We start from the raw sequence: 72,089 nt of genomic DNA, 5'->3' as shown, positions 1-72,089 counted from the left end.
TGGATAAATGGACTGACTCATACAAAACGTAGAGGGCCTCTTACAGTTATGACTGAGGATGAGGAGGCCGAGGTGGTTGAGTGGTGTAAAGAGATGGCCCAACTGGGACATGGGCTAGAGTTGATACAACTCAAATCAACAGTTGCTCAAATCTGTCAAGGGAGGCCAAACCCATTCAAAGATGGGTTTCCTGGTAAATCATGGTGGTTTGGGTTTTAAAAAAGGCATCCAGAACTTGCATTGCGTACTGCTGAGGGCCTTGACAGAGACAGAGCATTAAATTTGCACCTTGCAGTTGTGCAAAAATTCTATGAAACACTTTCTAGTGCTTATGATAAACATTCTTATGGAGCAGACCATATATGGAACTGTGATGAAACAGGTTTACAGGCAGGGAGGAATTGTGGCATGCGGGTAATTGCCAAGAGAGGGAGCCGAAATGTGCCAAAGATTTTGCCCAAGAGCAGGGAGTGGATAACTATTTTATGTTGTGTTAATGCAATTGGTACTTCAATCCCAGGATTTTATCTATTCAAAGGTAAAAATCAACTGAAAAACTATATACAGAACTGTGAACCAGGTGCATGCATGGCTGCACATCCCCATGCATGGATGACTAAAGAACTGTTTCTAAGTTGGCTTTTTCACTTTGCTGCATCAGTACCAGGTGGCGTCTCCCCTAATAACAGACACCTTTTGATATTAGATGGCCATGGGAGCCACATGGCTATACAAACAATTGAGGAAGCAAACAATTTAGGCATCGACCTGTTGACATTGCCCGCTCATACCACTCATAGGCTGCAACCCCTTGATGTTAGTGTGTTTGGCCCTTTCAAGAACTATTCAGGTCGGAGCATGCTGCATGGATGGCAAAGAATCCAGGGGTTGAGGTGAAAAGGTTTGAGCTAGCAGAGCTTGCAAGTAAAGCTTTTAAAAGGGCTTTGACACCATCAAATATCAAGGCTGGCTTTAGGAGGACAGGAATCTGGCCACTGAACTATGATGCTCTTATGCATGATACTGGTTGTAGCCAAGCGTTTCGTGTGGATGGTCAGGAAGAAGGGAATGTCCAAACATGTGTTGAAGTGCAAGAAGTAGATGACCAAGATGATGTTGTTGCAGCTGGTAATATGATTTCCCTGTCTCAAGGACAGTTATATGCTGAAGATGATGAAACTGTATGTGAAACACAATATAATAATGAACAAATTCCTAGTAACATGGAGATTGTTCCACCAACTCAAGAACATCAAATTCCTGTTGCTGATATTGCTAATGATATTGTTGAACATGCAGTTGACAATGACCAATTGACATTGCCAAGCCAAGTAACCCCACCTTCATGGCTAGCAAAAGCAATGATCAATATGAATGCACATAGTGTCTCAGCAACCAATGAAGAAAGCATGAACATGCCCTCACAACCAGTAGAATTGAACAGTGAAATTGTTCATTTTTTTGTGGACAATAGATCAAGGGAAGAAGATGAAGGACATAATGAGGCATCAAATGAAGATAATGATATGGTTCAATCAGTTCCAACAGATACCGAAAGGGAAGTACCAAGCAATGACATGCAGGTGGGAGGGGTGGAGAAGACACTTGGACGGTTCCTAAAGCTACCAGTAAAGAGAGTATCAATGAGAAAAAAGCAAGGTGCACCAGGTAGTCTTCGTCTGGGCCGAAGCTCACAGCTACTCACCTCAGAGGACTATATAAACCTGTTAGTTGAGTCAGAAAAAAAGAAACTTGAAATGCAAGAATTAAAACAGAAAAAGAAGGATATGGTCAAGGAGAAGAAGGCAGCAAGGATTGTTGCAGCACAACAACGACTAGCAGAAAGGATTGAAAGAGATAAAGCAAGGCAAGTTAAGGACCAACAAAAGCAAATGGCAAGACAGGAAAAGGAAAAACGAAAGGCACAACAAATGCTTGAAAAGGAACAAGGGCTGATCAACGATACAAGAATAGCTGATGAAACTAGGATTATTTCAAACTCATTGGACTCCATTGCAGATAATACACCATTATTCCAAGATCTCATAAACTCAAGTGCCCCACTATCAAACCGAGGGTTTACCCACTTGCCTTGTTCCTACCAGAGCTGGTGTCAATTCTCTGTATGCTCATTACACACCTCCACTTAATGCAGGGGTCAGTAGTGCAAATGTGAGGTATGGGTACTCAATACCTCCATGGTTGGAAGCTGCAAATTGGAATCAATCATATGGCAACAATCAACCATTTCCTAATCAGCCCTTGATTGGTAGGCCAACCTACCTGGCTCAAGAAGGTAACTCGGGGAGTTTTGGCACTCAAGATTCTCAGGGCCATAAAGAATAGGGGTGTCATATGTTTTCGGTTCTAACCACATTATGATGTGGATTTTGGATGGATTGTATCTTTTTCTTGGCACAGCAACATTTTGGCTTACAACCTAGTAGTGATTTCTTGTGGCAACCTAACTGTGTGTTGATAAGAAATTTTCAATGGAATATGTCTTTCTGTAAAATATTAATTATGATAAAACTGTACAAAGCTCTAAACTCACTTATGGCTCCAATAAGTGGACCGTTATATTGTGATGACAATGCTGGGCAAGTTTACAATCACTTAACACTGAATAGAAGTCTACACTCACAATTAGAAACACCTCTTGCTCGCTTCTAATGTACGAGGCACTAGAAGTAAGGAACTCTATACTTAGCATGTTATTGATTGAATTAGAATGAATAAGAACTTTACATTGCTGGAAACTAGAAATACAATAAAGAACATAGTTATGATTTTTATCAATCACCTAGCTAGCCTATTTTTTTACTACTGCCCAACTTATAGAGAGCATGTGTTTTTATATGTGTCAGTAAAAATGATGGAAGTATCTAAATTAATCAAATCAGTTGATGAACAACTATGAGAATCATATTGTTCCATCTTGTTACATCAACTTTCCAAAAGATAGAGAAATTTGGGTGCACAGTAACCTAATCAGCTATATGACGAATTGTGGCTTAGTCATTAATTCTTTTCTAAACACCTATTCACCTTTTTCATTTTCCTTCATGAGTAGATCAATTGTTTGACAATATGAGTGATTCACATATGACAATTGTTTGGTTAACTAATGAATTGTTATAATTGACGCAAAGTTACAACAGCCTTCTTAGAGGGGGAAAAAAGAATTGGAGAAAAAATGGAAAATTAAAAATAGCTAAATTATTATAAAAACTAAATAAAAATAAAATTACAATAATTTATAAATCTACAAAATATAAACCAGCGTAGACCCATCTTAAGATGGGATCTTTTAAGCATCAAGAGAATCATGTCTCTGTTTCTTTAGATCCCTTTTTACACTTATGAGATCTGGAGTTAATATTGATCTATAACAGTGTATTACGGTACAGAAAAATTATGAATTGCCTCTAATACATGTAAGAAGGAAATTACAAAGCAGTAGGTATACAAAAATCCCACAAAATTGCTTCAGAGCTCAAAATCTACAACATGTTAAGCTTTCCTGTAATTTAAACTTCCCTGCACAAAACCAGGCATTGCAAAAATAAGAGAGATTCAAAGGAAATCAGTGTACCGAAAGGAAATCCAGGGTAACTGCAATTGTGAGTCTTGTCATCAACGTTGGAGATAAATAAAGTTTAAAATTTGAATGAACCTTAGGAAAGATCAACAATCAGGCAGAAGAACATGCCATTCTTAAAGGGATTGAATTGGCTCTTGAAAAGAGTGTTCACAATATCTAATGCATGGCAACTAAGCAACAATAATTATGTTTTTTGGAATAGAGATTATACCGACTCCATAAATTTAAAATTTCAGTAGGTCATGTGCTATATACGGGTCAAGGAGGGTTTTGATTCAATATTCTTTTCACATATTACAAGAAATTTACATTCAGAGGTACACAATCTAGACAATTCAACAGCTACAATGGACACCAACACCCTACAAATATATCACTATTATCAATACATTCTCCTCTCCCGATAGCTCTGCACTCCTTATATCCCTGTTCCCCAAGAAACTAGGAAGAAAAGTTTCAAAAGTGCATAGAAATCTGTTTGCAGAATCAAATATTCCAACTTAGCACAATTCCTACACATCCCTTGGAAGTACAAAGGTTGTCTCCAACACAAATGGCAGACCACCAAAGAAATGGACTCTCCTATAATTGTGATGAAAAATATGCTCCAGGTCATAGGTGTAAAAAACAGAAATTGTTCCCAATTGATATGCCCACTCAAGACCTGACCGAAGACATAACTACTGAGAGACACTGGAGTTACAGGTTGAAAACACCAACACTCCGACTCAAGCAGATATCAAACCTATTTCTTCATGAAGAACGGTCAATCTCTCTGCATGCATTATCGGGCATTTCAACTCCGCAAAATTTGAAACTCACAGGCTACATCAAGCACTGAAAAGTTGTAATCCTAGTTGACAGTGGCAGTGCTCACAATTTCATTCACAAGAGAGTCGCAGAAAAAATCATTGCTTGTACCTTCTGAGCAACACTTCAAAATCATGATCACCAATGGAGGTATGATTAAATTTGGGGATAGAAGTGAAAATTTCACTCTAAATGGGAGACTATGAGCTCAAAATTCATCTATTTTCCATTGATACGAGTGATTGAAATCCCTAATTCAATGAAAAAGATACAATAGCAGGGACAATAAAAATGCAACGTTTTTATCTATAAAGCAAACACAGTAACAAGTCAATTGGGAGCAGCTACAGAGAGTTTCGAGGGTTGGTCTGGGCTCATTTCTGCAATGTTCCATTTTCCCTTTGTCTTTCTGCTCGGGGCCGGCTGTGGGGCGAAGCCCTCCGCCAAGAATGGCACGGGACGGCCGAGGGCACGGGGCAGCAAAAATTACAGGCTAAAACAGCAAAAATAGCATAGAATGCCATAGAATGCCGAGAATGGCATGGGACGGCCGAGGGCACGGGATGGCCGAGGGCACGTGACAACAAAAATTACAGGCTAAAACAGCTAAAATAACATAGAATGCCATAGAATGCCTAAAACCCTAAACCCTGAAAAAAATGCTCAAAAAAATTACAGGCTAAAACAACAAAAATAACATAGAATGCCATAGAATGCCTAAAACCCTAAACCCTAAAAAAAAATGCTCAAAAAAATGCCATAAAATGCCATAGAAAGTTCACAAAATATCCTGTTAGAGATGCTTGTGTTGAAAAACACAGAGTAATAGCTGGTAGGATTAAAAACCCTACCGGTTACAGGCCATGGATGGTCGCCGACCTCCCCCACCTTCCCCAGAGCTCGCCAGACCTTCTCCACACCTGCAACGTCCTTTTCCACACCTGCAACAGGAAGAAAAAAGCCATTAGAGATCAGAAAAACAACAAAAACAGCAGCGCAAAATAGAAAAATCCTATGTTACCTCAAGCTCAGTAGAATGGCGACCGACTCCTCCCCAAACAACAAAATCGTCGAATAAGACCACCACCAGAGAAACGCTAAACAACCGGCATTCCATGTTAAACAACTTGCATTCCAGAACGACCAAGAAATCCAGGTGGAAAAGCACAAGAAAAGCAGAACTGCTGTCCCAGCCAGAAACCCTGAAACTCCATCAAACCTTCGCACCAGCACACGAATAAACGACTTTGCGCGCAGGTACACAAACCCTGTCAACCGAACAAAGCATTCCCCTAGCACACGAATAAACCACCATGCGCGCAGGTTATAGGGTCGTCCCACGCCATCTTCGGCGGGGGGCTTCGCCCAACAACCGGCCCTGAGCAGAAAGACAAAGGGAAAATGGAACATCGCAGAAATGAACCCAGACCAACCTTTGAAATGGCGCGAAGGAGGAATTTTATGCAACGAGGTGATAGCCCACACATGGAGCTCCACGGTGGACAGGTGTCGTACCGGAGCCATGTGGGTTGACGCGTGGTAAAGTGACGTGGCGGGGAGGGCGCACATGTATTGGCGACCCTCCCCTATTTGTTTGCAGGTTGAAATACATGAATTAAATGAAATTATGAGTGGGAGTACAAACTTCCCATTCCGAGACTCATCAGGTAATGAACAACAAAGAAGCATTTAATACAGACTTGTTAAATCGTATGGTCACTTTTATTCCGCAACTGGTATTTGTACTCCGCAAGCTCAGAAAACTATTATTATTGTACAATCACCCATCTTATGTTTTAATGCTTTCACTTGTCATGAATTAATATATTAAAATTGTATGTTTGACTACATAGATAAGCACTAAAGATTTTTTTTCCAAGTTGTGGAAACAAACTTGAGTGGTAAGGAGCGAAAATCACAAAGCCATTTTTTGGTGGGCACGCAAAAGCCTTTTTTTCAAGTTGTGGAAGCAAGGTTGAGAGGAAGCGATTTTTTGGTGGGCACGTAAAAGCTTTTTCTTTTGAGTTGTGGAGGCAAGGTTGAGAGGTAAGGAGCGAAAATCACGAAGAAATTTTTTGGTGCGTAGGTAAAAACAATCAAGTGCTAGGTTTTAAGTCTATTAGTGCCCAACAACTAGTGAAGCGTAAATTTCTGTAAGAATATTTAGTAAAATCATGAGAATTATGTATTTCATGAGAATATATTTTCTTGTATTTGAAATCATAATCAAAAGTATTGTATATTTTGTTGAGTTGTTTCTAGTTTTTAACCCACAACCACTTTGTTTTGCCCTGCTTAAATTTTCTTAGAGTAAGTGTAAGTTTTTACCAGGAATTGAAATTTTTTTTGAAGGCGGATTTTCTTAACGATCAAATATGGCAGCATCAAGCACAAGCTTGACGAACCCTCAAATACCTTAGTTTAATGGAAAAATTTGTGATTATTGGGCTATTACAATGAAGGTCTTATTTTCTTCTCAAGTTATTAGGGATTTACAACATAAAATGCTTTGTCACGAGCAAAAAAGGATTTGTTAAGAGACAAGTCTCAATTGGTTAAGGTAGAGGCAGAAGAAGGTCAATTGCTAGAGGAAGAAGAAGAAGCCCACGCAGAGGTGGAAGAGGCAACACTTCAAACTCAAGTGGAAGGAACAACATTCAAAATCCAAGTCAAGGTGGAAGCCAAAATCAAGCACAAGGTCAGAGGTATGATAAATCTCAAGTTCAATGTCATTATTGTAAAATCTATGGCCATTATGCAAATGAATGCAAAAAGAAGCAACATGATCTAAGTAACAAACAAAATGCAAATTCCACAAAGGAAAATTAGAACCAAGATAGCATGTGTTTTAGCTTGTAATATAGCACAAGAAAAACAAAGAGATGTATGGTTTCTAGATTCAGGATGTAGCAACCACATGACAGGGAACATAGAAATGTTTTCCAATCTAGCTAAAAGTATGAAATCTGAACTGGAATTAGGGACTGATAACAAAGTCTTTGTCATTGGCAAAGGAAGAGTCAACATTCTCACAAAGGAGGAGGGGAAGGAGTACATTTCAAATGTCTATTTTATCCCGAGTTTGAAGCATAACCTCATAAGTACTTGACAACTCATGCAAAACAGCTACAATTATTTTTTTAAAAACGGAGAGTGCACAATTTTGGATAAGTCTCCAAGAAAAAAATTGATTGCAACAATTCAGATGACAAGTAATAGAATGTTTCCTCTAAAATAAAATTGGTTTTGAAGGAAGAAAGTGTGCAAACACAACTGTCAATGAATTCACAAGGAGATGAAAGAAAATTCGATGTTGTCGCAAACAAATTTTCAAGCAGAGGTCAAAAATGAAAACTGGTTATGGCATTTGAGATTTGGTCATCTTAATTTTGGAGGTTTGAATTTGCTTCATAGGAAAGACATGGTGAAGGGATTGCCACTCATAGAAAATACAAACAGATTATGTGAAGGATGCATCTTGGGCAAACAACATAGAGAGACATTTCTAGCAGGAAAGTCAATAAGGGAAAAATGACCCTTGGAAATTGTCCATTCATATTTATGTGGACCAATACAGACACCATCAATTGGTGGCAACTATTATTTTTTTACTTTTATAGATGACTATACAAGGAAGACATGGGTCTACTTCTTAAGGTAGAAAAGTGAAGCGTTTGGGTGCTTTCGCCAATGCAAACCTCTTGTTGAGAATCAAAGTGGACATTGCATAAAAGTTTAGAGGACTGACAAAGGTGGAAAATACATCTCAAACGACTTCAACTTTGCAGGGAGCATGAAATTCACAAACACTTTACAAAGTATACATCTAAGCAAAATGGTGTTGTGGAAAGAAAAAATAAGACCATTATGGAAATGGCAAGGAGTATGTTGAAAGAAAAGCATTTCCCAAACGACAAGTGGGTTGAAGTTGTCATTTGTGCAACATATATTATAAACATGTGTCCAACTAAAGGTGTAAAGAATATAGTTCCTGAAGAGGCATGGACTGGAAAGAAGTATAGTATCACTCCTATGAGAGTGTCTGGATGTGTGGTTTATGCACATGTCCTAGATGAATTAAGGAAGAAGTTGGATAACAAGGGGGGGAAATGCATATTTTTTGGATATAGTGATTAATCCAAGGCATACAAGCTCTATAATCCATTAACCAAGAAGGTCATAAATAACAAAGATGTGTAGTTTATAGAAGATGAAGCATGGGATGGAAGTTTGGAAAAGATAATCAATGTGAAAACATGCATACCACAGGAAGACAAAGGAATTGACCACAACAATTAATTCCTCAATGGTGAATCCTCCTACACCTATTCAATCTCAACAAAGAAATCAACAAGTGACATTGTCAACAAATAATAGGATAGAAATTCCGCAAGCATAAGAAGACAAAATTTCAGAAATTTATTAGCAGAATGAAGTTGACAGTAGTGCAGGTTTGAATTGTTTATTTGCATTATTTTTCCATGTAGATAACCCAATCCATTTTGAGGATGTAGTAAAAGAAGAAAAATGGATTGCAACAATGGTTGAAGAAATAGAAATAATAGAAAAGAAGGATACATGGGAGTTAATGGACCTTCTGCAAGGAAAATAAGTGATTGGATTGAAGTGGGTCTATAAGACCAAAAGCAACGTTGAAGGAAAGATTGAAAGGCATAAATCAATGTTGGTTGTCAAAGGATACAAGCAGCAACGCGGAAGAGATTACACAGAGATTTTTGCACCAACCACAAGAATGGAGACAATGCACTCAATATTTTCAATTGCCATGCATTATAATTGAAAGGTATATCAAATGGACGTGAAATCAACATTCTTGAATGGAGTGTTGAAAGAGGAAGTATATGTTGTGCAACCACCTAGTTATGAGATAGAAGGTCAAGAAGACAAGGTGTATAGGTTGAAGAAAGCTTTTTATGGGCTGAAGCAAGCACTGTGTGCATGGTATAGCAGAATAGATGCTTATTTGATGGACAATGGCTTTAAAAAATTTGATGGCGAGCCTACTCTCTGCATCAAAGAGAGTGGCGGTAAGCTCCTTATTGTTGTTTTATATGTAGATGATTTGATTTTTACAGGGAGTGATGATCTCATCTTTGTTGATTTCAAAGAAGTCATGAAAAGTGAATTTGAAATGATAGATTTGGAGTTGTTCAGATACATTTTAGGCATAGAAGTGAAGCAAATAGAAAATGACATTTTTATTTCTCAATCAAAGTATATTGCAAACATTTTGAAGAGGTTTAACATGTAGAATAGAAAGTTTGCGCCAACTCCAATTGTCATGGGGGTGAAATTGAGCAAAGAAGATTGCGGCAACGTTGTCAATCCAACATTATACAAATGTATGGTGGGAACCTTGATGTATTTGACAACAACTAGGTTAGATATTATGTATGCAGTCAGCTTGGTTGTCAAGGTTCATGGAGACACCAAAGAAGAAACATTGGTAAGCAGCCAAAAGAATATTAAGGTATGTTAATGGGAAAAAGGAGTATGGTATTTTGTACACCACAACAAATGATTTTAGGTTGGTTGGTTACACTGATAGTGACTGGGTAGAAAGTGTTGATGATAGAAAGAGCACATCAGGATATGTTTTTCATTTGGGTTCGAGAGCCATTTCATTGGCCTCTAAGAAGCAGCGGATGGTGTCACTGTCGACATCAGAAGTTTAATATGTCACAACAACAACAACAATGTGTCAAATAGTTTGGATGAGAAGAATTTTAAGGGATTTATGGAAGGAACAAGAAGGAACGACAACTATCTACTGTGACAAAAAATTTGTAATTGTGCTATCAAAGAATTTTGTTTTTCACAAAAGGAGCAAACATATTGATACTAAATATCATTTTATTAGAGAACTAATTAATAATGGGAAAACTATTTTGCAACATTGCAGGTTGCAAGGACAATTAGTAGACATCTTTACAAAGCCATTGGCTCGTGAAATTTGTCCATTTGAGAGATTGTTTGAGAATTGTTAATGGTAGTAGTTGTGATTAAGGGGGAGTGTTGGAAAAAATTAATCCCGACTACAATAATCGATTGGCACATGAAATTTGTCCATTTGAGAGATTGCTTGGGAATTGTTAATGGCAGTAGTTGTGATTAAGAGGGAGTGTTGGAAACAATTAATCCCAACTACAACAATCATTAAATTGACAACAACCATAACTGGAGTACATGAGTAAATCAAACAATAGATTTTTGTTTGGAGATTGAAAGACATGGATTAAATGAAATTTTGAGCAAGGGTACTAACTTTGCATTCCCTGACACATGGATAATTAAGAACAAAAAAGCATTTAATTAAGAACAAAAAAGCATTTAATGTAGAGTAGGTAAACTGGTATTTGTACTCCTCAACATCTGCAAGCTCAGAAAACTATTTTTTGTATAATCACCTATCTTATGTTTTAATGCTTTGACTTGTCATGAATTAATATGTCGAAAATGTATGATTCAATACATAGGTAAGTAGTAGAAGATTTTTTTTCCAAACTGCGGAACCAAGCTGAGATAAAGAGAAAACCGTGGAGCGACTTTTGGTGGCCTAGGTTTTTACAATGTGTTACTGCACAACAACCCATGGAGTGTAAATCTCCATAACAACTCTTAGTTTTACTTTCTTAGAGCAACCTCTATATTTCATGCAAATGTATTTTCTTGTATTTGAAATCATAATCAAAAGTATATTTTGTTGTATTATCTATCCTAGAAATTTGACATCTATTTTTTACCGTTCAACCACTCTGTTTTTGCCCTGGTTTCACTATGCTTAAATTTTCTTGAATTTTATTTTTAACTTTGTTTTATTTTGTTGTGCAAGTCAAATTGTGTGAAAAACCTTACGAAGGCGAGCACCACTTTGGGGTGCAAGAAGATTGGGACAGGCAGTAAAAAAAAACTGTTTATTCTTTATTTTGTAGATAGGCAGAGAGAATGGCAGATTCTGATTTGGTTCTCTAATGTTAGTTAGATTAGTTTATGTGTTTTCTGCATTTCCATTGTTGTGAGTCACAGAAGCATCAAAAAACTGGTCCCCAGGGCCTCTGCCTGTTGTTGTGTACATTGAGTTTGATCGTTATTTTTCGAAAGTTAGAAGTTACTTTGTATATGGGCATTGAATAAGGCAGCTACATTGTTCTAATTAAATGTGATCAAATGTGCTTAAGGTTTATGAATACCCAGGTATCATGCGCTTAGATATGTTAGAGGTAATATCTAACTCCAATTATGGTCGTTGTTTCTATTTCGTGGGTTTTAATTTTATTTGCAAATTTTGGGAATCAATAGCTTACATTTCTCTGTACTCAGGAAGTTGATTGTTCTCCCTGGTTTTGGGCACCTGGTCGTTGTTTCTATTTCGTGGGTTTTAATTTTATTTGCAAATTTTGGGAATCAATAGCTTCCAAGAAAATTATTCAGTCACTTGATGCACTCCACCGGCTTGGATGAAAGAGTGGACCATTGTACAAGTTGGGTTGCAATAACTGTCTTATGTTTCTCTGTCAAGAAGTTAATGGCCTTACATGTTTCTTTGTCCTCAGGAAGTTCATGGCCGTGGTTGGCTGATGGCCAAGTTAATGGCCTTATATGTTTCTTTGTCCTCAGGAAGTTCATGGCCCTGGTTGGTTGATGGCCCTAAGGATTATTGAATTTCAAAATTAATTAACAATTTATACAATTTAAATATAATCAAAATAATAAGAAATTATAAATATAATTAAAACAATCATATATAATGTAACATTTTTGTATTGAAACAAAGTCCCTCGCATATATAGATTTAAAAGAAAAAATATTGAAACTAAGAAAAGGAAACAGAAATCGAAGGAATAGCCTCTTTTATAGAAAATTATTTTTCTTTGCACTTGACTTTGTAAGATAAACTTTCTCAATTCCAATAGATATTCACACTTAGTTAAGGTTTTGTAGTAAGATCTGATCATTTGCAATGGCATAATAAAGTGGCCAAATTCCAACCAGATTTATTGGATTCATGGGATTGGCAATAGTACGTGTATGATATCTGATATTCTTGATTTCAACCAAATAGTAAATTTCGACCTCTTAAATGACAATGAGCATGACTCTAATACATATCTTTAAATTTAACTCTAAACATTTCCATGGAAAAAACTTATATGCTAAAGAATTGTGATTATCAAATGCACCTACTTTTTGATAGAAGTAAAAATGATATTTTTCTTAAAAGATTTAAATGAAGATTTACACCTTTTAATGACAATAAATGTATACTATAATTTTACCTACTTTTGATAGAAGTAAAAATGATTTTTTCTTAAAGGATTTAAATAGATATTTACACCTTTTAACTTATAATGATAAAAATGCATATTAAAATTTTATTACAACTCTTTGTGCTTCCATTAACAAGTCCTCTACCTAGGTGTCAATAAAAAGAGTAATAGTTTAACCAACCCTTGGTATAATAATGATTGTAAAATTGCTAGAAAAGAAATTAGGAATGCCCCTCACAAATATTTAAAACTTGATCACTTAAATATGTACAAAGTTATTAAAATGAAGAAAATGAAAGCAATAATAGCTATTGCACCTATATAAATCAAATCTTAGGAAGTTTTGGAGAAATTTCTAATTTGTGAAACTAAAAGGAATAATTTGATTCCATGGAGGAACTAGAATTCCTACTTTAAAAAATTGTATGATTCCCTTAATGGCATGGACACCATTTTGAATGCCCCTATAGAGGATGAATTATTTCCTATGTAAAACATCGACTTTGGGGTTAAGTGGCTCACAACAAGGAAAGCTAAGGACATTTAAGGCTACCAAGTTGAAATTTTCAAAATAGTAGAGCTTGTCATAATCCCCTCACATGCATAAGCCCTTTAATTTAGCAATGCTTCCCTATGCATTGGATCCAGGGTCTCATTGTATCTATCTTTAAAAGCAAGGATAAAAGCATTCCCTCTAATTATAGAATAGTTACCCACCAAAAATAAATAACCCCTAGGAGAAAAATTTTATCCTCATTTGAAGTCATTTAGCCAGTGGCACCATGATGGTCAACACATAGCATTATGCCAGAGTTCTCCACCCATTGCTTTAGGAAAATATTTCTCTTAATTGATATTCTTCTTGAAGGAAGGTGGGTCATTTTTTGGCTTATACTCTAACCATTTTTACAATCATGTGATTTCATCTAATGTTATGGGCATATTGATATGGATCACTGAGCAAATTGGATGATTGATGGATCTTTGATTATATCCTTCTTATTACACTTCAATTGGGAGGTTTGTCCCCTTTTTTTTTGAACCATGGTGAATCGATAACCCATTGGAGCCACTATAACAAGAAGAGTATACCTAATGGCACATAACCTAGATATACTTGAAATTTATGACTTAGCAAGAGTTGGGACTCTATGAGGATGGGGGGGCCTACTCATTGAGCCTTATCACAACAGGCGAAAGGTGTTCGATTTGAAATATAGTGGAGGGGATAACATCCCATTGTGCCAACCACTTGCTCATCCCACAAGGAGATAGGAGGTTAGTATTTCTCTCTAATATAGTGGGACTTCCTCTAAGGCCTTAGGGTTTAGGAAGGGCATTATTAGGGAGGCACCAATTCACATGGCATGTACAAGGTAATCCATACGTATTGCTTTACATCTCTCCTATTTATCCATCTCCATTCTTTTGATTGGTAGTCCTTAGTCATTGGGATCGACACCCTATATCCACATTCTTGAGTCAACGCACAAAAACTTAGCCTTGAAGGTTGATGCAAGTGAAAGAAAATTAAAAGCATATAAAGCCACAATGAAAGAAAATGTAAAGCATGTTTGGGATATTATTTAGCATGTGGGAAAAACCCTAACATGAGCTCTATCTCTCTCATTAGCCATCACCCAGTGGTATTTCTCTCTAATATAGTGGGACCTTCTCTAAGGGCTTAGGGTTTAGGAAGGGCGTTATTGGGGAGGCATCGATTGACATGGCATGTCCAAGGTAATCCATACTTATTACTTTATATCTCTTTGGTTTATCCATCTCCATTATTCGGGTTAGTAGTCCTTATTCATTGGGTTTGGCACCCTATATACACATCCTTGAGTTAGGGCCTGGAAAATTGGCCTCAGAGGTTGACACAGGTGAAAGAAAATTAAAAGCATATAAAGCCACAATGGAAGAAAATGAAAAATGAAAAACATGTATGGAACATTAATTAGCATGTGGGAAAAATCCTAGTATGAGCTTTATCTACCTTATTAGCCATCACCCAGTTCCTCAAGCATTTAATGCTTCATTTAAAAGAAATGAATTCTTGAATGTCCCAATCCTAATGAACGAGAAATTGATACATCATAAAGGGGTATTGGAAAATCATAAAGCAAGTTTGGGCTACTAAGCCATGCAACAAATAAAAACAAATCATTAAAGTAAAAGGTGCACCAAATGGGTAGAAAAAGCAAATTGAGGAAAGGGGTAAGTCTTGCAACCATGATTGCTTCGTCCTTATATAACTACACTATTGTGGCACCTTCCTTGGAGTCTCACTCACTCCATGACCATCATATTGTTAATTTGTGAAAACCAACGCCTAGGTAAATAGATCATATATTGATTTACACTAGAATTTTTTTAAACAAATAGAGCTATGGAAAAAATCAAAAGAAGAAAAACATGAAAAAAAAGAAGAAAATCTTATACCTGCACAAATTTTCTACTCTTTAACATGAGTTCATCGTTCAAATAAATTTTGAACTTATAATAGCACTTGTATTGCAAAAATGTCTCTGAGAACACAAATGCAAATGAAACCCAACAAACTCGAATTTCCAACTCTCTGAAATGCCCCAGATCACCTCTATAATGGACCATAGATTCTGTAAAACCTCCAAATTAATGGTTTCCATCTCCTTCATTGCTACTACAATTCTTCTCTTTGCCCAGAAAATCAAAAGTTTTTCATTTGATTTTTTCTCTCTTTCTTAAAATCCTTGAGAAAATAATTGATGAGTCCTATCTTTCACTTGGCTTTCTTTTTTGATTTTGAGTTGGACCAAATCCCTAATTCCAACGATCAATATTAAATTTAATCTTGAGTTGAGATCAATGTTCCAAACATCAACGTAAATCCCTAGTACCCAAACTTAAGCATTTTACTAAGTTAAAATCACCTTATAAAAATGCATTCACTTTCTTAATTAATTAATAAAGTGAAAAGTCTAAGAGTCATTTAATGATGATTCCTACAACTTGGACACTTTTTTTTTGTGGAAATACCTGTCAAAGCTACAATCATCAACACTCACTCTTAGCAACGAAGGTATTCTCCACCATTCCAAGCTTATCTAAAAAGAAGACAAAGTTTTCTTTCACCAAAGGTTTAGTGTGTACGTATGAAACTTGCTTATTTGTCGAAAAATAGTGGACCTTGACTTCTCCCTTCAGGACCTTATCTCTGATGAAATGGCATTTGATCTCGATGTGCTTTGAATTATCATGAAATATTAGATTCCCTGGGAGTTTCATGCAGATCTAGTTGCCATAATGAATCACAATAGGCTCCAGCTCCTGATCAAATAATCATGTAAGCAGCTTTCAAAGCTAAACTAAACTGCTTCACAACTAGCCAAACTGAATTCCATATACTCAACCTTTTTCGAACTCAGTGCTACTAAAGTTTACTTTCTGTTGAACTAGTCGAATGTCTTTCATCTCAAATTTATCACCTATTTTGATTTTCACTTAGCAATCAAAGCATCCACATAAATCAACATGGTGAGGGGCTTAGATCCCACTAGTATGAAGTATATGTTGGAATATGCCTCACTCTTGATCAAGCCCATGCTCTACAACTAGTTGTCTATCCTGGAGTACCATGGCCTTGGTGCATATTTGAGTCCATACAAGCCTACATACATGAAACTCTTTATCATGTACCTCAAACCCATATGGCTACTCTACATATACCTATTATTAATAAATTTGTTGAGGATTGTTGTCTTCACATCCATTTGGTGAATCTTCCACTCTAATTGTAAAGTAACAAATATCACTGTGTGAATAGAAGAATATCTAGAAAAAAGAGAAAAAGTCTCCTTCTAGTCTACTCCCTCTTTCTAAGAGAAACCTCGAGCCATAAAAATTTCCTTGTACTTCTCCACACTTCCATTTGTTGCATGCTTGATTTTGAAAAACCACCTAGAAGTCACCACTGACTTCCTTATTATTCTTAGCATAATCTCCTAGACATAATTCTTCGTGATGGAGGTTTTCTCCACCATGGCATCTCTCCATACCTATTAGTTGGCTACTTCAATAAATCTGGAAGGATTTAAGTCTATGATGCTCATTATCAAAGCCATATATGTTGGAAACTTCCTTGGAGGCTTGCTCTCCCTGAATGTGGTTCTAGGAGCCTCCACATGATCTCACACATCTCTTAAGGTATGCTCAAACCATCTAAGCCTCTTGATTGATTTGGAGGGGGTTAATTGCCCTCCTTACCTGATGATTGACCCTTTGCACTAGAATTCTAACTCTTCCCACCCTTTGGATCCATATGTTAGGTATCCTTTGTAACTGTAGGTAGATCATGAGCTTTCTTGGAGGTCAAGTTCTCATCAAACTTAACATCCTCACTCACAATTTTTTCCATTTTGTTGGTATAAATATCTTGTATGCAAATTCCATTCTGACCAGAGGGATCCAACTTTTTCCCCTTCTCCAAAGGCACATGGATATAGATTGGACAACCAAAAATCTTGAGATGTCCTATCTAAGTTATCACCCTTGTGAATGCTTTTTTTGAGGTCTCGTCCTCTAGAATTTTGTGATTACCTCTTGATCTGCAGGAACATGCCTGTGTTGCATGCTTCTTCCCATATAAACATTGACAAACTCTGATCACGGATCATGGCCTTAGTAAAATTGATGATGGATTTGTTCTTCCTCTCTATAAACCCATCTACTACAAGTTGTAGGAAACTATCTTATCCTTCTTAATTCTTGCATCTTTGCAGAAATCTCTGAACTCATTGGAGGTACTCATCCCCATTCTTAGATCTAAATGTTATGATCTTCACTGTCATGTTCTCTGTCATAGTTTTGAACTCCTTACACTGGCTGAAGACCTCATCTTTGATCTTCATGAAGTAGATACAAGTCTTCCTAGGGAAATCATCAACGAAGGTGACCTAATAAGATGCACTCTTCACTGATGTTACTAAAATAGGTCCAAAAACATAAAAATGTATCAAATCCAAAATCACTTTAGATCGAGTCTCGTTGTTGGGAAATGAATCCTTAACGGACTTGCCAAGAAAACAACCTTTGCACACCCCCTAATGATCCAAAGTGAACTTTGGAAGTCCAGTGACCATCTATCTTAGTATAGCTAGTGCCCTGTAATGTAGATGCCCCATCCTCCTGTGCCAAAGCTCACATAAGCTCTCCATGTCATGCATCAGTGCCTGAATAGGATTTCCCTATAACCTGTATAAGTTTCTTTCCCTTACACCAATCTTCACAGTTGTGTCTGGAATGGCTCACCTACCATTTATGGAAGGTAACTACATAACCTTTGTTCTCCATGATTGAGATGGAAAGCAAGTTATTCTTTAAACAGAGCACATGCAACACCTCTTGAGCATCAAATGATCCTCCTAACTCAATCTAGAATTGCATCTATTAGAGAAATTTTGAGGTAAAAAATGGGCCTCAAAACAAAAATGTACAACCAAAATCAACTTTATAAGAACCAATATGATTCAATATGATGATGTCAACCATGGGGGACAATTCACCATTTTTGGAGTAAAAAGGTAAAAATCTTTAACAAAAAAAAAAAAAAAAAAAAAAAAAAAAAAAACTATTTTTTCAACTCGTATTTTCAACTTATCTCCCTATGATTTTACTCAAATTTCGAGCATGAGCACAAGCACTCGTTGGATGTAGAATTTAATTTTGCATCCAAGGAGTACCCATGTTGCATACTTTCGATGGAAATGTGAAATACATAAACAACATGATTGCGATCATAGTTTTTTCATGTATTTCACATTTTTCGTGTAGCAGGGTCCATCAAAAGTATGAAACATGGGTACTCATTGGATGCAAAATTAAATTCCACATCTAACAAGTGATCTCACTCGAAATTTGAGCAAAATCATAGGGAGATAAGTTGAAAATACGAGTTTGCAATTTTTTATTTTTATTTTTATTTATTTATTTATTTATTTCCCCTTCAAAACTTGATGAGGTAATCTAATCTTATTTCATTATTTCCACTATTATTTTATAATATTCCTTAGGAGGCTTATTTTAGACCTCAATTTTTTCTAATGATCCCTTGTCCCATGATTGCATACTTGGCATCATTGAAAAACTCCGCATTAATCCCTAAATCATCCTCTAAAAGTTGGTTGAACAACTCTCATGCTCAAATCATGTGATGATAGGGACCACTATCCAAGAACCAAGCACTCATGGCAATAAAAAGGGAAAATTCATTCTTGAAATTTGTTGCAAATTCACTCAACTAGGTCTATGTTGTTGATGCTATGTGTAGCATCTTCCCTTTTCCTTTCTTCTTCTTTGGACATTGAGAAGCATAGTGACCTTGATTATGGAAAGAAAAGCACCTATCTTGCTCATTTTATTTCTTCTTTCCAGGTAATGTCTTTCACTGTCACTATTACCTTTCTTGGTGAAAAAATTCCCTTTTCCCTTCTTCGTCTTGCTAATGAGGACTAGTTTTTTATCACCACCTCCTTGCTTGTTGGTTTTGGACTCCTCTTGAGGCTCCTCTTGAATGAAGTCATCCCATAATATTTGTCAGTCTAAAATTATCCTAGGCATAAATCCCCTTCACGAACGGTTCCCAATGCTTAGTGAACCCATTTAGAGCTACATTCACTAGCTCTACATCCACGATCTTTTATCCAATTGTTATAAGTTGATCATGGATCTATGTGATCCTCATAAGGTAATTGGTAATATTGTCGGATTTGGTCATCCGACCAAAACTTCTTCTTCATAAGCATCTTTTGGTTCATATTGTCACTCTAGAAGAGACCAACAATGGCATCAAACATGTTTTTGGCTTTGGTCTTCTCTACCACATGTAGAATCAAGTGATCTTTCACAACATATAATATCACCCTCTCTACTTTGACATCCTTCTTGTCTTGTGCTACTTGATCTGTAAGATCTTCTTGCACTAGAAAGACCTTCACATTTTTCCACAAGACTTTCTCTTTCAAGAGTAGTGTGACTCTTGCCTTCCAAGACAAGAAATTTGAAACCCCATCTAGTCTTTCCTCAAACTTGAGATTGCTTCCTACCATGGTTTTCGTATGCTTAATCCTTCAAGAACTATGTAGATCTAATGTTGAAACTTCCAAATCTAATAAATATGCACTCAACAATATTGGATCTACTTTTCTCTCTGATACCATGTTTTGGAAAACTAGTGCCTAGGGAATAGATTAGATCTAGATTTCCACTATTGGATTTTTTAACCAAAAAAAGCAACATAAAAACTTAGAAAAACAATAAAAATAAGAAAAAAATGCAGATATTGTGCATGCACAATTTCTCTGCTCTTTGACATCAATTCATCATTCAAATAACTTCCAAACTTACAAGAGCTCCCATAGTGGGAAAATGGATTTGAGAAAAGAAAAAATGTGAACGAAACACAACAGCCATGAATTTCCAACTCTAAAAAATCTGCCTTGGATCACCTCTATGCTGGACCATATGGTCTATACAACGAACAAATTAGTGGTTTCCCTCTCCTTCACTGTGGTTTCAATTCTTCTCCTTGCCTAGAAAATAATAAAGTACTTTTTATTTTCTCTCTCTTTCTCAAAATCATTCTTGTGAAAATAATTGATGTGTCCTCTCTTTCATTTGGATTCCTTTTATAATTTTGACTTGGGCCAAATCCCTCATTTCAATATTTAGTCTTGAGTTGAGATCAATGGTCCAAAATTCAATTCAATCACTAGACTTACCCAAACTTAGGAACTTTCTTAATTTAAACTCACTTTATAAACGAGGCGTTCACTTTATTAATTGATTAATAAAGTGAACTTCTAAGTCTAAGAGCCATTCAATGATGATTCCCACATCTTGGATACTTCGCTTTGTGGAAATACCTGTTAGAGCTAGAATCATCAACATATATCACACACAAAAGTATGGATTGATGGGTTAACTTGGGACATGTCACTCCCCTTTGGGACTGGAAACACTTAATAAGGTTGTTGACCTAATCATCCCTACCATAAGTGAGGTATTGTTTACAAACCTTGAACTTGTTAGACATTTGAAGATGAGCTTTTTTTGAAGTATTTATGTGCCCCTAACATTAGATACGGTTCGCTATGATGCTTTAATGGTTTCATGCATATAATGAAGGTGATCTCACTTGATATTGAGAGATTTTGTTCAGGTGTTATTGCATATGTATCAGAGTTCCCTTAAGGGATAGATTGACTCTTCTTCAACACCTTCTAGGGGGTACTTTGCCCTATTTTGAGTGCATACCTAAATTTGTAGCCCCAACATTGCCCCTACAGTTATGAGCATTGGGCCTTGAGCAACTTCCACTTGCTACTACACCACTTGATGAGCCTCTAGATGTTTAAATGGTAAGCTTGGAATCTTAGACGTTGGATTATTTTATGATGTGTCAAGATGGACCCAGGATTCCCACAGGCTGGCCTTGACCTTGTTTGATGGACGATGCCTTTTTTCGAAGCCAAGACGAGGATGGTTATCATTGAGATGACCTGGGAGGGGTAGCACATCCATATTTGATGCCAACACTCTCCCTTAGAGGTTCCATGTCACTCCCACATGCATGAAAAGGGTGATGTCATAATGGATGAGGCACCTTTTGGAGATGTACACATGCACTTTGGGACTTTCTTGGAGTGAGGAGCACCCTTGGACCCTTGCCTCAGCTCCTGGATGCATTATTTCCTATTTTGGAGGATGGTGTCATGGTGGAGACTATTTTTCTCTTGCATGTGTGGGTTATTTTTTTACAATATGTTATGTTTTAAAGATATTTCAAGGTTGGCTTGTGACCATTGACCTAGTTGGATGCTCAAGTAAATTTTTTTAGGGATTTTGCTATTAAAAGTAGTGAAATAAGACTTGGTTACCCTCATATAAATAGAGGGGAGTCTTATTAACTCATTCATCATCACAATTCTCTCTCTTAGAGGTTTCATTAGCTCTTGTTGTAGCAACCCCTGGTTGATTTTCCATGTAAATAAAATAAGACCAAGGTATTAAGTATGTCGGTATGTTATCGTCGGTACAGAATGTACACTGTATGGCTTTTTGGTTTATTTGGATGTAAACTGTTGTTTGTGTAATTTTAAAGTTAAAACGATAAACTTTAACATTTAAATCCATCCTGGGAAGGTATATTCCTTATCTCACAAAACAAGAAATCTTGTAGATATCTAATTTGACCATAACCTTATTATAATCTATCAAATAGGTTGTGTCTTTTAGATTCTGGTTAATTCTTTTTATGCTGATTATTGAAGAAAGCATCACATGGTTATTGAAAAGAGCATCATGGGCTTCTGCCAACAGGAGGCTGAATAATTAAAATGACAGCTTGGGGTATTTTGACAAGCATTAGATTTCAGGAATTTGGGTAGATTGGAGATGAATCAGAGTTTAAATTTTAGAACTTCGGGATCATGAAGCTGCACAATTTTCAGGTAACTGACACTGGTTGAGCAGTTAGACAGTTTGAGCGATTTTGAGCGATGAAAAACCAACACATAAAAGGAGAGTGAAAGGCATATAAGATGAGGCTTCATGGTATTAGTTCAATACAGAACATGTTACGGAGAGGTTATAGTTCACAGTTTTAAATTCGGTTAAGTTACTGGTTGTTCTTGTAATTCGTGGTTGAGTTGCCATTCTCCTTTTTTATATATTCAAGGAAAAACATATCCCATGAAATCAATCTTCGAAAAAGAAAAACTCAAAATCAAAACCCACAGCAAATTTTGCGGATGGCAAAGCTCCCTAAAAAGGAAATTTCACATGAAACCTATGTTCCAAAAAGAAAGACCCAATATCTAAACCATAGCAGATGGCAAAGCTCCCTGTCCAAATAAGAGGCTAGATCCTACCATGGTTTTATTTAAAAATGAAGAAAGGCTTTTGGAAAAGAAGAAAGCCCCACAATTAACCAGAGCAGATTTTGCAGAGGGCAAAGGTAATGTCTGCCGCTGGCAACAGAGTTAGGATGTGACAAGGAAATTAAAGTATAATATTTGTTTTCCTTGTTTATTGTGGCAACAAATATACAGTCTGTCAATGAGTATTAAATGAACTGGGATTGTATAAGTTTATTTTTGGATAATTGGCATGCCAAAATTCAATCATGGACATATACAGCTACCAACACTAGACATATACCCGCTGGGCTCATTTAATGCCCATTAACAAGCTATTTATTTTCAATTGTTTATCTTAAAAATACAGAGATTGACGGAGTATGAAAATGACAAAATCCATCCGATTCATTTATTGTTTAGACAGTTTGAAGACAGAGAGGCCTTGAGTTCCATTTGGTTGCAAGAAGAATGGGACAAGCAATTAAAACAAACTTTAGCTTTGGATTTGTTTCATATATTCATGGTAGGTTTGAATTTGTTTCATATATCCAATATATTCACCTTAGCTTTGGATTTTCTCTCCTTATATTTATCAAGTACCACCATATTTTGAGAACATAACCCTCATTTCATATATCCTATATGTTCATCCTCCTTAGGTTTATCAAATACCACCATATTTTGAGAACATAACCCTCATTTCATATATCCTATATATTCATCCTATCTAAGTTTCTCTCTCCTTAATAAACCTTGAATGAAGGTAATTCTATATATATTTCAGTAAACATTCATACCATTACAATTGTCATATATACAATTTGGTAGATCCAATATTAGCAACCATTCAAAGCTTATTACAGAGATGGTGATAATTGCAGCCATAGTGCGTGATGATTTCCTGATTTCTTGTAACGCATATCTACTTACCTTTTTTTCCCGGGTTTTAAAATGTTAAAATGTATATTAGACTTACTGTTATTTATTTGCATCATACTCCTCATTTTGTTCATTTTTACTAGTCCGTTGTCTTAAATTTGTATTTTTAATTTTCGTACAGGACATTTGGATATCTTCTGGCTTGCCTCGGAAGCTGTTCCGTTGTCTCCTTTCACAGTCGTTGTCCGAAACTTTATGGGACGTTCTAAAAGGTGGTGACATTTGGTACCTTTCATCTGTCCTCGAAAGTTGTTCCTTTGTCTCCATCCACCTGTCTTTGGCCAAAATTTTATTGGACATTCTAACTGCAACTTCTGTTACTATAGATTTCTTGTTCGATTTCTCTGATGTTTTGCCTGAGATTTCTGTGATGCAGAGCAGTCACGGAGTTGATAATCGTGAAGGCCTCCCTTTGATTTATAGTCATGGTGAAGTTTGATTAGCCAAAGATCTCAATGTCATTTGATAGAATGTTGCAAAAGTATCTCAATGTCATTTGATAGAATGTTGCAAAAGTAGATTTCGAATATCTCTCTTTGCTGCTCTGTTGTGTTTGTCTTTGCAGTTGTCTATAACGCGACTTTTTGAAAGCTTTTCCGGCCGGTTTTTCTGGTCGAAATCCGGCAGGAATTTATTGGAATCGCAAGTTTGATAGCTAGTTTTTGCACAATGAAAGCGTCCCAGGGGTTTTCGAGGGTGCTGAATCCAAATATGCAATTAAAAAACCATTTTAACTGCAACAAATCAAGATTTAACCTCAATTTCTTCTGCCGGATTCCGGCACCGGAATCTCCAAAAAGTCGCATTATAGACAACTCCTTTGTCTTTTGGCCTTCTTTATTGCGTCGCAGGAGGGCTGGATGTATAGTTGCATTTGTTCCCAAGGGCTATTCTGCTAAGTTACCGGAAACTTTTGAAGAATTTACCTATCCGCGTTTCCGATACAAAAAACCCTTTTCCGCGTTTTCGATACAGAAACCCTTTTCCGATACAGAAATTGATACGATTCTTGTCCGAAGCGCTGTAAAATCGTTTTTGTGCCGTTTCAGAAAATCGGAAAATTTAGATTTGGAATCTGATAGGTTTCCAAGGGATTTAAATTTTTTTAGGGATCCATGAAAATTGTGATCAGAATCCACTTTTAAAATGTTAAAAAGCTTGAAAATTTGTATAGCCATAAATAAATAATAAAAATAAGAAATCAAATTTGCAAATAAACTCACTATACACAGAGTCTCATCAAGTCTCTTCTAAATCCACTCCATATATTTATAAGGATTTTTACTAAAAAAAAGATAGATGTTCAAAAATGCAAATAAAAGGGTTTGATGAATGTCTTCGTAAAGAGATTAATTTTCATTTTGTTTAAGGTTTTGTTAATTGGTATTGATTTTGCTCTTGATTTCATAAATCTCTCCAATATAATAAATCTTCTCTAGCCATATTTATCAAGGATTTTACTAAGAAAAAGATAGATGTTCAAAAATGCAAATAAAAGGGTTTGATGAATGTCTTCGTAAAAAGATTTATTTGAGCGTTTAATTTTTTTTTTGGTTAAGGTTTTGTTAATTGCCATTGATTTTGCTCTTGATTTCATAAATCCCTCCAATATAACAAATCTTCTAGCTAATCGTGTGCTTGCGTATAGTCATGAGACCAAACTGACATTGAGAAGATTGAAATGTTCAAATAGGTCTTGATGGAATATCCCAATGATCCCATAGGCCTTTTAATTGTCATGCAAGGAAGATAGATATCATCTGCCATGCATGACACCTTCTTTGAAGGAGTTGGACCCGAAAGCACAAAGGCTATTAATGATGATGATAATATGTTGAATGTTATAATAATCACTAATGATGATCACAATGTTTACGCTCAATTGATGATGATGATTTGTTTATGTTGAATTCATGACAATGATTATGCATTTTTAGATATAGATTCTAGATTCTAAAAGATGAATGGTAATATATATATATATATATATATATATATATATATATATATATATATATATATATCTATCCTTGTCGTATCTGTTTCAAAACCTATTCCCGTATCCGTTTTAGTACAACTTAGCTATTATGTCGTTGTAATGGATCGTTTCTCTTGTAGATGAGCAGACGAATATCATGTATTTCAACGCATTCAAAGGTTTAGGTATGTAGTTCAACCATCCAGTAAAACTTTGGATGATTAACAATTACATATCTTTATGTAAATGATATTTTACATTATTAAAATATTAATGTATTTCAATATGGGGTGCAATAGATGTTGCAACCTCACAGTGTAATTGTCATTTTCATTAATTTTCTTAGATATTATTGTTTGTTATATAAATATATCCACATTCAATATGAAAATAATATGAAAACAATCTAAAAATTGAGAACATGTACTATCTATTTGACAAAGATAAGATTAATCATATTGCTAGCCTTCTAGTCAAGACTCATAGCCAAAGATTCGACATCAAAAAGAATATGAAGATGAGTTAAGGTTGTTATTCTCTGGGTCCCTTAGGCTGCCCAGCTTTGTGGATGTCATTAAAATTATTCATTTCATTTTATTTCAATCGTTGTTTTATGACATAATGAGCAAGAATTTACTTTGGAATGCATGCTATGAATAATTAGGGCAAGACTTAAAATTATTCATTTCATTTCATTTCAATCATTGTTTTATGACATGATGAGCAAGAATTTACTTCGTGGAATGCTATGAATAATCAGGGCAAGACTTAAATTATTCATTTCATTTCATTTCAATCATTGTTTTATGACATAATGAGCAAGAATTTACTTCGTGGAATGCTATGAATAATGAGGGCAAGACTTCAGATGTGTTGGGTTTCTTTAAATAGAAGCATTAGTTAAAGATCTTTTTCAATAATTCGCTAGCAGTTTATGATTCATGAAATCGAATTTTATAACGCATCTAAAGGGCACAAATAGTCTTGGATCTTGGAAATATGATTCCTCTCTTGGTAAGATTCTTTTGATATTTATAGAAAATGATTAAAATGAACAAATGGAGTAAACACATTGAAAAACCCCTTAGCCACTCAAACATTGCACATTAAATAATTTAAACTTGTAATTTTTAAAAATCTCTACTAGATTTTGGGCAAAATTGATCAGAAAAAAGTGCCTAGAAAAGGCCATTTCATCTATTAGTTAGCTATTAGTTAGATTATGTGGTTTATAAATGGGAAAATTGTTATTCCTAAGTTTTTGGGTTAATAACTTATTGGATCATAGCGGGGTAGAGAGTCTTTATGATTTTGAACAACTAATTGGTTTTTTAAGATGGTTAAACCTTTCATAATTGCCTATATGAATGACAATGGGGTAGAGAGCCTTTATGACCTTGTTTCCTAGGGACTAGTAAGTGTTCCAATAATCTCACACAAGGATATTTGCTTTGGCAAGGACTTTCCATAGCCAAGAAAGAGAGCATCAAATATTTGACAATTTTAGGGGATTCGATGGTACTAATTAAAGCTATGATGGACAAAGCCAACTAAAGAAGAAATAAACTTAAACTCTCTCCTATTAGGATTAAGCAAATCATCATTCATTTTGAACGAGTCTCATTCTACCATACAAAATGAGAATTGAATGATGATGTAGATCATTGGACCAAGGTGGCCACAACCCTTAACTATGGGGTTCTAATTAAAAATGAAATCATTTGTTATAGCTCAATCTCTCGATTCAATGTAAATTGGATCTATACTTTTTTCATGCTTGAAACAACATACATCTTAACTTAACAACTTGACTCAACAAGGAATTGATGATGAGATGTGCTCTTCCCACCTCCCTTTCTTATTTCAAATAAGCTTGCATGTGACTCATCAATGTGGTGCATTGGGATCTCGTAGGAAATTCAAAATAATAACCCTTCTTCAACATGATTGGTTTTGTTCATGAGCAGAATTAGTTTGGACATTTTGGATATTGACATTGGGGGCTGCATCTACCTAAGGTGTAGGAAGGAATTTGCATGTTGGGAGATTGAATTTTGAGCCTCTTCATGGGATCAAATAGAGGGTTTGAATCTAGCTAGGCCTTCTGTGTGGGTTTTTGTTATCACGTTGACTAGGCAATCCTTGACTTCCTGGCACTTGCTTATGGTTCTTGTTATTTTTTATGGTTTTTTGACATTAGTTTGTACTGGCCTTCAATGGTTTTCTAGTTACAAAGTGCGAGGAATTATCATTGTATGAACATGAGTTCTTTGTGGTCGGGGTATTTTAGTTGTTTCTCCCTTCTATTTTCTATGGGTTAACAATTTTTGATAGGATAGACATAGATAATCCAAAAATGAAGAAGGCCACAAAGTGCTTCCATTGTCAAGTAAAAATTAATGCCTTACCATAATTTTTGCTAAGCTTGGGTAGGCTAGTGCCACCCACAATGTGAATATCATGAACCTTGTTGGGCACTGGTAAATATAGAGCCAAACAAGTGCAATCACCTTAGATCCCTGCTTCTCACTCACAAATGGCATGCTCCCTCTCTTGCTTCCAACAACATTGGTATTGTTAATTTTTATAGGCGCGTAGGATGACTCTATTTGTCAAAACAAAGACCTAATAGAGAATGAGAAACAAAGTTAGCCTCACTCAAAAGGCCATGGCCATGAAGCTTAGGAAAATAACTAACCATGATTTTTATGTATTTTTATATAGTTTGCATTTTGAGCAAATTTATGAAACAATCTATTTGAACAAAAAAACATGAAAATCTTTATTTGGATAAAATAATAAAAGAAAAGTAAATTATTTATAATTATATATGGTATTGATATTAGGCCTAAATTTTTTTAAACTAATATTAATTTTGTTTGGGTAAAAAAAACACTTAAATTATATTTTTTAATTTTAAAATATTAATATTAGTTTATGTGATTTTCTTCCCAGGCCATTATTTTTCAAATATATTTTTCAAAATCTTAAATCACCCCATTTTCTTCATTTAATTTTTTCAATTTTAATAATTGAAAACTAAACCATTCAAAACACTAACTCTACTTGTGTGATTTAACAATCACACATATCTACCACAACAAAACATCCACATATAAGCGCGTATATATATATAAATTGTAGATGTATGTAAAAACCTTTGTGGAAATCATTCGAAATGACCTACTTGCATTTACTTTGGAAATCAAAGGATATTTAACCAGCTTCGAACAATATGCAAAGATCTTAAGCAATATAGAATTGCCATTACTTTTCACAATGTTAAGTATGTAGTGTAACATATCAATGTTTAACAAGTTGGAAAATAAGTTTTTAATTTATTAATTTTAGTAGAAAATTTATCAAATTTCAAAATGAGTTAAAAAAATAATATCTATTTATATATAGCTAATTGTTTATATTAATATTTTTTATATTATTTTAATTAATATTTTTATATTAAAAATTGACAAAACTTTTCACAATGTTATGTATGGTAAAATATCAATTTTTAATAAGTTGGAAAATAAGTTTTTAATCTATTTATTTTTTCAGTAGAAAATTTATCAAATTTCAAAATGAGCTAATTGTTTATATTAATATTTTTTACATTATTTTTAATTAATACTTTTACATTAAAAATTGACAAAACTTTTCACAATGTTAAGTATGTATGGTAAAATATCAATGTTTAAGAAGTTGGAAAATAAGTTTTAATTTATTTATTTTTTCAATAGAAAATTTATCAAATTTCAAAATGAGTTAAAGAGAAGAATTTTATTTTTTTTTTTATTTTTTTTTTTATTTTTTTTTTCAAAAACTAATTATTTATATTAAATTTTTTACATTATTTTAATTAATACCTTTTACATTAAAAATTGAAAAAATAAATTATATATAACTCAAATATCAATCACAATAATAAAACAAATTCTCTATTTTTAAATGTGAAAAAAACAACAAAAAAATCTTCAAAATAGTGTATCATAATGTCAATACATAACCATAATAAAATTTTATACATTCTAAATGCGAAATATTAATTAAAACAATTAAAAAATCTTGAAGATTGTGTACCATAATGTCAATATGATGAACCTAGATTTGGGTTCGAAACGCCTCTTGTTCTCAATTTGATTTTTGGGGAAGATTTGAACAATACATAATATATGTATTTTATTGAGCTAAGAGGCTTATTCTAGAGTCCAGTATGAGGGGATGTGTAAGTTTGATGTGTAATTCTAGAGCTCAATATGAAGGAATGTGTAATTCTAGAGCCCACAATGAGGGGATGTGTAAGTTTGTCAGTCTCTCTGAAAAAGATGAATATGCTATAATGTAATTAGAAGTTAAAAAAATATGTGAATCGGATGTTTAAATCTTATACTTATTAAAACTATTTCAACAAGAGATGTCGATATCAATTTCTTCATATATATTTGTATATAGAAAAAATAAATTAAGCTTTTATAATTAAAATTTTTATTTGGTCTTATATATAGCCTATTTAACATTCAAAAACACAATTTAAATAATGAAAAATAATATATTGTATTTTATACTTAAAATTCTTAATCTTATATATCATCTATTTAACATTCAAAAATACAATTTAAACAACAAAAAAACCAAATCATATTTTATACTCAAGAAAAATTTACACATTAATTTTTTATTAAATTTATATTATATCCTTAACATCATTTATTTTAAAAAATCTTTAACATTTTTTATTATTAGGAATACCAAATTTGATTGAAAGAAAATAATAATTTCCACTTTGACCAATCTACTCTATTGGAATAGCGATCAGAAAATCATAACATTTTTTCATTTGAAAATTCCAAAATCAAATTTAATTCAAAGAAAATAATAAATGTCCACTTTGACCAGCCTACTCTATTGAATAGCGATCAGAAAATGATAACATTTTTTCATTTGAAAATCCCAAAATCAATTCAAAGAAATCGTTTTCACTTTGAGTAAATTTCTTTTTTATTGGAATGGGATTTAGAAATAGCTTAGACTTTTCTTTTTTCATGCTATTATGAAAAGAAAGAACCAGAAATAAAAGATTCGATATTATTGTGATTGAAGGTAGTTTTTTCTTTTTTACAATGTCATGGAAAGAAACATTTAGATACTATTCTGAATGAATTTTATTAAGAAAGGAAAAAATGTATTATGTTGAATGAGTTCTATAAAAATAAATTATTTTCTATGGATTTCAATAATAATATATAATTTTTTAAAAATGGTAAGTAATATTGGAAAAATGTTTAAACCAGGTGATGGGCAATATTGGGAAAATAGTAAAATCATTTTTTTTAAATAATATTTTTTTATTGATTGGAATAATAACATACACCTTTTTCATAAATGAATAGGGAATATTGGAAAAATGGTAAGACCAAACCCCTTAAAAGACCAATCTTTGTGTTGAAATAAAGGTTTTAAATATGTGAAAATTAATTATAACAATTAAATGTCAAAACCGTATCCTCTCTGTTAAAATAGCAATTAAAATCCTTACAAATAAAAGTTTTAAGTAGTAATATCAACCGCTGGAAATTATATGTGAAGGAAAAAAGGTTCAATAAATATTAATAATTTTTAAATTAATTGAAGGAATGAAAGTTTATAAATATTGATTATTAAACCTTTTCATCCTTCTACTTTCCTAAAACAAATCTCAACTTTCCTAAAACAAATCTCAAAATAACCGTTGCACGTGACTCGGTGAGCAGAGCTTTAGCCTTTACCCCTCTATCCTTTTAAAACAAATATGACCATGACCATGAGCAAACCTTTACCCCTTTAGGCGGTGATTGAGAACGAATATATATATATATATATATATATATATGTGGAAATAAAGCCTTAAATTTTTTAAGAAAAATTTAAATGAAAAAATATTTGAAATAATTTAAAAAAAATAAAAATAAAAATAAAAATATTTAAATTTTAATCTAAATTACAATCTAAAGACCTTGTTTTTTACAAAAGTAAAATTGATCTATTCTTAAAGGATTTAAATAGGGATATATGCCTCTTAATTTGTAAATATAAAATTGAAAACCTCTCATCATAATTTAGTTGTAGATAAAAAACCTTAAAGACATGATTGAGAATTTATTTGGTATTGAGTTAGTCAAGATTTGTAAGTTTCAAGGCCTAATCATTTTGCAATGACATAATCAAGCGGCCAAATTCCAATTAGATGATTTGTATTCATGGGCTCAGTAGTGGTGTTGTGGATTATGTTATATTCAATATCCTTGTTTCCAACACAATAATAAATTTTGACCTCTTAAATCACTAAGCCTAACTCGATCATAGGCCTTTAACCTTAACTTTAAACTTTAAACTTTTCCATGCACAAAAGCCCCATGTAAGAGAATTGAAGGAATAAAAAAGACCTTGTTTTTGACAAAAGTAAAATTGATCTATTCTTAAAGAATTTAAATAGGGATATACCCCTCTTAACTTGTAAGAATAAAATTGAAAACCTCTCATCACAATTTTACTACACCTCTCTTTACTTCTATTAAAAAGTTCTCTACCAAAGTGTGATATAAAAAGAATAATAGAACTACCAACCATTGATATGGTAATGATTGTAAAATTTCTATTAAAGCAAATAGGAATACCTCTAATGACTCTTTGAAGCTTGATAAAATAGATACACACAAAGTTTTTTTTTTCTTGCAAAAACAAACTCGTAATTTCGTTCAATAATAGATAGAAAATACATTTTGTAAATACACACTTTGCATGTGCATTCTCCTTGGATATGCCCATATCCATGAGTGGTGTACATAAGTCAAAAGCATATCTAAGAAAGACCAAAAAGCCTGGAAGGGAAACATATAAAGAAGTGAAAATACAACAACAAAAAAGTAAACATTGGGGAAGATCAAGGAGTGACATTGATCTTCCCCTTCTTTCCTTTCTTTTTTTGGACCTGCATCCAAATTCCCATATTGGTGCCAAGCGGAGCCAAAGCCTAAGAACACTCTAATATCTTTGGAGGATGATCCTTGTACTAGTTTGTACTTTTAAATACATGGACACATTTTGTGCCCACCAAACTATCCTCCATGTGTGTCTCATTAGTCTGATGTTCTGAAACCATGAGAGTTCATGTATCTACCATGTTTTGTTTAGAAGCACCCCCACAAGACACCACACCCCCAACTGTGTGTAGGCCATGATGTATCTGAGCATCCTCTTTTGATTGGACTGACTGGTTTTCCAGAATATCCTTCTCCTTAACAATGGATAGGTGAGGATATGTATATTGCGAACATTTTTGTTTATTTGTTGGCCTCATTAGGGGAGTTCTGAGGTCTAAAATGGGCCTTCTAAGAAAAATGTACAAACAAAATAAGCTTTATAAGAACCAATAGGATTCAAGGTGATGATGTCAACGATGGGGGATGATTCACCATTTTTGGAGTAAAAAAATAAAAATAATAAAATAATAAAACTATTTTTTCAACTCGTATTTTCAACTTATCTCCCTAAGGTTTTACTCAAATTTCCAGCGGGAATACTCATTAGATAAAAAATTTAATTCCTCATCCAAGGAGTACCCATGTTCCATACTTTCGATGGACCCTGCTACACAAAAAATGAGAAATACAAGAAAAATATGTGATTGCAATCATGTTTTTCATGTATTTCTCATTTTTCGTGTAGCGGGGTCCATAGAAAGTATGAAACATGGGTACTCATTGGATGAGGAAACAAATTATGCTTCCAACGAGTGTGTCTACTTGAAATTTGAGTAAAACCATAGGGATATATGTTGAAAATACAAGTTGAAAAAATAGTTTTTGCCTTTTTCCCTCTAAAAGTTGATGATGTAATCTAATCTTATTTTATTATTTCAACTGTTATTTTATAATTTCCTTAGGAGGCCCATTTTAGACCTCAAAATTCCCCTACTTCTTCTTTTATGGATTCTTTTTGGCCTGTGGACATATGTTCTATAACTTTCCAGTTTGAAAACATTCTCGACCCATAATCTAAAAGTCTTGATGTTTCATTTGTATATGGCTAGAAAGACATTTATTGAGGTCAATCTCTAGACATATTCTTGCAAATGTATAAATACCTTTTTTTGTCTTTTCATTGTCCATTTCTTGAATTTCCCAAGTGTATTTCCAATGTCCTCTCTGACCCTGGGGTGCTAGAATGGAAGGGGAAGATTTAGAACTCTCACCCAAATCGACATCGTAGAAACCACCATAGTTGTGGCATTAAATTATGGGAACCATGGCATAATGAATAGGCCCACATTACCCCATAACCATGGTCCATCATTCAACACAATATCCATTTCTTTTTGTGTGTCAAATTGTATAATGAAAAAACCTTTGGAGCATAACTAAATGTCGCAGTTTGACGTACACAGGGTTAATATCCATTGATGAAGAACCTTAGCTTTGGGCCAAAAACCATTAAATCTACAAATTCCAACCTTTGATTTGAGAGCAGAAAAGAGAGTGTTTACCTCTAAAATATTTACATCCATATAAGGAGCATTCTCCATTTTTTCAACAATGTAGGGGCCAAGATTATTTTGGCTTTGAGGTCCAATGTTTTTTTGGAGTATATCGGTAAGAAGGGAGGAATTTCCTTTAGTTGCATCCTTGTATGCAAATGATCCATTTTGAGTCCTGGATCAGTGAGCTCCACTACGCAACCGCATATTCAAAATAATGGATGAATTCTTAGAGATACCATTATCTTTGATATTTGTACAATCCTAGAGTAAAATCCCTGCACATATGAGGTTTTGATACTCAATAGGAATATACCACTTGTTCTTAATACTCTATTTCAAGTCATTAACGATATATGTGTAGTTTATCAAAAACATAGATGAATTCCCATGAACACTTTTAATGAAAACCTGGAAAGAAAAATATTCCCCCCAAGACAGAAGAACAAAAGGCTCCATCCAGAGAGAGTGTTTTTCCATTTTAGATGGGTTTATAGCCTAGCTGGAGCCAAATTTGTTGTCTTTCATTGGCTTTGGCACACCCATATCAGCGCCCACAAAAAACAAGGAGGCGTCTTTTGCATCCACTGATTGTTCAACGACCAAAACAGAGTAATGTATACATATATGGGGACAAAACAATAGTGATATCACCTTACTCCATCTCGCACTATCGAATGGACCATCTTGAGTATTCTATGGAAAACCAAGATAAAAATAAAAAGTATTTAGACTTTCGAAAGCCTCCCCTGTTGCAACTGCGCCATATCTATTGAGTAGGTGATTGTGCGATTTTTGTTGTTTTTGGGACAAATAACATCTATGCAAAGAGTCGTGACAGATGCAGATTATTGAGAGCAAATTCGTGTCTTTCACCCACTGATTTTGTTGCACTTCAGTGTAGGGAAAACCCCAATGCCCCATCTGTAACTTGGTTGGGTGTGTTGTATTCTTTCTACGACTAGCCCAACATGTTGTTATGTTGCGTCAAGTGCAACGGAAGCAGAAACCCCCCTTGCCCGGGGGTTTGTAGGGTGGCAACTGCCCCCCTACATTGGGTTCACGGCAACACTCCAAGATTTTTTTTATGTAGGCCTACCCAAGGATGGGGTGCATATCCAAAGATGGTAGGCATACCTACCCATGGTTTTCACGCATGGTTTTGGGCATATGATGGTTTTTTCCCATGGTATTTTATAGATCTAGTCAAGGGAACTACGGTTATGTTCTAATCCAGGGTTAATGGATTGGGGCTTATGAATGCTTATATATATATATATCTATATATATATCTATATATATATATATATATATATATATAGATATATATATATATATATATATATATATATATATATATATATATTGTAACATTGAAAATAATATAATGAAAAATCAATCTAGTTTTCTCGGTTTGGGTTCCAGGAGAAAATATATGTGAATATTTTATGTTCTCACCATTGTTTATTTTTTTGTTTTAAGAATTTTTTCAGGGAATTTTTGTACAAGGTTAAAACCTACATTTGGTATCATAATTGTTTCATCTTCAAAGGGATGTTTTTGTTGCTGAGGGGTTTGCTCGGGCCCGTGGTAGACCCTGTTACAGTGGGAGATTCGCGGGATCAATTCTTGCAGTGGAAGGAGATGACGAATAATGGAAATATAAGATCAATAAATTCAATGTACAAAGTTTTGCGCTATGAAAGATTATGATAGAGGATATGTTGGTGGATAGAGATTAATGGATTTTTGTAGATAAAGATATGACACCAATAGGAATATTGACATAAGATTTGGCGAAGTTAGATCGAAAGGCGAAGATCAAAATACGATTGTGTCTCTTAGATTCAATATTGCTGAATGTATCAGGGGAAGTTATGACGAAGGTTTTGTGGAACAAGTTAGGGACTTTGTATCAATCTAAGTCTCTAGTGAACAAATTGTTCATGCAGAAAAATCTATATAACTTGAGGATGAAGGATGGAGACTTGGTAACAGAGCATTTGAATGCCTTTAATACTGTGGTAAGTCAATTTTTATTGTTGTTATTAAGATTTCAGATGAAGACAAGTGCATCAGCTTTTTGTGTTCTCTACTAAACTCGTGGGATAATTTGGTTGTTCCTATAGGTAGTAATACAACTACCTTGAAGTTTGATGAAATAGTCTCATCCTTGTTGTCAGAGGAGATGAGATGGGAAACTATGGAGAGACAGAATGGACATGCCTTATCTGTAAGAGGATGGTCCTAGAACGAAAACAAAAATAAGCCCTCAAGTGGGAGATCTAAATTTAGAGGGAGATTTAAATCTCCAGGAAAAGTTGTAAACGTATGTTGGAAATGCATACAAGAAGGGCACTACAAAAAGGATTGTACATCTAAAAATCCTGAGAAAGGAAAGGGATATGATGATGCTCCTTTTGGAGAGACGAAAACCACCTCAGTTGAAGCTGGGGATGTGTACTTGGCTTCTCGTTCAAGTAAACACATAGATCATAAGGCATGGTTGATTGACTTAGGTGCATTCTTTCACTTCACTCCTCATAGGGAGTGGTTCCCACGAGTATGAGAAATATGATGGTGGTGATATCTTTATAGGGGATGACAGGAAGGCCAAAATCATAGGACGTGGAAAAGTCAAGCTGAAGTTGCAAGGTGGAAGGATTATAACACTTCCTAGTGTTCTGCATATTCATGCATTAGCCAAAAAAATGATTTTTGTAAGCAAAATGGATGATGCGGGTGTAAAAACAGCGTTTGAGAAAGGTACCTGCAAGATGGTTTAGGGATAATTGGTATTGATATGGGGGGTTTGGATTGAAAATCTATACAAGCTTCTAGGTAGCACTGTTATTGATGGGTGCAACAGTTCTATGGTTCCTGAAAGTGGAGCAGAAAATCTACTGGTCTCTAGAGAAAAGACTATCTTGTGGGATCAAAGGCTTGGACATATTGGAGAGAAGGGCATACACATACTACATGGTAATGGTATGGTATAATGTATGTTTAATTTCTCTCTGGATTTTGATTTTTGTGAACATTGTGTATATGGGAAGCAAAATCAGGTGAGTTTCCCCTCTAGTTCTAAGAGGGTGAAAGGGATATTAGAGCTTGTGATGTGTTTGGACCTATTTCAATTCCATCACTAGGTAAGTATGTGTACTATGTCCCATTTATAGATGAATTCTTGAGGAATACATGGATATACTTCCTCAGGAAGAAATCTTCGACAAGTTTAAATAATTTAAGGCTCTAGTGGAAAATCAGATAGAGAGAGAAGTAAAAAGTGTTAAGGACATATAATGGTGGAGAGTTCATAAAGAAGGAACTCGAAGAGCTCTGTAAGAAATGTGGTATATCACACAAAAATACTACTCCATACACACTTTAGTAAAATGGAGTTGTGGAAAGAATGAACACGTTGATGGAAAATGTAAGAAGCATGCTTAGTGGTGTTGGGTTAGGACAAGAATTCTGGGCAGAGGTAGTGGACATTGCATGTTACCTATTTAATGGATCACCTTCATAAATGTTGGAGGATAAGACTCCACATGAGGTATGGACTAGTAAGACACCCTCTCTTTCACATCTCATGGTATTTGGTTTCTATGCATATGTACATGTTCCAAAGGAGAAAAGAACCAAGCTGGATAGTAAATCTGAAAGGTGCATCTTTATTGGGTATAAGGATGGTTTAAAAGGTTAGAAGCTTTGGAACCAAGAAACAAGGAAGGTTGTGTATAGCCAAGATGTGGTGTTTAGAGAGGTAAAATATGTTATTAAATATGAAATCCTACCAAAGGACCCTGAGAAGATAGATTTTGAACTGAAGGAGGAAGAATCAGACTCTGCAGAAGAACATGAATCAGAAGAGGAAGAGCCACACACTCGAGTTTTGAGGAGATTAGTTCGAGAGAGAAGGCAACCAAAGAGGTATAGCCCATTTTGTTTTTTTTTCAAATTTTGCTTTATCTATTACTGATGATGATCCCAAAATTGTGAGGGAGGCATTTGATTTAGAGCGTGGGAAACTCTAGAAGGAGGCCATGTTTGAAGAAATGACATCTTTGGACAAAAATGAAGCTTGGGATCTTGTGGAGTTGTCAGTTGGAAGGAAACCCATTGGTAGAAAATGTGTGTTTAAGAAGAAGATGAGTGCAGAAAGCAAGGTGGAGAAATACAAGGCTCAGTTTGTAACAAAAGGTTATTCCCAACTGTCGGGAATTGATTTTGGTGATATTTTTTCTCCTGTTACCAAGTGAGCTTCTATTAGATTACTTTTATCTGTTGTTTCTACTTTTTATTTTGAGGGTAGAATAGATGGATGTGAAGACATGTCTTCACATGGATCTGGGAGAAGAGATCTACAGGAAGCAACCAAAAGGATTTGCGGTGAAGGGTAAGAAACAATTGGTATGTAGGTTAAAAATTTCCTTTTATGGATTAAAGCAGTCACTAAGAATGTGGTATCAAAAATTTGATACATATATATAGAGACTTGACTTCACAAGGAGTAAAGTAGATCATTGTGTGTATTTTAAATTAATTGGTGACCATGTTATTTATTTGTGTTGTATGTGGATGATATGTTGTTGATTGTAAATGACAAAGAAATTATCAAGGATTTGAAGATCCAACTGTCCTACAAAATTCGACATGAAGGATCTTGGTGCTACAAACTATATTTTGGGCATGGAAATTAAATAAGATTGGGCAAAGAGGAAGCTCTAGTTAAACCAGAGGAAGTATGTCGAGACAATATTCCACAGGTTTGATATGCAAGATAGTAAATCAGTGAAGGTTCCTATTCTTGTAGGTGTAAAGTTATCTACTAAAAAATGTTCCATATGCGAGTGCAGTTGGTAGCCTGATGTATGCAATGGTCTATACCAAACCATACATTGCACATGTAGTGGGAGTATTGAGCAATTTTATGTCAAAACCAGAGAAGGAGCATTGGAAAATAATGAAGTAGGTTTTCAGGTATTTGCGTGGCACTAGTGATTATGGTTTGTGCTACCAAGGAAGACCAGGATTGGACAAAGTTTTGGACGTACATAGATTTTTTTATGCAAACTGGGCAGGAGATCTGGATCAGAGAAGATCTACAAGTTGGTATGCATTTAACCTATTTAGAGGATTATTCAGTTGGATGAGAAAGAGACAATTTGTAGTGGCACTTTCAACTACAAAGGTTGAATACATGGTAACCAATCATGTAAGAAAGGAATCAATTTGGTTGTATAGATTGTGTTCAAGTATGTGGTTGGTACAACGAACTATAAGGACAGACTGTGATAGCTAAAGTGCAATTTTATTGGCAAAGAACCCTACTTATCATTTGAAGAAAAAACACATTGATGTTCAGTATCACTTTGTCATGGAAATAGTTGAAGACAAAAAGATGTTGCTAGTAAAGGTGGACACTTTGAAGAATGTCGCAGATGCATTGACAAAGTCTCTGAGCACTGAGAAGTTTTCTTGGTGTAGATAAATAATGGGTGTTGCATCCCTGGACCAATGACTATGCACTCATGCGCCCCCCTCTATGGAAAGAAGAAAACAAGTGGGAGAATGTTGGGTGTGTTATATTCTTTCCATGACTATATCCATGGGTTGTTATGTTTTGTCAGGTGTAGCAGGGGGTGGCAGTTTCCCCTATCGAGGGGTTTGCAGGAGGGTGGTAGCCCCCCGGGTAATTATTATTATTATTTTGTTATGTGGACCCAAGGATGGGGGGCAGACCCAAAGATGGTGGGCAGACCTACCCATGGTTTTGTACATGGTTTTCGCACATGGTTTTGGGATGATGATTTTTTACTCATGGTATTTTGTAGATACAGTCAAGGGAACTACATTTATGTTCTAATCCAGGGTTAATGGATTGGGGTTTATGAATGCTTCGACATGTATATATATGTATTGTAACATTGAAAGGAATATAATGAAAAATTAATATGGTTTTCCTGGTTTGGGTTATAGGAGGAAATCTCTATATATATTTTATGTTCTCACCATTATTTATTTTCTCTGTTTTAATAATTATTTTGTAGGTAATTTATGCACAACATTAAAACCGACAAAGTCATCGAAATACTCAGCCCTGGACTAGTGCAGAGATGGGCATGGCCATGCCACACCAAAGGTTGTCGAATGCATCCAGTTCGAGAAGAAATTTGTCAGCGGTGCATCATTTGACCTTGCAACTAAACAAAATCCTGGGAAGCCTCACCATTGCTCTTAATATTTTATTTATTTTTATTTTATTAAAACTAAAAAAGAATTTTTGGATAATTGGCAACCTTGAAAGATCAAATGCTATTATTGCACAAGATACAACTATTTCATAAATGCCACAAATGAGCCAAATACGACATGTCTTTGTAGACTTGAACCCACGTAGCTAGGGAAATGAATTTTTCACCAAACCACTCAAACGAAGATCCTTTGACAAATACATAAAAATCTCTTATTTAAAGAAAACAAATTCACAATTATATAAATAGAAAGGAAGAGTAACTATTGCACTTATCTATATTAAATCCTAGTAAGTTTTGGAGGAAAAATTTAAAACGTTAAACTAAATAAAATAATATAATTCCCTTGAAGAACTAGAATTCCTACCTTTAATTTTTTTATGAATCCCCTAATGCCATGGACACCATTTTGAATGCCCCCAAAGAGGATGAAATTATTTTATTTGGAAGACATTGAGTTTGGGGTTAAGCAACTTGCTAAGGACATTGAAGACTACCAAGTTGAAAATTTTAAAATAGGGGGGTCTATCCTCACCCCTTACATGCACAAACCCTTCAATTGAGTAGTGAAGCAAGGCTTTCCTAGGTCTTGGATGCAAATCCTTATTGTATCTATCTTTAAAAGTAGGGATAAAAGCATTCCTTTTTATTATAGGACCATTATGATTAACCCCATTTTTAGATAAGTTGTATGGAATTATTTTTGAAAAAAAGGATTAACTTATGGCTAGAAAGCCATGGTAAAAGAGTTAGAGCCCAAGTTGGATTTATGAGATATCATTCAAATGTGGACTTCTTTGTTACTCTTAGGATCATCACGGAGGAATGTCACAATAATGAAATTAATCTCTTGTGTTTGTTCATTGAATTTAAAATGGTTTTTGACATCGTTTCTAAGACAAACCTGAGGAATACGTTGGAAGAGATAATGGGTCCTCTCGAGTTGAGGGTTGCTATGACAAGGTTATATGAGAATTTTATTGTTAATTCTACGCTCGCCGAGAGTTAGTTGAAAGAAATTGACTATAATATCAAAGTCAAGCAAGGGTGTCCTTTGTACCCTACCCTTTTTGGCATATACGTTGATAAGCTAGAGAGTGTAAGTTTGGAAGATACAAGTTGTGTTGGCCCCACGTTCACCCTTCTAGTCATAACTCTTCTCCTTTATGCTAATGTTATTTCTCTTTTGGTGATGAGTCATTGCAATCTTGGAAAGAGGTTAATAATCCTCCAAGATTTTTGTTTCAAGATGGGTATGATGATTAATTATAAGAAAACAAAATTCATGATAATTAAATTCATAAAGATCATATATGATATTTTCATATATGACAAGAACAACTTGGAGGAAGTTGCTTCATACAAATATTTTGGAATAGATATCCATCACAAACTCAATTGGAATTATAACATTGAGAAAAGGAAAAACGAAGGATCTAAAGCTTATTATCGACTTGAAAATAATTGCAAATTAGCATATATTTGGATATGGATAAAAAAATAAACTCCTCTTTGAGACTCTTGTCACCCTTGTTATTTTATATATATGCGAACTTTGGGGTTGTAGTATCTCCAAAGAGTCATTGAAGAAGATTAAACATATCCAAAAGCAAATTTTAACCGACAATTTCAGCATTAAAGGGAATGTACCCTACCATATCATCTTGACTGAAGCTAGTATTTTCTGCATTAAAAACATGGCTATGACTAGGTATCTTATGTACAAGAAAAAATTAAGCAGTGTGGAAGATAACAGATTACCAAAAATAACTTCTAACTCTAGCCATAACCACCACCTTTAGCTCAAGTGGAGATAAAGAAGGAGATCATTTTGTAGAATAATGATAATACTAAAATATTATTACATCAAAATTTGAGGAGAAATTGTGGGGTTATAAAGAGGGTAAAATGAAACTAAGGTATTATAAGGAGGTGATCAACCCAAATCTCAAAAATATTTTTTGTTTCAACATCTTTGGTCATGCGACACTACGTTTCCTTGAATATAAGGGCTTGACCAACCTATGCCTACTACAACCAGACTACGTCTCTTCACTTACAATTTACACTTAACTATGTGGAAATCTACAATTTAGATATGCAACAAAGTTCAACACAACTGAGTTCTTATAACAATAGGCACATGTCCATCCTTGACATGAAAGCATCCCATAAATACTTTTAAAATTAGCCAACTATTCAACAATACTTAGCCAAATAATGGATCACAAGGAACACGACAAATGAATGTCTTAAGTTTATTAATATAATGATTGTTACAGAGACTCAAGGAGGAATTGTGACCAATTGCTTGTAGATTTTTCAGAGAATACAAGTATTGAAGGCACAAATGCCTATAACACTTGTTAATCCAACCCCTAAAACATCTAGAAGCCTACCTCGTGTAGGTCCTATCGATTTAATACTTCACTTAGCCAACATTCAAGTAATTTATTGTGCCAATTCTAGTGTTCACACAACAACAAAAACTTCTTGCTCAACCTTCTATGAATGAAAAAACTTGCATGACTTCGCAAATGGAGGCATCCTCTTTATTTAGTGCATGTGCTTTGTCTTTTTTATTTTTTTTGAAGTGCCTCAAGATCCACTCCACATTCAAAGTGGATCCAATGTGTAGTCCATCCACCAACTTATGGAACTCTCACCCCCTTGGGTCTGCACATCTAGCTTGTCCACCCAAGGTGTCTTAATCTCTCGTATAAAAGAAATTCTAGGTACATGTTGTCTAGCCTTGCAAGCTACAATCTCTTACACCTGGCGTAGTCAATTAAGCAAGGCTTTGTATTCCCAAAATAAAGGTGTTACAGTAACTCTCTTTTTTTTTTCAAAACTATTTTTAAATTCCTTGAAGATGAGTGAAAAATCCACTCAAAACTTTGAAAACATTCAAATTTTATCATAAATTCATTTCAAAATAAATTATCTTTAAAACATAAATGATTCTATACAAAATTTGCAGAAATTTATATTTTACAATTATAAAATTTTAAATTATATCGATGACTTAAATAAAATAGATTTTAAATATCTAAATAAAAAATATATTTAATTTGAATAACAAATAATAGCTAATAATTATTGTACTCATGGCTAGTTTAACAACTAAATTAGTAGATATACTATTCACTACTAATTTGACAACTAAATTATGATGAGTTTTTAAAGAAATAATTACATTAATTTTATTACATATATAATTTGATTTTTTTTTTTTTAATATAGTAGATATTTGTTTTTGTTTTTTTAAATGTAGTAAGTATTAATTAACAGTTTTCCAAGAAACAACTACATTAATTTAATAATGGTAAACTAAATCATGATGGGTTTTCCAAGAGACAACTACATTAATTTAATAGTTGTAAAGTGCCCATCAAAAAGCCAAAAAACGAGCAAAGTCTACGACGGGAATATTCAAACGTATGATAACAATTTTCGAAGGATATAAAACAACCAGCCAAGAATTTGATAATCGACCTAAAATAGAATACAATTAATCCATCGGAGACCATTCAAAGTTGAACGCCCCACACGCGTGCTGGATAAGCATAAGTGTTGAACGTTGAATGTGGGATCGATAAATTTGCAGCACCAAGATTTCCAACGATATTTCCATTAAAATTAATGTATCTCACCGACCAAGCGTGCTATAGAAAGTTACAGATGATGTGTTTGTCCAGCAGACATACACTCATTGCGTAAAGCAATGATATAATCTAGACCATCAGATCAAAAAATCCGATCATTAATCTGAGCCGTCAATTTCTTCGCAAATCTCCTTAAATTGCAGGGTTAGCGCTTTCCAAACCCTCGTTCCTTTAGTTATTTGGCAGACGACGTTCAGGTTCGATTCTTGGCGTTTGCTGATATTTAATAGTTAATTTGTCTGTTTAGAGTGCCGAACTGAGTTTCCGGGCTAATTTTTCTTCCGTCTTTCTGTTATTATTACTTCCATCACTCATAAATACCTTCTTCTGGAGAATGGGGGAATTGGAACTGGCAGTTCGACTGCAGGGGCCAGAACCAGTTCTAATTGAGGCCTTTTCCATGTGATCAAGGTTTATGATGTGATAATTTAGAATTAAAGGCCTGTTAGAGGCTACTACCATATTTTGAAGCGGTTTATTTAATGGAGGCATCAGATTTGATCTCCCTTGCGAACCTTGTGAACCTTGTGAAGTGTTGAAAATATAATTTCAACTGCGATCGCCGATATCGCATCGGCAAAGTCGAAGTGAAGGAATTATAAAGAAGCTTTTGTGTTTCCGACGAGCGATCGCCGATATCGCTATCGGCACATCGCTATCGGCAATATCATAGGGTCGGGGTCTTTGACATGAGTAAAGTTGCGATGCGATGGAACGGATCCGACAACATTTTAAATAATTTTTGATAAACTTTCAAGTCCGCGCTCAGGGCTTCCGATATCATTTTCGCCGTTCGATCTGCTTCACTCCTTTCAACCGTTGATTGCCCAAACCTGCATACGAACTTACATTAATGCTATTGCGTGGAGTAAATTAAAAGCATGGTTGACCGCAGTAAAATAATTATGGAATTAATTGTTACCGTAGAAGTATTGGTAAGGGTTTAAATTTTAATGTTTTTTATATATCGGGGGTATGGGCGTATATGCTTATTACATAAATTTTGTATGGGATATATGTATGTAATTTTTTTTTTAAGTGTTGACCATTTTTGAGAAACGTGCGGCAGTAAAAACCAATAGGCTGTAATGTTTTATATATATGTTGGCCATCAAAAGAAACAGTGGTGCAGCGAAAACCATGTGTGGTATGTATTGAACACACAGCAGTGTGTAAAAAGATAAGAACCAGGTGATGTAATTTTTTTTGGCATAGCGAAAAACCATGTGTGGTTTTGCACAGCAGTGCATAAAGATAATGGTGGAGCGAGTTATTGTAACTCTGTAAGTTTTGTTTTTACAGCAGCATGTAAAAGTGTTTTACACCAGTAAATGTGAATGGAGGTTTTACAGCAGTAAATGTTATTGGGAATTTACCAGCAGTGTAAATTCTCATATGAAGACAGAGTGAATTTTTTTTGTTTTTAATGAATAGAAATCTCTTATGGTAAAATACTCTGTCTCTGAGTGAAATTTTTTTAAGTCTTCCTGCATAAAAGATCCTGAAGCAAAAAAAACAGAGCATTGCCTCTGTGTGTTTGAATATTTGGTTTTTGGTATTTTTCCCCATCAAAAATCCCCCAACAGTGGTATCAGAGCAGGCTTAGGCTCTTGAAGGTGTTCAAGAAGCTGAAGGGAGAAGGTTGTTGCTGCAGCAAAACTTCTCAGTCAGACAGAAGACTCAGACAACAAAGGGTTCAGGTATTTCTCAAAGATTTTTCTTTGTGTTGCTGCTGAAAGAAACAGTCAGTTCTTTTTAAATACACAGTCAAGGAATGGCCAGCACAAGCACTGGTATGGGTTTGTTTAACACCCAACTCCCACAGTTTAATGGGAAGAACTATGACTACTGGTCAATAACTATGAGAGCCCTATTTGCCTCTCAAGATTTATGGGAAATAGTTGAGGAAGGTTTTGAAGAAGTAGCAGATGAAAATGAGTTCAATGCACTAACTCAGGGAGAGAGAGATCAGCTGAAGAGCAATAGGAAGAAGGATGCAAAGGCTATTTTATTGTTGCATCTAGCAGTAGACCAGAGTATGTTTCCAAGGATAGCAGCAGCTAAAACATCAAATGAAGCATGGCAAACCCTTAAGACAGCCTATCAAGGCATGAAGAGAGTGAAGACAGCAAAACTACAATTGCTGAGAAAGGATTTTGAGAACTTGAACATGAAGGAGTCAGATAACATTGACTCATTCTTCACTCATGTGATTGGTGTAATCACACAAATGAGAACTCATGGAGAAACCATTGAAGATAGAAGAATAGTGGAGAAAATATTGAGGGTCTTACCCTCAAAGTTTGATGCCATAGTCACCACCATTGAAGGGACAAAGGATCTCTCAAACTATTCAGTTGATGAGCTACATGCATCACTGATAACTCATGAGCAGAGGTTGAGTAGGAATGAAAACTCATCCCTTGAGCAAGCCTTCAAGACCCAGATGTCCTTTGGAAGAGGAAGAGGTCAAGGAAGAGGAAACCGAAGAGGAAGAGGCAGAAGCCAGAACAGAGGAGGAAGGAACAGCTCATCAAATGCACAAGGAAGTGGCAGCAATCCAAATCAGAACCAAGGTCAAGGCAGCAGCCAACAAAGAGATCAACATCATGCTCAAGGACAAAGGTATGATAAATCTAATGTTCAATGCTATTATTGCAAAAAGTATGGACATTATGCTAGTGATTGTAGAAAGAAACAACATGATATGAACAGCAAACAAAATGCAAATGTTACAAGAGAAAACAACAGTCAAGAAAATGTCCTGTTAGCTTGTAACATGGCTGAAACACATAGTGAGGACATATGGTTTTTAGACTCAGGTTGCAGCAACCATATGACCGGAAACATAGCCTTCTTTTCTGCCCTAGATAAAAATGTGAAATCAGAAGTCACACTAGGAACTGATAGTAAAGTGTCTGTTATGGGAAAATGAGAAATAAAAATACTTTCAAAGCAAGGAGAAAGGAAAACCATAGCAGATGTCTACTATGTCCCCGGAATGAAATGTAATCTCTTGAGTATTGGACAGCTTGTCCATAAGGGGTACAATGTTTTCTTTAAAAATGATGTGTGCACCATCATGGATATACCACCCAGCAAAAGATGCATTGCTGAAGTGAAGATGACAAGGAACAGGATGTTCCCTCTCCGGATCAGGGCAGACATGAAGAACAAAAGGGAAATGGTAGCAGTCACCCAAGAGGCCTTTCAAAGCGTGCCAAAGGATGAGAACTGGTTATGGCACTTGAGATTCAGGCATCTAAATTTTGGAGGTCTAAACTTATTGAGCAGAAAAGGAATGGTAAGAGGATTACCATTGATAGAGAAGCCGGACAACCTTTGTGAAGGTTGTATATTGGGCAAACAACATAGAGAGATTTTTCCATCAGGGAAAAGTATAAGGGCAAAGGCACCCTTAGAGATTATCCACTCAGACTTGTGTGGACCAATGCAAGCTCCATCATTAGCTGGCAGCCTATATTTCTTGACATTCATTGATGATTTTACAAGAAAGACTTGGATATATTTCCTCAAGAACAAAAGTGAAGTCTTTGAGAAATTTCAAAACTTCAAAGCACTTGTGGAGAACCAAAGCGGGCTGCACATAAAAGTATTAAGAACTGATAGAGGAGGTGAGTATATCTCCAAGGAATTCCTAAAGTTTTGTAGAGAAAATGGAATACATAAACAGTTCACAACTCGGTACACCCCACAGCAAAATGGAGTTGCTGAAAGGAAGAACAGGACCATCATGGATATGGCGAGGAGCATGTTGAAGGCAAAGCATTTGCCAAATGAGTATTGGGCTGACGCTGTACATTGTGCAGTTTATATATTGAACAGGTGTCCTACAAAAGCAGTCATGAACAAGGTGCTAGAAGAGGCATGGAGTGGGAGAGAGCAAGGAGTCACCCACATGAGAGTTTTTGGGTGTGTGGCCTATGCACACATACCAGATCAGCTAAGGAGGAAGTTGGACAGCAAAGGGGAGAAATGCATCTTCATTGGATACAGTGATGAATCCAAAGCCTATAGGCTGTACATCCCATCTACCAAGAAGTTCTTTGTAAGCAGAGATGTTCAATTCATTGAAGAGGAAGCTTGGGATGGAAGCATAGAGAAAACAGTGAATGTCAAGAACTGTTTGTCTCATGATGAAGATAAAGAGGAAGTGGCTGAAATACATCCCCAAACAGCAGCGCCAACACAAGGAAAACAAGGGACACCATTGAGAACAACACAAGGACAGCAAGGTACACCATTGAGGATCAATGAGAGTGCTTCTCCAAGCACACCACAAGGAGGAAATTCAAGTGCATATTCAAGCACTTGCACACCAAGTGAAAGAGGTAAGAAGTTTAGAAATCTAAGTGACATTTATGATGAAGGAATGAATTCCTTATTTGCCTTGTATTGTCATGTTGATGATCCTATTCATTTCGAGGATGCAATCAAAGATAGGAAATGGATAGAAGCTATGGATGAGGAGATGAATGCCATAGAGAGAAACAAAACATGGGATTTGGTTGAGTTACCAAAAGGCAAAGAAGTCATTGGTGTGAAATGGGTTTATAAAACCAAGTGCAATGTTGAAGGAAAAATAGAAAGACATAAGGCAAGGCTGGTTGTCAAAGGGTACAAGCAGCAGTACGGGAGAGATTATGAGGAGACTTTCGCCCCGGTTGCAAGAATGGAAACCGTGAGAGCAGTGCTGTCCACAGCAGCACAAAACAAATGGAAAGTCTACCAAATGGATGTGAAATCAGCATTCCTAAATGGAGTGTTAATGGAAGAGGTCTATGTGGAACAGCCTCTCGGATATGAGAAGAAAGGTGAAGAGCACAAAGTGTGCAAATTGAAGAAAGCTCTTTATGGGCTGAAGCAAGCACCAAGAGCATGGTACAGCATGATAGACTCTTATCTATTGGATAATGAATTTGACAAATGTGAAGGAGAACCCACAGTCTACATCAAAGAAAAGGATGGTAAATTTTTAATTGTTGTCTTGTATGTAGATGATGTTATTTTCACTGGAAATGATATTTATCTTATTGAGAATTTTAAATCAGTCATGAAGGATGAATTTGAAATGACTGACATGGGTTTGTTGAGATACTTCTTAGGCATAGAAGTAGATCAAAATGAAAAAGGAATTTTTATATCTCAAGCAAGATATGTAAATCAAGTTTTGAGCAGATTTAACATGCAAGAGTGCAAGGCAGCAATCACTCCCACAGTGATGGGATTAAAGCTCAGCAGAGAGGACAGCAGCAAGGATTTTGATCCTAGCCTCTACAAAAGCATTGTGGGCAGTCTTATGTATTTAACAGCAACTAGGCCTGATTTAATGTATGCTGTTAGTTTAATTTCCAGATTTATGGAGAGGCCAAAGGAGGCACATTGGCAGGCAGCAAAGAGAATTTTGAGGTATGTCAAAGGCACTAAAATGTTTGGAATTTTATATCATGCCTCAGAACATTCAGATTTGGTTGGATACACTGACAGCGATTGGGCTGGAAGTGTAGATGATCGAAAGAGCACTTCCGGTTATGTGTTTCATATGGGTTCAGGAGCCATTTCATGGGCTTCTAAGAAGCAGTCCATTGTAGCATTGTCTACAGCAGAGGCTGAATATGTGGCAGCTACAGCAGCAGCATGTCAAGCAGTGTGGATGAGAAGAATGTTGAGAAGCTTAGGCCAAGAGCAGGCAAAAGCGACAGTCATCTTTTGTGACAATAGCTCAGCTATCGCATTGTCAAAGAATTCAGTGTTTCATAAGAGAACGAAACACATTGATACAAGGTTTCACTACATCAGAGAATTGGTAAGCAATGGAGAAATCAGTTTACAACATTGCAGTACTCAGGAACAGGTAGCAGACATTTTGACAAAGCCATTGGATCAGAAGAGCTTTGAATTTTTGAGGAAGTGTTTGGGTATGATTGAATGCCCGACAGTTGAAATTAAAGGGGAGTGTTGAAAATATAATTTCAACTGCGATCGCCGATATCGCATCGGCAAAGTCGAAGTGAAGGAATTATAAAGAAGCTTTTGTGTTTCCGACGAGCGATCGCCGATATCGCTATCGGCACATCGCTATCGGCAATATCATAGGGTCGGGGTCTTTAACATGAGTAAAGTTGCGATGCGATGGAGCGGACCCGACAACATTTTAAATAATTTTTGATAAACTTTCAAGTCCGCGCTCAGGGCTTCCGATATCATTTTCGCCGTTCGATCTGCTTCACTCCTTTCAACCGTTGATTGCCCAAACCTGCATACGAACATACATTAATGCTATTGCGTGGAGTAAATTAAAAGCATGGTTGACCGCAGTAAAATAATTATGGAATTAATTGTTACCGTAGAAGTATTGGTAAGGGTTTAAATTTTAATGTTTTTTATATATCGGGGGTATGGGCGTATATGCTTATTACATAAATTTTGTATGGGATATATGTATGTAATTTTTTTTTTAAGTGTTGACCATTTTTGAGAAACGTGCGGGAGTAAAAACCAATAGGCTGTAATGTTTTATATATATGTTGGCCATCAAAAGAAACAGTGGTGCAGCGAAAACCATGTGTGGTATGTATTGAACACACAGCAGTGTGTAAAAAGATAAGAACCAGGTGATGTAATTTTTTTTGGCATAGCGAAAAACCATGTGTGGTTTTGCACAGCAGTGCATAAAGATAATGGTGGAGCGAGTTATTGTAACTCTGTAAGTTTTGTTTTTACAGCAGCATGTAAAAGTGTTTTACACCAGTAAATGTGAATGGAGGTTTTACAGCAGTAAATGTTATTGGGAATTTACCAGCAGTGTAAATTCTCATATGAAGACAGAGTGAATTTTTTTTGTTTTTAATGAATAGAAATCTCTTATGGTAAAATACTCTGTCTCTGAGTGAAATTTTTTTAAGTTTGCCTGCATAAAAGATCCTGAAGCAAAAAAAACAGAGCATTGCCTCTGTGTGTTTGAATATTTGGTTTTTGGTATTTTTCCCCATCAAAAATCCCCCAACATGAAGATGTTTAGCGAGCGTTGTCATGCTATAATTTCGGACATTTATTTTTCGAGAGGAGGGGTAAGCTTATGGAAAATTGTGTACAGTAGGTCTAAAATAGCGGGGATTCGTTTCGATCTTGTATTCTCCTTCTTTAAGAAGTTTTTGTTCAGAAGTGAAAGGTAATGGATGAGTGTAAAACCCCATAGCCTTTAAAGCTTTGTTAGGGTTTTGATATGGCGTTGCCTTTGCAGGTGCGCTTGCAGGCGGGCCATCTTATTAATAAAACGTTTTATTTTGGTTTCTTGGGGAGGGATAACCTTCCCAGTCATCCGAGCCGGTTGTGTTCGGATGTCTGTGTCGCTTCGTGTTTGTGTTGGAATCTTTGATTGATTGTTTGACGTGGTTAACTGTCATTCCCATTTCGAAAAGCCCCTGTTACTTGTCGGCTAGAACATTTTTGCTATGAGAGCTAGTTGAACGGACTTGATCTTTATGGTTATAATGATGTCTGTCGATGGAAGTATACCAAAGTATATCAGGCCTTATATAATTTAAAGATAAATGTATTCATAGTATTAAAGCTGTTTAAATTATGATGGTTTAAGTCAGTTTGCAAGGTAGAAATTGTTTTTAGATTCCCCTTAAATTTAACGGGTAATTTCTTTGCTATTGTTAAGATACATTTTTCTCGGTTATCAGTATTATTTTTAAGATACATTTTTTTCGGTTATTAGTATTATCTTTAAATTGTAGGATGATAAGGCTTTTTTTTTTAATGGAAGGGGCTAGTTTCCACGAAGTTGAATGGGGCCTTTTTTTAATTACACTATATTGTCGGACCGAGCTAACTAATCATCATATCATACATACATACGCTGAAACAGCCGTCATATCATACATAGATACGCTGAAACAACCGTCATATAGAACATCACCTGTATAAACACCATGGGATCAAATACGCTGCATCATCGTGCAGCTCCACAGAGCTCTAACGCGAGTGCAACTCCAGAGAGCTCTAACGCGACCCGGGAGCGAGCAAACCGACTGCCCGGAACGCTACAACATGCCGTCATTTGCGATGATAAGGCTTTTTATACAATGGATTTCACAATATTCACTTATGAACCAAAGCATGTGTCATGTCTACCAATTTCATAACAAAAGCAATCCTTAGATAAACATCGATATTGGTTCGTTGCAATACATATTTCTATGGTCTTTTATCTGAACATCACGGGATAAAGTATGTCGATTATTATTTCTATGGTCTGCGATCTGATAATCACCGGATTAAGTATGTCCGTGCGTTATCATCGGTACAATATATACATTTTTTTTTTCAATTGTAAATTGTTGTATGTGTGAATTCAAATCCAGAGTTATAAATTATATATTGGAGATGGGTTTTTTATTTTACAAACCAGAGAAAAACCATACACCAATTTAATGTGTCTAATTTAATATGTCTTAGTTAATTGTAACTTTAAATTTATATAATAATAATTATTATTTTCTTTTATGAAATGAGTTGTTGATTGTTTTCAGTCTGGCCTATTCTTCTGCTCTGGTTATTGAAAAGAGCATCACGGGCTTCTGCACCAAGACGAGGTTATTACTGGCCGTGTGTCTTTGAGGAGCTTCAGGAATCAGTTGCGGCATTTCAGTAAAAGACAGCTTGGGTGATTTTTACTGGCCGTGTGTCTTTGAGGAGCTCCAGGAATCAGTTGCGGCATTTCAGTAAAGTGCGTATATTGGGGGGTTAATCAGAGCTCAAACTCTAAAACTTCATGATCATGAGGCTGCACAAGTTTCAAATGTCAGATAATTGACGATGGTTTAGGAGTCGGACAATTTCGAGAGATGCAAAAACAACTCATAAAAGGAGAGTGAAAGACAGAAGATGAAGCCCCGAGGTATTACTTCAATACCATTTACATATGCATTCAAAGCACAAAGCATGTTGTGGGAAGGTTCAGGTTTTGCGGAGGTTATACTTAACAAGTTTAAACTCGGTTAGGTTATTAGTTGTTAGGGTCACTTTTGATTGAATTGTCTCTCTCCGAAAAACCCGAAATCTAAACCCCAACACTCGGTTATTATACTATTTAATAATTTATTATTGTAATTAGCGGTTGTGTTGTCTATTTCCCTCTTCACATGTTCACAAAAAATTTTTCCCTGAAACCTACCTTCAAAAAAAAAGACCCAAATCTAAACCACAGCAGATTTTGCAAAGGGCAAAGCTCCCTATCCTACCCAAATAAGAGGGGAGATCCTACCAGGCCCACAAGATTAACCAGAGCAGATTTTGCAGACGGCAATGATATTGTCCTCCGCTGGAAAGAACGACAGATTATGAAAATGACAAAAATCCGTCCAATTCATGGACAGTTTTGAAGAAGCAAAAACAGCTCTAAAAAGGAATGTGAAAGACATGGCAGAATTTACGAAGACAGCGGCGCTGGCTGCGGCTTGGTGCAAGAAGAATGGGGCAGGCAATAAAAAAAAACTGTTTGTTCTTTAATTTGTAGGTAGACAGAGAGAATGTCTGATTCAGAAAGTGAGATATATGTTCTTCTGAAATAATATGTTGATTTGCCGCGTAGTGTTTTGTTTCTCTGATGTTAATAGATTAGTTTATGTGTTTTCTGCATTTCCATGGTTGCTGGCTACAGAAGCATTGTAAAAGCTGGTCCCCATGGCCTCTGCCTAAGGTTGTGTATACTGTACATTGAGCTTGATCGCTGCTGATTAAAAGTTAGCATTTACCTTGGTCCTTAAATAAGGTAGCTACCTTGTTCTCATTAAATGTGATCAGATGTGCTTGAGATTTATGATTGCCAAGTTATTATGCACTTATATATGCTTGAGGCAATATCTAACACCTATTATGGTCGCTGTTTCTATTTTGCAGATGTTTTACTTATTTGTAACGTTTGTTGTGAGAACCAGTAGCTTACATTTATCTGTACTCAGGAAGTTGATTGATTATTCTCCCTGGTTTTGGGCACCTCTGTCACCAATGTGGAAATTATTCAGTCACTTGATGCACTCCACCAGCTTGGATGGAAAAGTGGGCCATTCTACAAGTAGGTGGCAAACCGTGTCTTACGTTTCTCTGTCCTCAAAGAAGTTAATGGCCTTCCATGTTTCTTTATCCTCGGGAAGTTGATGAACCCCATGGTTTGTTGATGGCCCTCCATGGTTTTAGGACCTCTGTCACGGATGTGATATCTACTGTCCAAAAAACTTATTAAGTCACTTGACTGAACTCTAGAAATTGGGCGGGTGGGTCGTTGAGATCTATCTTTTTGCATATGGTGAGTGGGTCGTTGAGATCTATCATTTTGCATATGGTAGTTGGGTGGAACTAAGAAAATTCATTGGTGGGTTAACATTTGGGTTATTATTTGAGTGGGTAGGTGAAGTCTGTCACGTTTACATATTGGTGAGTGGGTGAGATCCGTCATGTTTGAATATTGGGGAAAAGTTTCGTGTGTAAAAGAAGCCATTGTGATTTATTACGGAACTCATATCTAAGAAAGCATAAAACGCTCGCTGAATATATCGTATATATTCATCCTGATTCCTATCTAAGTCTCTTTTTCCTTAATAATATTGGTTTAAGGTAAATTATATATGTCTATGTCAGTAAACATCCATACCATTACAAATGTCATATATACAGTTTGTTTGCTATATATACAATTTGGTGTATCTATATGTTAGTAACCATTCGAACAACAACAAATATCGAATATCATCCATACAATCTGTGTAGGGATATTACAGAGATGGTGACAATTGCAGCGATAGTGCATGATGATTTCCATATTTGGTATGTTCTTGTAACACATATCTACTTCTTTCTTCTTCTTTTTTGTTTTTTTGGTTTTAAAATGTAGATTGAACTTACTGTGATCTATTTGATCCTATGTTACAAATTTGTATTTTTTAGTTTTGTATATAGCATTTGGGTACCTTCCATCTGCTCGCAAGCTGTTCCTTTGTCTCCATTCACCGTTGTTGTCCTAAAATTTATAGGACATTCTAACGGCAGCAGAGCTGACATTCGCTACCTTCTAGCTATCATCCGAAGCTGTTCCATTGTCTCCATCTACCATCTTCTGTCAGATTTATTTGGACATTCTAACGGCAGCTGTTACTATAAATTCATCGCTATTTTGCCTATGATTTCTTGGATGCTTTGCGTCAGATTTTTGTAATGCAGAGCAATCACGGAGTTGATAATGGTGAAGGCCTACCTGTGATTTATAAAGTTTCTCATTGTGAACTCTGATTGGCCAAAGATCTCCATGTCATTTGATAGAATGTTGCGAAGGTTAAGGTAGATTTCGAATCTCTATCTTCTGCTGATCTGTTGCTTTTTTTCTTTTGGTCTTCTTTATTGCTGTGCTTGAGGGGTGGATCTGTAGTTGCATTTGTTACCATTGACTATTCTGTTTTTGTGATGGATCGTTTCACTGAGCTGAAGGATCTCATGTATTTTAATGTATTCAACGGTTTAGCTATGTTGTTCAACCATCCAGGAAAACTTTTGGAAGATTAACAATTACATATCTTTATGTAAATGATATTTTAATATTAATGTATTCCAATATTGCGCGCAATAGATCTTGCAACGTCGTATTTTATTATTAATTATTGACATCAAACACTTTAAATGCCGTTTCATGATTATAATGTTTATTTCAATAATTGTTTTATGACTTATTGAATAATGGTTTTATAATTGTTTATATATTTTAATAACGATGTTTATAATTCTATATTTATTTATTTCCATTTTAATATTAATAATAAATTTAGGAGTTGTTTTTAAAGAGATTTTTTGGAAGTTTTTCCGGTTGGTTTTTCCGGTCAAAATCCGGCAGCAATTTATTGAAATCGCAAGTTTGATTGCTAATTTCTACCCAATCAAAACGTCCCAAGGGTTTTTCAGGGCGTTGAATCCAAATATGCAGTTAAAAAACCATTTTAAATAATACAAATCAAGATTTAACCTCAATTTTTTTCGTCAGATTCCCGTCACCAGAACCTTCAAAAAGTCGCACTAAAAACAACTCCATAAATTTATACCATACATTTATTATTAGTGTAAATTAGCTATATTTATTAATATAATTGTGGTTGAGTTATTATTATTATAAATTTTTTTTCAAATAGAACCATTAGTTAAAGATTTTTTTCAATAATGCTTAAGCCTTTAATAATTCATGAAACCAACTTTTATAGTGCATCTAAAGTGCATAGATAAAATGAAAAAATTTGATTTTGGAAATATGATTCATCTCTTGGTAAGATTTTTTTGATATTTATAAAAAATCATTCCCTCCGGCATTAATTGCCTCTTAATGTATGTTGCCTCTGTATGTTGAAACGAAAACAAAACGGCCAGGGAGAGTATTTTGGAAAACGTTTTGGTTTTTAAAGGTGGTAAACCTTTAAAATTTTGTAATCAATCCATAGTGAATTATTCGAAATGATTTTTATAGTGGTTTACAAATGGGCAAATTGTCATTCGTGAGTTTTTGGGTTATTAATTTGTTTGGATGGCAATGGGTTAGAGAGTCTTTGTGATTTTGTTAAAAACAAGATAGCACATTATATTTGGGAATTAAGAAGTGTTATCAATCATTTTGCAAAATTATATATATTTTTTGGCGGGGTTTTTCTATAGTTTAAGGAAGAGGGTGTTAAGAATCAAACAAGATAGCACATTATACTTGGGAATTAAGAAGTGTTATTAATAATTTTGCAGAAAGATATTTTTCTTGACATGGTCTTTCCATAGTCTAAGGAAGAGGGTATCAAATCCTTATAGTTTTAGGGGATTTTATGCTAATAATTAGAGTTATGATGGAAAAAGCCAACTTTGGAGGAAATGAACTTAACTCATCAAATTTGTGACAACTTTAGGGGATCTGATGTTATTAATTAAATCTATGATACAAAAAGCCAACCTTGGAGGAAATAAACTTAAATCTTATACATAAGATTAACCAAACTGTTATTCATTTTAAACGAGTCTCATAATACCATATCAAGTGAGAATTGAATGATGAAGCAAATCAGTTGCTAAGGTGGAAACACCCTTGAGCTTGGGATTCTAATTAAAAAGGAGATCATTGGTTATAGTTCAACCTCTTGATTAAATGGAAATTAGATCAATACTTTTCTCATGCTTCAAATGGCACACATCTTAACTTAATAGCTTCTCTCAATATGGAATTGATGATGAGATGTGGTCTTCCCACCTCCTTTGTTGCTTCAAATATGCTTGCATGTGGTTCATTAATGTGGTGCATTGGGATCTTGCAAGGAATTTAGAATAATGCCTCTTCATTATCCCAATTGGTTTTGTTCATTGGTAGAATTAATTTGGACATTTTGGAGATTAATATTAGGGGGGGCCACATCTACTAGAGGTGTGGGGAAGAATTTGCATTTTGGGAGATTTGATTTCAACCGCTTCCTTCGATTTTTTTACCTCAGGAAAAAGCATAATTTATAATTTTATTATCAGATGATATAAAATTGAATTATGTTGATACATGTCAAGCATGTATTTGAATAATATAGAGATCTTTATGCATGTTGCCCATAGTGTGGCAGTATAGCCATCATACGAAAATGTCAAAAATATGTATTTGTTGAAAAAGTGTTGTTAAAAGAGAGCTTGTATATGTGCTAGTAAATTATAATTAGAAAAAAGGTGTGAGACAATCTGATGATGATAAGTTGATAAAGAAGCAACATACAAAGCAAAAAAATAAATTTGTTTGTGTTGTTTTACTTGATGAAAGGTTAGTGGTAAAACTCATAGGAGAGGTTATTTTTGTTTCTATAATCATCCATGTCCCACAAACCATCGAAATGCCCTCCTTAGAGAAGGTATTTGTAGCAGTGTTGTGCTCCCTGTAAACATGTGAGGCAAAGAAAAAAGTGAGCGGATTCCAATCGAATTATTTCACCCGCTAGGGGTTGAATCCTTTGGTTATGACATATGTATGAACCATTTATCCAATTGATGGCTAGTTGGGAATCCCCAAAAACCTGAAAAGAGAGGATATCTTTTTCAATAGAACAAATCAATAGAAGTTTGTGGGCCATTAGTTTAGCAAAGTTGTTGGTTCCCTCTCCTAAACCCATTTTGATGTGAAAATAATGTTTTTTCTCTATGTAAAACTGCTCCTATGCCACAGACTTTTGGATCTCCTTGAGAGGCACCATCGAAAAAAGCCTAGGGTCTGGTTTTTTCGATATGGAGGTTGGGGACAATTTTGATGTGTTGCACAACCTTGGGTTTGGGTAGTAGATTAAGGATGACAAGAGTTTAGCTATTGTGATCTTTGGGGGAATCAGGTAATCATTAAAATAATCTTGTTTTTGGAAAGCCAGGCGTCCCAACAGGCAAGAAGAGGGACAATGATATTTTTGACTTCTTTGTTGTTGTACCAAAGCTGCCAAGCCTTCGTGAGATTCTCCTATGTCCATTAACACACTTGGCTTAGTTTGGATGAGAGAAATTGCCATAAACCCTGTGTATATGAGCATTCAATCATAAGGTGGGGGTGGATTCTTCAGAGTTTTTGTCAAGGTTGCACTAAATGTGCCCTTCCTTTTTTTGTCTTTTGCGTAAAAACTTTCTAGTTGGTATCTTGTTTTCTAAGCCACACCACATGAAGAATATGGTTTTGGCTAGGAATTTGAGCTTCTAGAGATGTCACCACCTATCCTCCTAAAATTTTGGAATCCATTTTGCTATTAGAAAAGAGTAACCCTCTTTAGGAGTATAGTTATGATGGGAGGAGTGCATCCATACTAGCTCAACAGGTTCATCAGTCAGGGGATGTGGGCATCCCTTAAAGCGTGAGTATAGGTAGGATAATGTTCTTTGAAAACTTAAGGGAGGTTCAGTTGTTGCCCAGTAAGCCATTGTTGTTCTCTGAGCGGGTTTTAAAGAGGGGTTGTGACTTGATTAAGTGTAAAAAGGCCTTTTTCGTGAAGAAGAGCGATGAGGCCCTCAGGGAGATGACAAGTATTGTTGCATTTTACCCATGGGTTTGCTTTTAGTCAAAGTCGAGAGTCGTCCCCTACCTTCTAGACCAAGCTATTTTCAATAAGGACGATGTGATGTCAACATGCCAAATGATGGAAGCATTATACATGTTCTTGTTGTGGCTTCTAATCCAAGCTTCAGTAGATCGGGGGAAGATATATTTCCTATAAACCATGGAGACCCATAAACATTGGGTTGATATCAGGCGTCATCCTATCTTTGATATAAGGTGTTTTAGACCCCATCTCCCTCAAGACTTCGACATTGTCATTTTGTCCCATTTAAACCAAGGAAAAAGTATTGTTTGACAGAACCCAACCATAAAAAGTTGTATTATAACTTCCTGATTTTTTTATAACTTTCGTTGAGATGCAAGATAGAGACACCTAGTGGAACAGTGTAGCCTCAAGGACAAATTTAATAAGTACCAAACAAATTTCTCTTGATAACCATCTCATGCCCCAAGACTTCAGTTACTTTTCAATTTTGGCTAAAAGCCATAACCAATCAACATATGTATAAGAGTTCAGTTTAAGGAGAAATCCCAAGAATTTGAAGTTGTTCTCCATATTGGCCAGTACAAAAGGAAAGAGGTCCCTGATGAAATATCAACTCATCAACAATAAGTCCAAAGGGAGTTAGTGAGTATTTGTGAGCATACCGATAGCCACTTCAAAGAGGGCTATAGCATCTTTGATGGCTCTTGCATCTCTTCTAGTGCCATTACTGAAAATGAGAATATTGTCAACGAAAAGAAGATGGGTAATATGAAGGGTAGTGGCTATTATGATTCCTTGAAGGTCGTTTCTTCTGTGTGCTTCATCTAGGGATCTATTGACGCCCTTAGCAACCAATAAAAAAGGAAGAAGTGAGAGAGGGAAGACTTGTCTAAGTCCTCATTTTTCTCGAAAAAAAAGTGGAGTTAAGTCGTAAATAAGTACAACAAAAGAAACAAAGGAAATGCAGCTCATGATCCATTTAAAGAAATCTAGCCTAAATCCAAATGGGTGAGTAGAAGCCAAATGTAGAGCGAGTTGACTTTGTGAAAGGCTTTGGAGACATCAATTTTTAGGATTGTACCCTTTATTCATCGCTGCTTGAGGCTGTGGAGACCTTCCTAGGCCACCTCGATGGCTTCATATATTTGTCTCCCTTCAAGGAAAGCAAAATTTTCCTTTGAGATTGAGTTGGAGAGAATGGGTTTGAGTCTTTGTGCAATGATTTATGTGATGACTTTGTAAATGTAGCTGCACAATGAAATAGGGTGGAAGTCATCAAAGGTGGAGGGATTGACTGCTTTAGGGATTAAAGAAATGAAGGTGGAGTTAAATTGAAGCTTGAATATGGCATAAGGTTCTGGATTCCTTAATGACTCTAAGGAGGTCTTCACCTGGGCTATCAAAAATCCCAAAAAAAAATTCAACAGGCCACCTATCTAGGTTTGGACTTTTGTGCCTCAGAAGAATTCCCAACACCTTCTTAAGCTCATCCATAGTAACAACTTCCATTAGGTGGTTGTTGTCTGCATTTTCAACAAATCTTGGGAAATAAAGGGCCAAACAAACCACCTCGACAATGGAAACCCATGTGGCTACTTGAAAAAATCCCAAAGTGATTTTTCCCAAGTTCTGCCAAGTCCTCGAAGGATGAGACGTTGTTCCCTGCAAAGTCATTCAACTTTCAAATTGTATTTCACACTTTCCTTTCTTTTAATGAAAGTTTGGAAGAATTTGTTGTTCTCATCTCTAGTCTCCAGCTAGATCGCCTTGCTTTTGAGTCTCCAGGTGACTTTGATGTCTACCAAAAGGATTTTCCTTCTCCCTTTTAATTGTAAAAGTATATCTTTTGATTCCTCCGATTCAAAACTTCCTGTGACTTCCTATGATATAACCTTAAGATATGCTTCCACCTCTCATATTTCTCGTGTGTCACACATGTTTTTTCGCTGACCACTTTATGGTTGCCTCTTTTATGGTTTGGAGGTTCAATGAAAATTGGCCTCTAATAGAGACATTCGATAGGGGATTGTAGGGCTACCAAGTAGTTTTTACAAGCTCCAAAAAACCTTCGTCTTTTAGCTAGGCGAAGTTAAGTTTGAAGGAGTTGGGTGGATTATGCCCCATTGTCTTGATCTTTAGAAAAATAAGGGAGTGATCCAAGTCCCCACCTTCCCAATCCATTTTTTTATTTATGGCATTTGTTCCACTAATTTTTCAGTAAGTAAAATTCCATCTAGTCGCTTGGTGACTTTGTTCTCACTCATTCGCTTGTTCCTCCATGTAGGTTTTAGTTTTACAGGTTCTATGTTTATGAGGTTATGTGTAGTCAACAAACTTGTGAATAAGGTTGTATTTGGATTCGCACGTGCTCGGGAACCCCAACGCTCCGCAATACCAAGAGAGAAATTTAGGTCCCTGCCAATGATGAGGTTGCCTTTAGTAAAGCAGGACTTTTGGGATATAGACTCCCAAAAGGGAATCTTATCTTGAGGCGGCCAATAGATATTGAGAATTAGAAACTCAGAGTTTAGTTCCACAAATCGAAAGTTTAAAAACCAAGAATCGATTCCATGCCTCGGACATTGAGGGCTTTAATGAAAAGAGGGTTCCAACCTATTTCTTAGCCTCCCGATCTACCACGAGTGTCACAATAAGTGAAATTCCATCTAGCCATTAGTCTTTCCAATAAACTTTATATAACATCCCATTCGTCGATAATATCTTGTAGGAGGACAATTGCATTCTCAAGCTCGAGTAACCTTCGGAGGGGGTCAATTGTTTGGGAGGGACCACTAGCCCCCTAGAGTTAAGGGATAAAATAATCATGGAATAACCCCCTTGAGGCATGTTGTTTCTCTAACCACCCTGTCTATTAAGAGCCATTTACTGGATGTCGTGTCAACAAGAGCTTTGTTCTAGGCCAGGACTAGTTTTGATCAATGACCCCTACGCCTTCTTGTTGCGATTTCAGGGGAGTTGTGCCCAAGGCCTCTAAGCAAATATGAGTGGTTGTGATGGCAGGGAGTAGCCTGGAAGGCAATCTGGGCACAACAAAGTGCAAAAATAAATCGCCTGTAGGCTCTGTTTTCACCTCTTGGAATGAAGAACGATTTGTGCTCTTTGCAAACTTGACTCTCCACCGCCTGAGCACATCCTCCACACCCAGGAATGGTCTCCCTCATCTCCCTTACCAATGGTTACGCTCAAGCTCCCAACAAAGTTGTGACAACGTCCAGATCAAAGGCTCTATCCAGTGCTAGAGTTACACTGGTTCTCCATGTTGTCCTACTCAAAGAATGATCTCCTCTTTCCTATTCTGCATCCAACGTCCCCTCATCAAACCACTTGGCACCCTTAAATCAACAAACAACGTGCCCCTATCTACAAAATAGAGACGCTACAAAATATGGTTTGGGGGGCACTTTAACCAGTATGCCTAACAACCACAACTCATAAGTCAAATACTTACAAGAAAATAATGCTATAGGCCTTGTTCACACAGATTTTATGGAATGAAATAAAATGTATATACAATTCAAACACAAAGATAATAACACAGAGTTATGGAATGAATATGCTACACATTTCTTTTATTTATTTCATAGGGACAGGTTGGAGGCAAGAGAAGAAGCTCCTTTGATGCTCCTTTTGTGCACATCCTTGGCAACTAATTCACTTCCCCTTCTCTCTAATTGAGGAAAGTAAAAAAGACAACAAAAATGACTCTCCATTTCCTGGTAAATGACTAATACATAATAATATTTAAAATGGTAAAAACTAATCATTTTAAACCAATTTACAACTTGAACATGTAAAATTGTGTTTCAAAACTTATTTAAACAACCACAATTCACAATTACCCATTAATGTTTGGTTTATTTATATTCAAGTAATTAATAATATAATAAGGTAATAATAATTGAAAAATATTAATTTTTTTGTTTTAATTTACTAAATCTTAAAAATATATAATCTTTTGTTTTCATAAACAGGGAAACCAAGACAATGGTGGCATGAAATGTAGCTTAAAGAAAACATTAAATTTTAGAGGGGCCATAAGCAAATGAGTATAAGAAAATAAGTAATTTTATATTTATATTAATAATATTTTTAATTTAAGATATTCTTAAAACATCCAATTTTCTGTTTTGAGAAAATTTAATTATTTCGTTAAATTGGATAATAAACTTGTTATTTATTAATGTTACATTTAATAACAAAATTAAAATCTAATTTTCCTAAAATATTATTATTTTAATATTAATATTTTTTTATGTTATATTAGGTATTAATATGTTTTGAAATTATTTTAAGTTCAGATTATTATGTTTTAATTTTTAGGTTTATATTATTAGAATTTAATATTAGATTATTTAATGTTTTCAATATTAAAGCTTATAAATTTAAAGTGGAAGATACGCTCGCTTGCTTCGTGCTGCCGCGCTGCCCTAGCCGCGCCTTCTGAGCGACCTGCAAGCGCCCTCCCTCATGGAGCCTGGAGGTGGCCCTGAGGCCCCTCCCCCCTTCCCTCCGGAGATCGAAGCCTTTAAGGCTCTGGTTACTGCAACAGGAAAACGCCAGGTCGTAGGCCCACAGCAAAAATTTGTCAAAAAATTGGACAGCATACCTAAGGTTGTCTTACCAGAGGAGGAAATCTGCAGATCTGCGCTGAACTTAGCAGAAAAAGGACTGATCGGCCAATTCACCGGTTTGTGGCCATCCCCGAGAGCAGTCGAAGAATGGGTCAAAAGGAACTGGCTACCCTTGGTAAACGAAGGAATCAAGATCTATTTTGTAGGCAAAGGGTACTTCGTTTTCTTGTTCGACAGTACAGAGGATAGAGGTCTGATTTTCAGAAACGGGCCATACTTCATGGGGCCCCAAGGACTCTACTTGAACAAATGGTCTACCGATTTCGATCCAGCGCAAGATGTGCCCAAGGCGGTCCCTGTCTAGGTACGCCTACCGCATCTTCCCCTGCATTGCTGGAATCAAAGTTCGCTTCAATCCATAGGAAACGCACTTGGAAAATTCATAGACCAGGCCCCAAGGAAGGATCAATACTCTTGTGCCCGGATCTGCGTGGAGGTCGACCTGGAAACAGGACTACCCGAAGCGATTCAGCTATCGGTGGCAAATTGGACACATATTCAAGAGCTCGATTATGAACAGCTGCCTTTCAAGTGTCGATTCTGCCATGAGTACGGGCACTTTGCAAGATACTGCAAAAAAAGAACCGAGGAGGCAACAGAGAAGGACAAAGAAGATCAATGGAAACAGGCAAAGAAGACAACATTCAGCAGGCAGAGTAACAAAAACAAGGCTAAAGGGGCAGAGAACAAAGTAGATAATGGAAGCACAAGTAACCAAAACGCTGGAAGCAGTAAAACAAAAGGCAATGAGGGGGATAAAAACCCCTTTGAAATCCTCACTCCTCCCTCAGATCCTCCGGAAGTAGGGGAAGAAGAACCACCACAGCAGGAGAATATTGAAACCATGGAACCAGGTAATAACCTAATCCACAATCCAAGCAATATTTCTTCCCCTTCATACGCAGAAATAATAAAAAAAAAGAAGAAAACCATAGAGAATATGGGATCATCAGACGATGAAACATTCGAAAGGACAACAAAAAGGGTTGGACGAAGATCAAACAAGGAAACCAGAGAAGAGGAGTCAGAAAGACAAAAAACCCTTGGCAGCCAAGCTACCATTGAAATGACACTAGGGAGGAATATCAGACCTAGGGCCTCCAAAGGAGGAGGGCCTACCCCTTCAAGTGGTAAATGATGCAGTTGATCTCTTGGAACTGTAGGGGTCTGGGTAATCCCAACAAGGCAGATGCTATCAAAGACTTATTGAAGATGGAGACCGCGGACATCCTTATGCTCCAAGAGACCAAAGTAGAAGGGGAAACCCTTCTAAACACCAGCATGCTGAAATGGAAATTCGATTCAGGAAAGGCTGTTAGCGCAAGGGGATCGGCCGGTGGAATAGGCACGTTTTGGTCAAAAAGCTCATTCATTTTGGAACGATCCACAGAAACCCAACATTGGATCCACACAGATCTGCGACACACGGTAAGCAATCTCTCCTTGGCTCTGTTTAATTTGTATGTCCCTGTCCACTATGAAGAAAAGAGAGAGTGTTGGAGGACACTAATGGCCTATATAGATCAAATCAACCCTACGAACATAGTCATTGGAGGTGATCTGAATATCATTCTAGATCCCAAAGAAAAAAGAGGAGGATCATACTCTAGAGACCCCTTCGTCAACACTGTGGGAAATCTGATTACACAGTGGGACTTAGTTGACTTCAAACCGATAAGAGGAAAATACACCTGGTCCAACAATAGATCAGGGGAAAATCAAATCTCAGCCAGGCTAGACAGATTCCTTATTAGCAGCACATTAATGTTGGACAATAGAATGGTCTTTTCCAAGATCCTCCCCAAGCTAACATCAGACCATAAGCCAGTTCTCCTCTGTATCAAAAAAGAAGAAGATCTCGGTCCTCTCCCTTTCCGCTTCAGCCCTCTCTGGGCAGGTAAAGACGGATTCTATGAAACTGTCCAAACGGCCTGGAGGATAGCTGTTTGCGGCTCCCCAAGTTATGTGTGGGAACAAAAAATAAAAAACACCAAAAAAGCTCTGAAAGACTGGATTAAAAAATCTCTGCAAACCCCAACTAGCCAAAGGAAAGAAGCAGTTCTTCAACTGGAAAGAGTCCAATTCGAAATGGAGGAGAAAGATCCCACTCCCACAGATTTAGACATAGAAAAAACTGCTCAAAGGAAAGCATATTGTTGTTTCAGAACTGAAGAAGAATACTGGCGCTTAAAGTCCAGAAGCTTGTGGCTCAAATCCGGAGACAGGAACACTAATTACTTTCATAGACAGTGCAGGGCAAGAGTTTCCCGTAATCACATAGCAGAGATAACAAGCACAACTGGACAGGTGTATAGTGGATTCACACAAATCAAAGAAGCAGCTGTTACTCATTATCAGAATCTCCTAAGTGCGGAAAGTAAGGGAAATGAGGAGGACGCAGAGGAATTCCTCTCAACTATCCCTAACCTAGTCAAAGAGGAGGATAACGATTCTTTGTTGACCCCAGTCACGGATGAGGAGATAACTGATGTAGTTTGGTCCATGGAACCGGATAAAGCTCCAGGACCCGATGGGTTCTCAGCTCACTTCTACAGAATATCTTGGGAAATCATCAAAAACGACCTTTTCAGATTGGTAAGAGGAATCCTGAGGAAGGCAAAAGTAGGTGGAGGAATAAACTCTACATTCCTAGCCTTAATTCCCAAGGAAACAAACCCAAAGACCTTCGACAGATATAGGCCAATTTCTCTCTGCAACACATCTTACAAGATTGTGGCCAAACTGCTGGCCAACAGAATCAAGCCTCTTCTCCCAAAGCTCATCTCTCAGGCACAAGGAGGATTTGTAAAAGGCAGACAAATTCTGGATAATGTCATTCAGATTCAAGAAGCTCTTCATTCCAGCTTAAACCGGAAAGAACAAGGTATGATCATTAAATTGGATATGTGTAATGCCTTTGATCGTGTTAATCGCTTCTTTTTGTATAAGGTTCTTGCAGCATTTGGATTCAAACAGGACTTTATAAACCTCATCAAGGCCTGTACAGAAAATGTATGGATCGCCCCAATGGTGAACGGCAGACCAACGGATTTCTTTCAAGCAACCAGGGGATTGAGGCAGGGCTGCCCTCTTTCGCCCTTTCTATACATCCTGATGGCAGACGTCCTAAGTCGCAAGCTAACCCAAGAGAAGCAAATAGGTACCATCCCAGGGATAAGGATAGTTCAAGGCATAGCCCCGGTGAATCATGCGCTATTCGCCGATGATTCAATTCTGCTGGGGGGCGCATCCATAAGAATTGCTAGCGCTTTCAAAACCATTCTTCAACAGTACTGCGACATCACTGGTGCATTAGTCAGTGAAAGGAAGAGCGCAATTTACAGCTGGAATATCGACCAGCACGCCACAGACAGAATAGCCAACGTTCTGGGGTTCAAAGGATACGCTTTGTGGGAAAAAATCAAATATCTCGGCTTACCTCTGACAAGGGGATCCAATCGAAACCAACTGTGGGAAGAAGTCATATCCAAATTCAAAAATAAGATAACAGCGTGGGGCGGAGTCTGGCTCACCACCGGAGGCAAACTCACCCTCATTCGATCTGTGCTCTCTGCCCTGCCCACATATCAAGCCTCGCTGCTGCTGGCCCCAAATCAAATTACTGATCAAATATCCAGTATCATTCGAAATTTTCTCTGGAGCGGAGGGAAAGGTAACAAGGAACGCTTCCATCTCATCAAATGGGAGACAGTGAAACGCCCAATAATTGAAGGCGGCCTTCAGATCCGCGATCCCCATCATGCAAACCTGGCACTAGGAGGTAAACTCCTGTGGCAATTAATTACAGAACCATCACACCCAATCAGTCAGCTGATAAATCTCAAATATTTACAAAAGCAACCAATATCAACTTTCAAACCTGTGCAACCTCAAAAAGGAACGCAGGCCTGGAGGCTGTGTTGCAGAGGGCTCGAATTTTTCCGAAACCATTTATACAAAATCCCTGGGAATGGCAAAAATTCGATGTTATGGAAAGAACGTATCATGAATCACTCCCCTCTATCCACCAACAACGAAATAGCAGAGCTGAGAGCTTGGTTAATTTCTAAAGGGGTAAGGAAAATTGAAGACATAGCACAGTGGGACCACAAAGGTAACTGGCAGCGCTGGAAGTTGCCAGCCACCCCAAACCACTTAAAAGATCAGTCAAAAATCCTGTTAGAGGCAATAACAGATTTCACTCCTGTGCATAAGGAAGAGGAAGATCAATGGGGATGGGGGACAACAGGAGAGTATACGGTCAAACAAGGCTACTTTCAAATGCAAGAAAAACAGGGGTCACAGTATCCGGATTCAGTTTGGAAACAGATATGGGAAAGTTTCAGCATCCCCAAGATTAACTTCTTCAGCTGGACCTTATTCCACAATAAAATCTTGACTGGTGACAATTTGTGCAAAAGGAACTTTGCAGGCCCGCACCGTTGTGTCCTCTGCAAGAACGCTTCAGAAACAGCAGATCATTTGTTCATTGATTGTGAGTACGCTCAGAAAGTGTGGAACAGCTTCTTAAGAGGGCTGAATGTGAGCCCCCCAACACGCTGCCAGATCACAGATTTGTTTTTGACATGGAAAACTCGGTACCCCCACAGCATCAACGAAAAATCTCTTTGGCACAAGTTATGGATCGCTGCTCCGAAATACGTTTGTTGGAAGGTGTGGCTCTCCAGGAATGAAGCTGTCTTCAATCACAAAGATACAAAGGCAGAAGCAGTAGCAAGGCAAGCCAAGGATCTCCTCCTAGAAACTCTGAAACAAACTAGCGTCAAAGACAACAACCTCACAAATGAAGAAAAGGCGTGGCTGGAAGGTTATACTCCCATGCCAACCACTCAAGCCATCATCCGTCCAAAACACAAGGAAAACTGGCAGTACAGAGACAACTTGGACAATTTTCAAAACTGGTGGAAGTCACAAGGTAAATGTACAATCTTCTTTGATGGGGCTTCGAAAGGAAACCCAGGCAGGTCAGGAGCAGGAGGCGTCATTTACTTTCAGAATGGTGGAAAAGAGGAATTTAGTTGGGGACTTGGGATAAAAACCAACAATCAAGCTGAAGCTCTCAGTCTACTAAAAGCTTGTCAACTGTCCAGAAAAGGAAATGCAAGTGAAATCATAATTTTGGGAGATTCAGAACTGTTGATAAGGTCATTACTTCACAAGAAAAGTCTCAAGGATCCAGTACTAAACAAGCAGCTCGCAAGAGTAAACAGACTATTGAAGGAATTCTCATCAGTAAAGCTCCTCCATATCCTCAGAGATTTAAACACTGAAGCAGACAGTTTAGCAAATGTAGGATGCAATCTTGAAAAAAGCATGATCAGCATAAATGCAGAGACTCCGAAATTGGCAATCATTCCTTAGGGGCATTAGGGAAACAGGAAAATGCAATGAAAGTGATTTGTAATACTAGCTTGGCTTTGGCCTTCAATAAATAAAATACCCGTTTCAGTTAAAAAAAAAAAAAAATATTAAAGCTTATAATATTGCGTTATATTAAATTTTTAATATTAAGTTTAATTTATATTTATCTGACATTAACTTCAAAAATTTGAGTCAATAATCAATAATAACAATAAAAACTTAATCATAATATAAAAAATAATAATACATTTATAAAATTATGGTTTACAATTACAAAATTAATAATATTAATATAATAAATAAATATAAGATAATTAATTTAAATATATAAAATTAATAACATTTAAATCACATTAATGAAAATATTAATTATTAATAGGAATTTTAATTAAATTATGATTTTAGTTTTAATTATTAATATTAATAATATTAATATTATTAATAACATTAACATTAAAACTATAAATAGTATTAACAACTTTTAATATTATTTAAATTTGATATTAAATTTAATTTTAAGATGAATAGTTAATATTAATTTCAATATTCATTATTCTTAATATTAATTAATTTGTATATGAATATTACTTTTAATAATGTTAATACTTATAAATTTTAATTTTAATTTTTAATGTTAATTATTGATATTAATAACATTTAATTAACAACGATTGTGTGAATATGAAAATCAATCATTGCCAACCATATTCAATCATAGCCAATCATGTTCAACCATGGTCAAATGTCGCATTGTGACAAAGATTGTCTCAAAATGAAAATCAATCATGGTAAAACATGGTAAATATGAAAATCACGGATGGTCAACCATGGTTAAACGTCACATTGTGACAAAAATTGTCTCAATATCGAAATCAACCATCGTCAACCATCATCAACCATTATCAACCATGCTCTAATGTCACATTGTGATAAAGATTTCCTCAATATCAAAATCAGCCATGGTAAATCATGGTCAAAGATCATCAATAGACATCATCAACCATTATCAACCATGCTCTAATGTCACATTGTGATAAAGATTTCCTCAATATCAAAATCAACCATGGTAAATCATGGTCAAAGATCATCAATAGACATGCTTACAGTATGACAAAGATTGTCTCATAGTACAACGTCACATTGTCACAACCATGGTCATCCATGGCCAACTATGGTTAACCATGGTCCAATGTCGCACTCTGACATAGATTGTCAATATGAAAATCAACCATGGTCAACCATGCTCCAACGTCACATTGTGACAAGGATTCTCTTTATATGAAAATCATGATCAACCATGGTCCAATGCCACATTCTGAAAAATATTGTCTCAATATGAAAACCAATCATGGTCAACATGATCAACCATGCTTGTTTTAGGGTTTATGATATTTATCTTAGGGATTATATACCTTGGGTTTACAATATTAATCCTTTGGGTTTTTTATGCTTTTAGTATTAATCCATCGTTTTTATTAGTACCTTTGGTTTAGAATATCAATCCCTTGGGTTTATTAATCTAAGGGTTCATATTCCTAAGGTATAATATTATTGATAGGGTTTATAATATTAATCCTAGGGATTAATATAGATCCCTTGAGTTTATAATCCACTAGGTTTATAATATAAATTCCTTGGGTTTATGATATTAATCATAGGGTTTATGTTCCTAGGTTTAATTTTAAGCCTAGTGTTTACAATATTAATCCCTTGGGTTTATTAATTTTAGGGTTTATATTCCTATGGTTTAATATTCATTCTAGGGTTTAATGTTATTCCCCTCGGTTTTTAATCCCTTGGGTTTTTAATATTAAACCATGGTCAACCATGTTTGTTTTAGGGTTTATAATATTTATCTTAGGTTTTATATACCTTGGGTTATACTATTAATCGTTTTGGTTTTTTAGGTTTTTAGTATTAATCCCTTGTTGTTATTAGTTCCTTAGGTTCATATTATCAATCCCTTGGGTTTATTAATCTAAGGGTTCATATTCCTAGCATATAATATTATTGATAGGGTTTATAATATTAACAAGTGTTTAATATAGATTCTTTGGGTTTATAATCCATTAGGTTTATGATATAAATTCCTCGGGTTTATAGTATTAATCATAGGTTTTATATTCGTAGGGTTTGATATTAATCCTAGTGTTTACAATATTTATCCATTGGGTTTATTAATCATAGAGTTTAATATTCGTCCCAGGGTTTAATATTCGCATTGTTACATTACAAAACTTGGGTTTAATACAAGGTTTATAATATTAGGACTTTTTAATATTTAGTTTATAATACTAAATTTTAATATTGGCTTTATAATTTGTGATACTAGGGCTTATAATATTAATCATAGGGTTTAATATCAATCCCTTGGGTTTATCGATCACTTGGATTTTTAATATTGATATTTTGAGTTTATTAATCCCTTAGATTTATAATATTAATCCCTTGGGTTTAAAATTATTCCCCTCACTTTATAATCCATTTAGTTTATAATATTAATCCTTTATGTATATTAATTTCTTGGATTTATAGTAATAATATCTTGGGTTTATAATATTAATCCTAAGGTTCATAATATTAAATTAGGGTTTATATTCTTAGTGTTTAATATCAATCCCACGGTCTAATGTTATTCCCTTCGGTTTTTAATCCCTTGGGTTTTTAATATTAATCCAATGGGCTTAGTAATCCATTGGGTTTATAATATTGTTCCTAGGGTTTCTAATATTATTCATAGGGTTTATATTCCTACAGTTTAATATTAAGCATATGGTTTATAATATTAATCTTAGGGTTCAATATTAATCCTTGAATCATAGCCAAACATGGTCAACCATGGCTAAATGTCACACTGTGACAAGGATTGTCTCACCATGAAAATAAACCATGTTTATTTCAGTCTTTGTAATATTTATATTTGGGTTTACGAATGTTGGATTTATAATATTAGTCCCTTGGGTTTAATATTATTCCCTTGGGTTCACAATCCCTTGGGGTTTTAGTATTAA

At 35.7% G+C, this 72,089-nt stretch overlaps 1 protein-coding gene and 1 long non-coding RNA gene across 2 annotated transcripts; both read left to right on the top strand.

Moving 5' to 3' along the window:
• The first annotated feature begins 43,989 nt into the window (after nt 1-43,989).
• Nucleotides 43,990-52,804, top strand: LOC149189108 (uncharacterized). Its single transcript, XR_016256328.1, has 2 exons — nt 43,990-44,143; nt 52,508-52,804. It is a non-coding gene; the product is annotated as an uncharacterized LOC149189108 (long non-coding RNA).
• Nucleotides 52,805-63,532: 10,728 nt separating this feature from the next.
• Nucleotides 63,533-69,078, top strand: LOC149189107 (uncharacterized). Its single transcript, XM_089410127.1, has 3 exons — nt 63,533-63,887; nt 64,059-64,550; nt 64,886-69,078. Exons 1-3 carry the CDS (start codon nt 63,533-63,535, stop codon nt 69,076-69,078), a joined length of 5,040 nt encoding a protein of 1,679 aa, XP_089266253.1.
• The last annotated feature ends 3,011 nt before the right edge of the window (nt 69,079-72,089 follow it).

The sequence above is a fragment of the Pinus tabuliformis genome, chromosome 3_1 (assembly GCF_031772625.1).
Source record: "Pinus tabuliformis cultivar Carrire ecotype Pingquan chromosome 3_1, CPIR1, whole genome shotgun sequence".
Lineage (NCBI taxonomy): Eukaryota > Viridiplantae > Streptophyta > Pinopsida > Pinales > Pinaceae > Pinus > Pinus tabuliformis.
The sequence above is the reverse complement of the archived record's forward strand: the minus strand, read 5'-3'. Positions and strand labels throughout refer to the sequence as shown.

Excerpts from the sequence above, each read along its gene's own strand:
- LOC149189107 (XM_089410127.1), top strand. The coding sequence starts at position 63,533 with ATGGAGCCTGGAGGTGGCCCTGAGGCCCCTCCCCCCTTCCCTCCGGAG. Across the intron at positions 63,888-64,058 it reads CGACAGTACAGAGGATAGAG|GAAACGCACTTGGAAAATTC; the intron begins GTCTGATTTTCA and ends TTCAATCCATAG. Across the intron at positions 64,551-64,885 it reads TATTGAAACCATGGAACCAG|ATGCTATCAAAGACTTATTG; the intron begins GTAATAACCTAA and ends CCAACAAGGCAG.